The 72089-nt window shown below is 35.4% G+C and overlaps 1 protein-coding gene across 1 annotated transcript; it reads left to right on the top strand.

Moving 5' to 3' along the window:
• Positions 1-46059: 46059 nt before the first annotated feature.
• Positions 46060-53554, top strand: LOC143541703 (uncharacterized). Its single transcript, XM_077034453.1, has 7 exons — positions 46060-46611; positions 46878-47224; positions 47618-47765; positions 47837-48684; positions 49526-49673; positions 49752-50003; positions 53335-53554. Exons 1-7 carry the CDS (start codon positions 46060-46062, stop codon positions 53371-53373), a joined length of 2334 nt encoding a protein of 777 aa, XP_076890568.1. The 3' UTR covers positions 53374-53554.
• Positions 53555-72089: the final 18535 nt, after the last annotated feature.

Raw genomic sequence — 72089 nt, 5'->3', positions numbered from 1 at the left:
TTTAGAAAGCTACGATTCTTGAATAAAAGTGATGAACTAAGGCATTGTATATATATATATATATAAGTATTTCTATTAATCTAATTCCAAATAGTTAAATGGATCAACTGGTTAAGCTTTATTGCCGTGACCATAGGGACCCGGGTTCGAAACCCGGGTCAGGCCGAATTATATATATATTTTTTAATTCTACTTTTTACAAGCTTTGATAATTATAATGGTTAAATAAATTAGTTAAAAATCAAAATAAATTATGTAAAATCATTTTAAATCAAATAAAATTGTTATTAATTCTATATAAATTATTTCTCACCATTTTTCCAAACAAAATCGATTTCCAAACTCGTTAAACCGTCAATTTTAATTTGTCTTCGTTAATATTAACTCGTTAACTTTAAAGTCATTAGATTTTTATCCGTTCGTTAACTTTAATAACTTAGTTATATTCGTCGAGATAAAAACTACGTTAAAACCGATGCTCTATAAATGTTAGTATTCTCATAAATTAATAATAGTATTAAAATATTTTTAACCCGTTAAAATTAGTTTATAAATAGTTAGCTTATTTCACCCTACTTTATATCCCTTTTCATTAAATAATTATAAACGCTAAAATAATCGTATGTGATAAATTTTCCCATTTAAAATACGTATATTGTATTATTGTAACTCTCATACTAGTGTTAAAATTATAACTTAAATAATAAGCATCGCTAATACTTCGTTAAACTCAATATCATATTATAATTTGCCATAAAAAGCTAATAAAAACATATTAGAATCCCTTTATCTAAATTATTGTTTTCATCAAATTCGTTAGTTAGTCTTTAAATATTTGTATTTACTATAGTTCGAGAAGTTCAAGCGTTTTGGATTCTTTAAACGCATTTTCGATCACTTCGGTTTCGTTATTGTGCTATCGGCTTTTATTACAAGTTTATCTTCGTATTCGAGGTGAGTTTTTCACAACCCCTTTTTAAACGTTTTCATATTTTGGGGTAGCATATGTATCTATTACAAATTCAAGTATTATGATTTTGATTACAAACTACAATTCACTATATGGACTTGTGTGTTACTTGATTAGTTGCTAGAATTTACATGCACGTGGTAGCCTCAATAAGTATGATCATACGCCCCCCTTTGCACTCAGGTCCATTTGTATCGAGTGAAAAAGGGCCTCATTATCCATGTATGTTGGTTGTTACCAACTAGAAAGGACCTTACTTGTGCGATTACCCGAGTACGTTGGTTGATACCAACTGGAAAGGACTTTACTTGCTCGTTTATCACTTGTCCATGAATTATATGATTTTTACGTATTATATCAAACTGTGGGAATCTCACCAGCTATGTTCGTAGCTGACTTTATTTTATACATATGTAACAGGTGTAGAGATACGAGGATGAAAGTTAGAAGACACATAGCATGCTTATAGGATATTTGAAGATAACTTATCATTTCGTTTATTTACTTGTTACAACTTGTATTATTTGATAAACTTGTGTTACATGAAGATATAAATGAAATAATGTTATTATGGTCACCTAATAGTGTCACGTGTGTTTGAGCAATCTGTACGTCACACTCAGCCGTTTTCACTTTAGCCGGGGTGTTACAGATTGGTATCACATCCATGGCTATAAGATAGCACATTAGACGTAGTGTTCTAGGTAACTATAGCTTATTTGTCTATTTGTTAGGGTTGCATGATAGAATTATGTGAGCCTTTACTTGATTGTTTAAACGCACTTACTATTACTGGATTACTGTACTGCTGATTTCATTAACGCCTCATGAACACAAGTACACACACACACACAAGTCCAAGGCTTAGGCCTAAAACAAGTTTTCTTAAAAGCAATTTTTAAATTCGGTGTTCCGATATTTCATCTTCTTAAAGACCATGTCCCCTTTGTGATAAGGATATGGTTGCACTCCCGAGGATGTCACACAAGCCATGGTGGTTCATGCGACGTGTGACTTCGAACCTCAATGCTTTACAATGTGTTATAACTGAAAGTCTGTCAAGTCGTGGTGATAAACGAATAACCAGCTTTTGGTTTGATTTGATTTACATGTTTTAACTGAAAGTCTGTTAAGTCGTGTTAATACACGAATACCCAACTTTCGGGTCGATTTTTTATTACACATTTGATTGGAACATACAAGTTATGAGGATTCATACAACGTGTGATTCCGAAGACTCAATTGTTTATATTGCGGTTTTAAAAGCCATTGGGTATGTGAATAGTTGAATTTCAATTCGTTTCCTTTCTTTATATACTTATTTGTTGTTTTGAAGATTCGAAAAGTCATGGTGATCCACTAATAGTCGATTTCTATTCGTTTTCTTTATTTGTAAATACTCATTATTTCGTATGCTTTGAATTGAAAGCGCGAAAAGTCATGGTGATACATGAATTGTCGATTTTCAGTTCGTTTTCGTTATATAATTTAATTATTATTATGGTTTTAATTGAAAAGTCAAAAAGTTATGGAGGTACATAAACACTCGGTTTTCAATTCGATTTCACTACTTATATTAAGTTTACATTAAATTCATATTTTATTCAAAATTTTATATCTTTTTCATATGCCAAAGATTATTAGATTATTATTGAGACACGAAAACTCATGAGCATTTCAATTTCGATTTCAAGTTTTGCTTCATGCGATATAATTCCTTTATTTATTATAAGGATTGATTCTGATTTTAGGAATCTTTCATGTAAAGTTTCTTATGATTGTTAATACAAATTTTATATTCACGTCTCGTGTCACGTGAATTCTTAAACGCTTCGTAGCATGTCTTCTCGTTTTCCTCAAACGTTGCCCTTAAAACTCAACCCACAAAACCCCGATCATCAAGTAATTGACCGACGTTTTCCCGACCATGATAAACCAAAATTCATCACCAACTACAACAATACGTTCAAACCCCAAGGTTATACCTAATCCAATCCAAACCCAACACAACTCTTGGAATACTCAAACCTAACCCTTCCAAAATACTTACACGAGAACCCACCCTGTAACGCGTGTAATTCCACCACTCCGCTACCACGATATCGAAATACTTCAAGCTGTGATAATTTCGGCCACCTCATCAACTCTTGCCACGAAACTATACATATTTAACACTACATGTTTAATCTCACGATCTGTTACCCAACCATTCATACAAAACCTTCTACCTTACCTTATATTCGTACTTCAAGCCTGCTACTATTGTAGAAACTCGAACACCCCCGCAAGACGCTGAAAACCTAACTCGTTTCCGCTATGCGAAACCTCACCCCGCATACCTCGTTCTATTAAAAGTTTATTTTTTTTTCGGCATCAACGGTTAATCTTTTCAAAGTCATCAACCACGCTTAAATTTTTTTTTTATATATAAATAATTTTCCAAGCATACTTTTTCACGTTTATCTCTTTTTATAAACACATTTTACTTGAAATTTCAAATCTTGATTACTTTAAAATAGTCAATTAATAAATATATGTGTTCATATATTCCCAAAATATTTTGTCATACGAAGTATATTCAAGTCAAATTTTTTTTCCCCAAAAGAAATTCCATTTTAAACAAATGGGTTATTCCCCATATTATCATTATTATTATTATTGTTGTTGTTGTTGTTACTAATAATATCCTTATAAATACTATTAACATTTTTTTCCAAAAACATCATTAAAATAAAATAAAGCAAGATCTTTCTCAATAAACAAACTTTAAGCCATAAGGCTATCACATTATTCGCTATAAAAGTTTTATCTTCGGCAAATCATTTTAATTGAGCATGGTTATTCGTTAATTAGTGAACTATTTTCATTCATAGTTACATTTTGAACTGGTTTACTTTGTTATATCTCGCGGCTTATAACTGATTTCTCATAAACGTAATCGTTTAGTGGAAGTTGGGATTACGAGCATGTTTATACACATGTTGAGTTTATTATTGTTGCACAACCGTTTTGATTGTGTGATTCATTCTATTTCCGCTCAACGTTTTATTAATCATTTTTGTTAGTCTTGATCTCAATGTTTAACCAATTTGAGACCAATGCCTTGATTCCATCTTGAAGTTTTGATTAGTTTGTTCTCGATGTTTTATCAAATTGGGATCAATGTTTTACTTTGATCTCGAAGTTGCAATTATTTATTTTATTATTAATCTCAAAGGTTGCCATTATTCATGTTGACATTTTCTTTATTAAAAAAAATCACGTTTTTACAATTGATTTTTTCCCAAATTTAAACAAAGCTCAACAATCATTTCTTTTCCATTCATTGCCAATGCCAACGACTTTCAGGATTAGAAATCATACTACCGCTTCGATAATAAACTTCATACCACCACCCACCTCCGAGAAGACAAGCGTTGCAAGCTTACTTTTGATGTCCTTTCTTTATTCTTTATATACATATATTATCATATATATTTTCTGTTTGGACATTATCGAAATAATTTTAGATATCGATTTCTTTCAAAGGTTGTTTACGAAATTAATATTGAGTTTATTGCCGTTACACAAATAGTTTGGTTATATCATTCTGTTTTCACTCAACGTTTTGTTTGGATCATTTTGTTATTCATAATCCCAATGTTTTACCAATTTAAGATCAATATTTTAATTTGATCTTGGAATTTCGATTATTTTATCTCCAATGTTTTACCAAATTTAAGATCAACATTTTAATTCGATCTTGAAATTTTGATTATTTTACTTCCAATGTTTTACCAATTTAAGATCAATATTCGATCTTGGAATTTCAATTATTTTATTTTCAATGTTTTACCAATTTGAGATCAATATTTTAATTCGACCTTGAAATTTCGATGATTTTGTTCTCAATGTTTTACCAATTTGAGGTCAATGTTTTACTTTGATCTCGAAGTGGCAAGTATTTATTAATCTCAAATGTGGCCTTATTTACGTTGATATTTTCATTTTTTATCAAGTCATTATTGACTCAAAGAACTTACTTGATTCTTTAAGTAAAGTTTGGTTATTATCCTCGGACCCAATGCTTATCTACTTATGTGTTTACATTTTGTAGCTCAATGTTACGCTTACTTAACATGCTATTCTTAACCTCATTATTTCATGTTCATGTCATCCGTTATTCTAATTATTTCATACTACTCTAAAGTTTCGCGCATTTTGTTTGGTAAACATCGTTTGAATCTTTAAAACTTCAATGATTTCATATTCTCACTTATCCTTGACCTTAAGGATTGGTTTTTATATTCTATTAAATTTTGAGCTGAACAGTTCATCGTTCTTGAATTCTAAAGATTTCACAAAAGGACTTATTATATTTTAAACCCACACAATGGGACGGATTATGTGGACCATCCGACAATAAGGGTAATTATGAGTCGACACGTAATTATCCAAGTCCTCGCATGGAAGACATAGTAAGTACGTTGTGTGCAATAACTTGAAACCTGGAGTGATTTTGAAAGACGGGACAAATGAAATATGATAAGGGCATGGTGGATACGCCGCTGGTACATCCTATATATAAGTGCCCTTACCATATTTTCATTTGTGGCGTCTTTCGGGTCATTCAAAGATCGACGTTATTTTTTTTATTTAATTGTATATATAAAATTGTTAAAAAAAAATTTAACACCCCTTTATATTAGTTTTTTTCTTTAAAATTTTATTTTATTTTAATTTCGGGACGAAATTTCTAAAAGTTGTGAATCCTGTAACATTCGTTACTTTTGAAACCCGAAAACCCGACCCATATCGAACTTTTCGGTTTTCTTGTGTGTGTGTGTGTGTGTGTGTGTGTGTGTGTGTGTGTGTGTGTGTGTGTGTGTGTGTATATAGTGTCGCTTAATGTATTATGTAGTCGATTTTTATTTCGCGTACTCTTGTTCATTATTCATCAATAATATTATTATATTCACGACGATTTACATTTATCGTTTGCTCGTTTTCTTTTCATTTTATTCAATAAACGAAATATCGGAATTTAAAGTTTAAAGCCTTAATGATTTAAACAAAATTGTCAACTATTCGAGCATTATCCAAGTAAATTAACTTTTGTTTCATTTCAAAAGTCCGGGATTCAATTTGTAGATTTTTATTTAATCTTAATTCAATTTCGTTAGTACTGTTTCAAAGTTAAAGGTTCTCTTTGTAAATTTAATTTAAATCTTGAACTTAATATAAATGGAAACTTGAAGGTCTTTAATGTAACATTTGGATATTTAGCACGGCGTTAGCTCGTGGTTTGTTTGGCTCGCTATCACTAGTCCCTATAATCAATATTATAATAGTATTAATATTTTAATATTATTATAATCTCCATACTAAACTGGGCTGCATATCTAGTTTGGGTATAGCTGTCACGCCCAGAAAGTGTCAATAGGCTTAGATTGTGACGACGTTCAATGTATAATATTTAAAACCGAACTTGGCTCAGTTTCCCCGTTTCACCAGCTAGGCTAAGTTGATCGTTTACGCGTTTAGAAAACAGGTATGACCATATAATCTCGAGTAAACATGTTGGTTGATAAAATGATTAAATTTATAAAGATAGATCGTAGATTAGATGTCTGGATTCACTACGGGACTCATTTTCGTTTATTCAATCTAGTTTAGAGAAAAACGCGCACAATTCATCCAAGTTGTCCGGATTTCTCACAAAAAATTCGGTTTTACATAATTAACCCAAAAATGTGATTTTTGATCACTCTTGATGTAACGCCCGTAAATTTCGTTAATCGGCTCGATCGTTTATAAATATTGGTCAAAAAGCTGGGGTTTCATCTTTCCAATTTAGAGCCTTGTAATACGTTTTAAAAAGTCCGTTTGTCCATCCTTTTTCCTAAAACATCCCCTCTTACGACTTAAAGTATTATATTAGTATGTAGCACCCGACATTTTCGTTTATCGGCATGCACGTTGTAGAGTTTGTATATTTATCGGGTGTGAACCGGCTTACTTCGGGGACCTCCTTGTCATACCCGTAAGTTGAATTAATTGACTTTCCACCCAAGTTGCTACACACTTCATACCGGAGGGACTAGAGTGTAATTAAAGAAAAACCCTAACCCTAACTCTCAAGACCCCCCCCCCACCCTGCTCGTTTTTTTTCTGCCCAGCCAAGTTTCAGCCGTGAAAACTTCAATTCAATGTCGGTTTTATGATTCCCCATGTCTTTTACACCTTAATTGATCATATTAACGCGCTTATTGGTCGTTAAGGTTTGTGTATTTAAACTTCTTACCAGATTCATTGTGCCTTATATTTTAAGAGTTTGATTAAGTTTATGATTTGATCTTTCTCAATTATTGCTTTGATTTTTTAAACATTTTGTGTGCCTGATTATCGATTATTGCATCACTTGTTTGGTTGTTTTCATCAACATTTAGGGTTAGCCTCTTGTGTCATTGAACTAGTAATCATCGGCTATTGCAATCTAATTGGTCTTCATACTATAAGCTGGTAATTAAGTAGACTATGTTCAATTTTGTCAACAATTTGGTTAAGTATCGCTTGTCATCGCAATCAAACTAATAGGTCTAGTAATTACTACGCAACCGAGTCAGTTGAATCTACGATTAAGTTAAAAATCACATTACCTGAACATTGGGTGAATACCTTTTATTATTATTGTTTACAAAATAAAAAGAAATCGTGTTGTTTTATTATTAATCTTTCAAACCACTTGGCATCGTCTGTCCACATAGGTTAATTAGTTAAAAATCATAAAAAATCGTTGCACTTTCCTTGATTCCCTGAGAAGACGAACTTACTTACCCGTACTCATATTGGTATTTAAGTCTTTAAAATAATGGTTTTTTTATTAGACCGCGACAATCTACATCAAATGATTAGATTTAATAGTAAATGCGGTGTTTCTAAATAAACTGTATTATATATGTATATTTATAAAATCTAATATATGTGTTCGTAATGGCGTAGCATTATGAGCGTATATGTTATTTTATAATTTATGCACAAATATAAATACAAATAAATAGGTTAAATGATGTTTGACAAATTTTAAACGTTCGTCTAAATATTTCACAACTCAAACGAGTGATTTTTTCTATTAAACGTTCGTATTATAATATGTCATATATAAATTGAAATATTTTACTTATATTCATAAAATAGTCATGGGGTATATTAGTTATCACTTTTTATCCTTTAATTTTTGAAAATTGAAACTTTAGGTAAGAAATTTTGGCAGATGTTACAATGTCGGAACCAAATTTGAATTTATGTCGATATTCGGACCGACAATAACCGAACCACTCGCTTAAACATATCTTTTCACTATTTTGATTGAAAACCCCCAAAATTTATTATCAAATTGAGCAAGTTTTATTAGTTTTATTTATTCAAGTATTTTGTTCAGTTTTAGGGATGTAGTTCCCGATATGGATTCGAAATATAAGACCGTTTCTACGTACACACTGTAAACGTGCGGAATCCTTTTACGGAGCTAATCAATTACCAAAAACGAAAGCAAGATGTAAATATAAACTCATTGTAGCTCAGTTATCATTTCAGCAGAGTCACGTTACAATTCGGTTACAAATCGGATCTCAAATGTGTGTTCTAAGTCTCTATACACTAGAATGAGAAAACATATATATGTTGTTCATGTCCATTCGCTTAAAATGCTTTCCATTCGCCTCAACCATAACTCATACGCATCACATAAGCGTATGAGCATGTTGTGTCTCACTTTCAGCATATGGAATATATTTCCATGGGCCTGGACTTATTTTCTCAACACACCTATATATGTAAGACTTAAAATCATGTATCTAATAGTTTAACGCCCTATTTAACCTAATACATAGTCTAAACGATGAGCTGGTTGAACTCTCAGCACTTGTCATACCAAAAGTGTACTAACAACTAATCAACTCACTAGTTCGGTTTTGTCAGCTCGCTTGAGAGGATTTTCTTATTTAATTATTATCTCTCACTCGTTAAATTCTATAAGGTGAGTAATCACAACTCTGCTTTCACTCTTTCATTTTGGGGTAATATGCATACCAAAAACCACATGATTTAGTTAATCGAGTCCTTAATCACAATTCTACTTAATGTGTTTGAGTGTTTTTGCTCAATTGATTGTTACATGATTATTTGCAAGGTGTTTATTTTTCTTGTTTGGTGGCCTAATTCTCATCCTCATTTAGTATGATCATATGCCGTCAGAATAGCCCAACTTTGAGTTTGGTGGAAAGATACTATTTGTTAAATTGATTGAAATGATTACTGCATCCGCATTAGAATTGCTTTATACACACTGTAAGACCCCAAAATCCTGGGAATCCTACAGTTGGTAATCATATCCAAAATTCATAAAAATTTAAAACCAAAGCAATTCGTTTTATTGAAAACCAGTTCAGAGTAATTAAACAGTGGAAATTCATAAGTATCAAAAATTCCCAAAACCGGGAATTCGGTACCAAACAATAAGCAATGTCAAAGTAAAGTATTAAAATCCCATGACCAAATAATAGATAAAATGTTTCTTTTTATTTAGAAAGTCTCGACTAGGAATGCCTTCAACCGCCCAAGTAGTCTCTAGCACGTCCAAGCGATAATCTCCAATCCTTAACCTGAAAAATCAAACTAACATGCACACAAAGTCAGCTTGAGCTGAGTGAGATCACGTTTTATATAATCAACGTTTATAAATCAATTTAAATTTCATAAGTACAAAAATCTTGAAAATCATAATTAAATAAATATATATTTTTCCTTTGAAATATTTATGCTAACACGGGCCTCCCCACCACGAGTCGTAACTCGATTAATATATTTGACCCGATAGCAGAAAACAGTACGCAATACGGGCCTCCTCACCACGAGTCATAACTCGAGTAATATATTTAACCATATTACAGAAAATCCACGCAATACGGGCCTCCCCACCACGGGTTTCCTCGAGTAATATATTTAACCCGATTGCGGGTTTAGCAAGAGACAGGTCTCCCCACCATGAATCACAAGTCACGAAGTCAAGGATCCGAGTAATATATTTGACCCAGCCGCAATCCATGCAAGCACACACATCCAAAGGCACGCTTACACGTAAGTTCATCAAGTACACACATCAATAGGCATATATATACGTATAGCTTAATCATGATGAACTAATATGATTCAACAAGTATAGGTCATAAGGTAATAAGTATAATGCATCTTAAAATACAATACAAGTAACCTTATACGCAGTCACTTAAACAGTTTAACGAGTAAAACAAGTAGGTGTGTATGCTAGCCCAAAATGTAAAAAGTAAAACGGGTCATCATGAACTCACCTGACACGAGGCACACAATCACAACGAGCTAGAGAACCCTTAAGTATTCCCACAACTCAAGCACTCGTCGGATTACACACAAGGATTACTAACGGAACCGAATCGACTCGTTTATCCTACAAGGCATTCTAACATGGTTTGATTTACCTAAAGCCTCGACCTCACCAATTTCAATTACAACAGCCCCTAGGGCCTTGTATTAACCGAAACCACCCTTAGATAATTCCGGGGGCAAAGGATCCCCAAACTACCCCCGAAAGTTGCTAGCTGTATCAAATATGCACATTTACGAGTAATGTAAGCACATAGCAACCAACTCAGCCCTGTGAGGACCAAATTCAACATAACCACCGCCAACAAGCCCACACGATACCTCACGAATTGGATGGGTCGGTAACTCGCATGCACAACGTACAAACTACCAATAAACACGAATTTGCGTTGTACCAACCCGTTTTAGTAACCGACAACCAATTCAGCCCCAATACTTAAAATAAATCGTTTTTCACAGCCAACAAATCATATCGAGGCTACAACATCCGAATTGGGTGTTAATTCCCTCAAACAACGCGCTAGGCACAACAATTTGCAAACTAGTCAACCGAATCCTAGTTTTCACTTCATCAACAATTGACCAATCTAACGAATGCCAAAGCTCATGATACTAAAGTATGATATACAAGACATACATAGGAAGATGATGGAGCCAGAACTTCAATTAAAACATCCCCGAAAGATGCATAAAAGCGCAGCCACCGGTTAAACCTAGAGCAAGTGATTTTCGATCAATACGCGAGATATAATGATGAATTAAGGTGTAAAAGACTAGCATGGGTGTATGACTAACCTTGAATTAGAGTTTTACACCTTAGAATTGGCTGGAAAACAGAAAAAGATGATTCTTGAGCTGCTGCTGCTTTTGCGATCGGACAGGGGGGCATTAGGGTTTTATGTTATAATAAATAAATTTACACACTAGCCCTTCCACTTTGCAAATGGTGATAACTTGGATGAAAGGTTAATTGGTTTGACTTACGAGAATGACAAGGAGGTCCCCAAAGTATGCTAGATCAATCCCGAAAATTATACAAACTCTACATAGCTTCCATCACTAAACAGAAATTAACGGGTGTTACAAGTCCACCATTCTTACAATGGGATTCGTCTCCGAATCCCGATGCAACAGGAACAGCTGCGGGTAGAGCTTCATCATCTCGTCCTCGGACTCCCAAGTTGCCTCAGAGCCCCTACGTTGCCTCCACTGAACTTTCACCTGCCTGACCACCTTGTTCCTCAAACGCCTTTCCTGACGGTCAAGAATAGCGATAGGTTCCTCAATGTAATTCAACTTACTATCGAGCTCAATATCACCAATAGGCACATGGGCCTCCTCATCTGCCAAACATTTCCTCAGGTGCGACACGTGGAAAGTAGGATGAATCCCAGCGAGCTGGTTGGGCAAATCCAGTCTATAAGCTACCTCACCCACACGAGACAAGATACGGAACGGACCTATGAACCTTGGACTAAGCTTCCCCCTTTTACAAAAATGAAGGATACCCTTCCAAGGAGAAACTTTTAACATAACCAGATCACCGGCCTCAAACACGATAGGCCTTCGCCTTTTATCCGCATTGGACTTTTGACAATCCTGTGCGACCTTCATAAAAGCCTTAATCTTATCAAGTTTCTCAGTCGTAGCCTCAACCACCTCCAATCTACCCAACTATTTCTGACCAATGGAACCCCAACAGACTGGAGTCCTACACCTACGCCCATACAACTTCTAAAATGGCGGCTTCCCAATAGTGGCGTGGTAACTGTTATTATAAGAAAACTCGACCAACGGTAAGTGACGATCCCAACTACCACCAAAATCGATAACACAAGCCCGCAACATATCCTCGAGAGTATGTATGGTCCTCTCGGATTGACCATCCTTCTACGGGTGATAAGCGGTACTAATGAGGAGTTTGGTACCTATCTCCTCATGAAACTTCTTCCAAAACCTGGAAGTAAAACGTGTATCCCTATCCGAAACAATAGATACAGGCACCCCATGCCTAGAAACAATCTCACTTATAAACAGATTGGCCAACTGCTCGGAATTATAAGCTTCTCGAATCGGCAAGAAATGAGCGCTCTTAGTCAATCTATCCACGATTACCCAAATGGTGTCATAATTACCCCTAGAAGTGCGAGGCAGTTTAGTCACAAAATCCATCGTAAGATGCTCCCATTTCCACTCGGGTATTTCCAGGGGTTGAAGTTTCCCGAAAGGCTTCTGGTGCTTAGCCTTGACCTGCAAACACGTCAAACATTTACTCACATACTAAACCACCTCATACTTCATCGCAGGCCACCAGTAATTCTTCTTTAGGTCTTGGTACATCTTAGTCGCGTCGGGATGGATAGAATAGCGCGACTTGTGTGCTTCATCTAGAATCTTACTCCTGAATCCCCCATACCTGGGTACCCAGAGACAACCATCCTTATACTTCACTCCGTCGCCGACATCTTCCAACAACTTCACCTAACCCCAAATACGCTCTGACATAATCCATTCCACCTGTAAGGCCTCATTCTGAACATTTGCTATTTGTTTCAAAATATCGGCTTTGAGAATAAGCTGATAAGATTTCACACGAATGGGTTTTGGTCTCTCCTTCTGGCTCAACGCGTTGGCTACCACGTTAGCCTTACTGGGATGGTACAAAATCTCTAGATCATAATCCTTGATTAATTCCAACCACCGACCCTGTCGCATATTCATTTCCTTTTGCTCGAAGAAATACTTTTAAACTCTTATGATCGGTATAGATGACACAAGGGATACCATAACAGATAATGTCTCCACAACTTAAGCGCAAACACAACCGCCGCCAACTCTAGATCATGGGTAGGATAATTCACCTTATGAGGCTTTAACTGCCGAGAGGCATAAGCTATGACTCAACCCCGCTGCAAAAGAACACACCCAAGCCCCTGGTAGGAGGCATCGGAATTGACAACCAGATCATCAGTGCCATCAGGTAAAGCTAGAATCAGAGCATGCATCAACCTGTTCTTTAATTCGAGAAAAGCCTCCTCTTGTGTCACATCCCGCCATGGCAGAATCACAAAGGGTGACGAACGTGGTTGTCAAATGATATGATTATCGCAAACACAAACACACAAATTGGATACATAGTTAAAATTTAGAGTTTACATCCCAAAATCAACGTTTAAGTCTCAAAACATTTATTAAAAGACAAGTTTCAAAGATTTTTCCCATATGACCCATGACTTGGGTTATACAAGTAAAATCCTCCAAAACATGTATCCGACACTTGTGTGTATGTTATCATAAGACGCTTTCCACTTGAGCGTTTGTGCTTTAAGTACCTGAAAAGCATACTTTCAAATGTCAACGTAATGTTGGTGAGTTCACAGTTTTAGCGTTTAAAAGTTTGTAAAACCTTTTCGTTCGAAAGCGTTTCATGTATTCATTAAATATAAACAAGTAATCGTTTGACCCATCGTAAGCTAGCAAAGAATACGATAATTATGAACTACATGAGGCATAACCAAACCAACACACAGGTGTTTCGCCCCTCACTCGTACCTCACGAGCAAGCGAGTAGACACTATGCAATCATTCGAACATGCGGATCGACAGTTAGCGCGACTAACCATGACTGGGGGTGTTAATCCCAATAGTACTATTCATAGAATCTTAGGCTAATACAAGCTAATGGTTATTAATAAGCAATAAAGGGGACTTTCAGATCCAATAGATAACTCATGCAAACATAAAGGTCGAGTCTTGTTTCTCATTAACGTATAAAACCAGTATTTGTATGTTTCTCCCCTATTTTGTAAATCATTTGAAAGTAAAAGGGCCGTGAAACTCACCTTTGAGTTTTCACGTGAAATAGTTAGCGAATATCAAAGCAAGCGTGAGACTTCTGCTACCCGCAACCTAATCAGTTACGGTTACTTAGAATCCCATAGTATAATATCAACTTACAAGTTGATCTTGTATAAAGTCCACCCAACATGTTACACTCGATGGTGTATGTGTTTATTGTTAATGTATATCCCGATGAACCATTGGTGATTTGTTTATGCGTTTTATCGTACGTTTAAGTTTTGGATCGATACATACAAGGTTAAATATATATTAAGAATTCCATTACTAGTCCATAATTTATCACACAAGCTTTATATAAAGATTTGGTAGCTTAGCACTAGTATTCAACACTTTATATGTTGTTAACTTTTTGACGGATTCTTTAGCGATTTTGGGGTGTGAAGTGACTAGGTTTTCTTGTATCCAACGACCATGTTTTGACTTGAAATTTTTATTACATACTCTCAAATGTATTTGGTTTCCAGAAAACTATTATACATAATTTTTGGAGGTGTTTAAGGGGTCGATACATATTTATTAGTAGATAAGTGTCCTACAGCGAAATTTATTAATAGTCCGTGGGAAAACCTTTATTTGACTGACCTAATCTTATTTTCATGAAGAGTGTTAGTACAAAGTTTAAACCTAAGACATAAAGATATCTTTTTCAAAAAGAATCATGTCATTTGGATTTAATATGACTGAGTTATGGGTCCTTGAGTAAGACTCAAATCTATTAACAAACTGAAAGTTTTGACACATACTTTTGTAATGCCCGTTTCAGGTATCAAAACTCGTCCAAATCATATGAAACCGGTTGGGTTGGAGACTAGACTCAAAGTAGTATATTTTAGACTCAAGAATTATACATTTTGGTTAAGTATTGACTAAGTTATGACCTTGTGAAACCGAGTTATGTAAGCTGCCAGCTCACTGTTTCCTTATAATTGTACTTTTGAGCCATTTTTACACTTCCTAGGTGTGTAATGGTTTATCCTTTGGTTAATGGTAGATAGACTTGTTTAACATTATGTTTATTATATTTTAGGTCTCAAATCCTGAAAAGGGATGTTATCTTGAAGTAGATGACAATAAGGATCTCTATTTGTTACAGCTTGTATCTCAAATTACGGAATCCATTGAGATTGAACACATCCATGTAAATATTAAGCACATTTTCATATATGTCAAGAAACAATACAATATATGACACTTTGCACACTTTCTCTCTCTACTCTCTCTCTCTCTCTGACAATCAGCAAAAGTCGAAGTAGAAACGCATAAGTGTAAGACCCCGAATCCCGGGAATCCTACAGTTGGTGATCACTTCCACAAATTCACAAAAATTTAAAACCAAACAATTCTTTGTGTTTAAAACCAGTTCAGAGTAAATAACAGCGGAAAAAGTTTAAGTATTAAAATCCCAAACACAGGTACAGGTGTCCAAAATCAAATGTAAATAAAATATTTGTTTTATTTGAATTCCTCGACCAAAAATGCCTTCAACCTCCCGAGTAGCATCCAGCACGTCCAAGCGGTAGCATCCACTTCTTAACCTGAAAGTCAATCTAACATACACACAAAGTCAGCTTGAGCTGAGTGAGTTCAAGTTTTCATAAACAATAATTCATACTTTATCTTAAAGTTATAGTTATAAACAATAGAGAGGATAAAAATAAAATAAATAATATAATTCACCAAGTAATACATTCATCGTCGAACACACGTACACGGGCCTCTCCACCACGAGTCAAGACTCGAGTAATATATTTGACCCGGACGCAGTAAGACCTAAGCATGTGACATGAGCCTCTCCACAACGGGTCAAACCCGAGTAATATATTTGACTCGGTCACAGCTTACACATCCAAGCACGTGATACGGGCCTCTCCACCACGGGTACAACCCAAGTAATATATTTGACCCGATCTCGACTCACACATCCAAGCACGTGATACGGGCCTCTCCACCACGGGTACAACCCGAGTAATATATTTGACCCGATCGCGGCTCAACATTCAACGGGCCTCTCTACCACGGGATTTTAAAACCCGAGTAATATATTTGACCCGCCAAAATGATGATCACGTCACACGGGCCTCTCCACCACGGGTACAACCCGAGTAATATATTTGACCCAGCCGTGAATCACCATGCACACACACATCAAAAGGCCTACTCACATCATTCTTAGTCACTAGGAACTAAATATCATCACACAACCATAGGCTATAAGGTAACACATACCCATACATACATACATACCTCCCTACATACATATATATATATATAAACATCCCAACGTGAACCAAGTAAATAGGTATACTCATATTCAATTACTACCAAGTCTATTAACATCCCTCGAGTCTTGACCATCAATAATGTATGTAACCTTAAAAGATACAAGACCATAAACGAGTCTAAAATATCCTAAAGCATATAAAATAATTCAAATATAACTTTCAAAATGCATAATCATGAGTGAGACCATGTAGTACCATTCAAATAGTTGTAACGGGTAAAATCGTATAAAATTGGATTTCAGTGTGTATGCTAGCCCAAAACGTAAAAGAGTTAAAGAGGCATCATGAACTCCCCTGAAATCAATCGAACACCTGCAACGAGCTAGGAAATCCCTAAATGCACAATCACAAGCAACGGCCTGTAAGTTATACACAACGCGTTACTAAACTAGACCGTAAGAACACTCTTGCCTAATGGACCGTTCAAGCCCAACACTTTGGCCCAAGGCCCAACAGTTGGCCCAAGGCCCAACAACTTGGCCCAAAGCCCAATACTTTGGCCCAAGGCCCAACACTTTGGCCCGAGGCCCAGTACTTTGGCCCAAGGCCCAACAACTTGGGCCGAGGCCCAACCCAAACCTAATTACTTTACCTCAGCCCCTAAAACCTTTCAACTAACCAAATCCACCATACGATTATGGCCGGGGCTAACCATGATACACAACTCACACGCTGGTAATCAAATCGAGTCGAATACCGCGCGTAATAAATCTTAAAACAAATTGTCAAACGAATCAGCCCAAATGGACCAAATTCCCATCTTAACCTTTTCTTACATCATAATTATGTCACCCGAGTTGATAGGGTTGACGGTTCCTTTTTACAACTTTCAATTTAACATTTAAACGAAATTTTGCGCACCGCCGACTCGATTGACCAATCACCAACCAAAACAGCCCCGAGTATCAAAATTTTAATTTTCCCACAGCCCTTAAACCCCCCTAGGTCTGTACAAACTGATTCGGCCGGTCATCCGATCGATTAACGCATCAAACTCAACAATTGCCAATCCTACACCCGGTAAACCCTAGTTTTCGAACTAAAATCGATTGACCGACCTAAACACCTCCATTGGCCATGAAATTATAATATGATGTACATGCCATACCTAGTGGGATTTTGATGCGAAAACCTCACTCAAAACAGCCCCGGAAAAGCTTAATTGGACAGCCACCCGGTTAGCCTACAACAAGACGTTTTTTGATCAATACGCGCCATAAGGATCAATTAACGTGTAAAAGACTTGGGGAATCATAGAACCGACCTGGAATTGGAGTTTTATGGCCTAATCACAGCTGCAAAAAAGAAAAATCGGGGGTGCTTGGCTCTTGCTTTCTGCCGATCACAGATAGGGGGGGCTAGGGTTAGGATTGTTTGTTTTGTGATATAAAATAATAATTTACACTCTAGTCCCTCCAGTATGAAGTGTGTAGCAACTCGGGTGGAAAGTTAAGTGAGAACCGTTTTCGAGGGTGGTCAAGGAAGCCTCGGAAGGATGCCAGGCCAAGCCCGGAAGGTGAACACAACACTACAAGGTTAAACCTTTTTATCAAAAATTTACGGACGTTACAATAAGTCCCCTATTTATAGGAAACATGAACAAGCTCATCAAGTCCATATATGATATACGGCGTATATCATATACGCCACATATGATATGCGTTGACTTGAAGACTTATACGTTGACTAACAAACACAAACTATACATTTGACATTTTTAGTCCTGTACAATCATATCTAGTATATCTAAGACCCTAGCAATAGACATTATGTCCTAACAGACTCCCCCTTGGATGTTGCTAGGTCTTCGATCTTCAATCGTTTCAGTCTTTCTTCTTAAACTCTTTGCACCAAAATATTATACACTATTCATGGACACCTGGTGTAGTCTTGACAGCACCTCTTTTTCATGAACTCCTACAGTGTAGTCTTGGAAGCACTCAAGTTACATGAAGTCATATAAGAAGGATATGATTAGATAAGTACTTGTATCTATCCATGTAGGTTTCATTCGGGATATGTTCTCGAAAAACATGATATTTGAAAGTAACGACTTATGAAAGTTTGATATTTGAAAGTAACGATTTTGACTCTTAATCATTTTCATCAGACTTTGATCTTCATCATCATCATATTCTTCATCCATTATCCTATTTTAACCTGTAACCATCAAACCAAATAGATCCGTGTATGTACAAATGAGATATTAGAGATTTTATGGACAAGATTCACCCAAAATCTGAAATCAATTTTCAACACCACAAATTTCACTTCCAACTATATTACCTGAAGAAGCTTATCACCAAGTAATGATCAATATCATTCAAGTGACTATTTTTGGTATGGTTTAATAATTTCCGAACACTTGTACTTATAACCCGAATAGAAATATCTTTTCACTGTGAAAAACTGTATGACTGTATTCCTCGTGACTAGACTGTCACCCTTGTCTCAGTATTTATGACACATTTTGTCATCGTGCAAACGGATAAGAACAATATCATATACGACGGATATAAGAACAATACGGCGAAAATCATTTATACACATGACATATGCGGCGTATAAGTATAAGACGTATACGGCGCATAACTTATGCGGCGTATAAGTCTCATACTTATACGTTGCATAAGTATGTCCAATCAAACATTGAACTCATGTCTTGTTCACACTAATGTCACAAGTACAAATTAATGTCCTTGTACATTATAAGAATAACTTAAATAAGCTCAATTTTGAAAAATCAACATTTTACCAAATTCAAATTAATAACCTTGAATAAAAACAGATAAACTTTGAATTTTTTGTTTTTGATTTGGCAAAACAAAATTTGTTGTCTCATGAAAACACCCAAAGAGATAGTTCACCCACACATCAAGAGTCGAAACTAAATCAAAAAGAAAATCTTTTTGGGTTTTTTCAATAGAAACAAATATTTACAGATATTTAACAAATCAAAACTAAAAACTAGTAAACAATACAGAATTTACATATTTTTTGTGAGTTTGAGCAGGGAATCATATTGACCAAATTGTCCTTCCATCAAAGTTTTATTTTCAGCGTTTATTATGACTGGTGTTAAGTCAGTCATTGGTATTGTTGTCCACCTAAACCTTTCAAAAACAAATGATTCAAGAATTTCTGTGATACTTTTAATTTGGTTCAATTAAGCACAAAATATCAGGTAATTATAAGTTCTAATCTTGATTCAGGCTTAATTTGATTTTCACAAAATAATCAGAAGATTAAAATACTTTTATTTTAAGCATATCAGCAAATAATCCCCACTACAAGACATACCCCCGTTATCAAGAAATACCCTAAGGTCCTATACCATGGATGGGTATGCACGATTTCATCTGTCGGCTTGCAAACGTTGTGTCCCTTGTGGTCTGTTTCTTAATGGTAATAAGACGCGAGCAAGGGGACAACGTGTATCTAACAGCGGATTTTGATCAAGTCAGTAATGAATTTAGTACATAAGTACTTGTGCGATCAAGTTTAATGACTTATAAAGCAGCTTAATCTGCGGGTTTGCTTTTTACAGCTTGTTTAAATATTTATCGAAATGAATACCCAGATGATAAACCGCATAAAGACCCGATGGATCTAGGAACCTTATAGCATCCCATCAATACAGGATTTAAGGCCATAAGACCATACATCGTTGAAGCGTTAACCACTTACTGATAGCTATGTTTTAACAATTTTAAACAATAATTCTGATTAAAAGGCTTGAGTATGACTAGCTATTACATTTCTGCCATCATTATCAAGACTTTTGTTAGAAACTAATACCCCATCAATTTGGAAATTTTAGTTTGTATCACTTACTTTTCTTACTTATTTATTTAAAAGCCTACCAATGCACCAATATAATTAAGCACACAGCCTTTTATGCCTACTTTTTACTGGATTTGGGACCAGATGATCAATGTACTATCATCTTCCCTTTTTTGCTTCAAAAACTCATTTTATGAGGAGCAACAACATTTTTAATGTTTTTGAATTTTTGAAATTTTATAATGTTTTTGGCTTTTTCAAATTTTTCAATGTTTTTGGTTTTTCATGAAATTTCTCCCCCTAAAATCAAAAACTATATGAAAAATATTTTAAAAAAAAACATTTGAGATGTTCAGGATCACAAGGTATCCAACACACCTGTAATCTCGGTAACCCCCTTATCATCACCACTCAAAACTTTTAACCCATTTAGTTTTAATAAGTATTGAAATCTTGACTTATCAAAAGCTTTGGTAAAAAGATCTGCTTTTTGTTCATCGGTGTGAATCTTGTCTATAGTAATCAACTTCTTTTCGTAACAATCATGAACGAAGTGATACCGTATCTCTATATGTTTAGTTTTAGAATGGTTTACCGGATTCTTAGTGATTGAGATAGCTGCATTATTATCTACAAAGATAGAGATAGTAAGAAAATTCAAACCGTAGTCCCGCATTTGTTGTTGTATCCAAAGAACCTGATAGCAGCAACTAGAAGCAGCTACGTATTCAGCTTCACAGGTAGACAACGAAACTGTGGTTTGTTTCTCGCATGCCAGGTGACAAGTCGTTTGCCAAAGAACTGACACCCTGCCGTTGTAGATTTGGCAATTAGCTTGCCGCTTCCATAATCTGAATCAGAAAAAGCCCTTAACACAAACTCATTATCTTTTGGATACTAGAGACCGGCCCCCCGGACATCCCTTGAGATAACGTAGTATTCTTTTGACGATCATGAGATGTGAAACCTTCGGATTTGACTGATATCGGGCACACAAACAAGTAGCATACATGATGTCTGGCCGAGAAGAAGTCAAATACATCAATGAGCCTATCATGGATCGGTATAAAGTTTGATAAACCTTCTCCCCGTTGGGATCAGTACTGATACCATGATTCAATGGTAAGGGAGTACTGATATCCGATGCATCAGAAATGTTGAACTTTGTCAAAACGTCATTGACATATTTTGTCTGATGGATAAAGTTACCACTAGCAATTGTTCAACTTGAAGTCCAAGAAAGAATTTCATTTCCTCCATCTCACTCATTTTATATTTCTGTTTCACGACTTCTTCAAACTGCTTGCACAGAACATCATTCGTTGATCCAAAGATTATGTCGTTGACGTAAATCTGCACGATTAGTAGATGTCCATCAACAAACTTAGTGAAAAGTGTACAATCGACAGTTCCTCTGATAAACCCATTGTTCAACAGATGTTGTGACAACGTCTCATACCAAGCTCTCGGGGCTTGATGGAGACCGTAGAGGGCTTTATCAAGTAGATACACTTTGTCTTTGTGGATCAGATCGACAAACCCCGACGGTTGTCCCACGTAGACTTCTTCACTAATCTTACCATTAAGAAATGCTGATTTCACATCCAACTGATAAACCTTAAAGCCTTTCCAAGAAGCAAATGCTAAAAAGATCTGAATAGCCTCTAGCCTTGCGACTGGTGCATAAATTCATTGTAATCGATACATTCTCTTTGATTGAATCCCAAAACCACTAATTTTGCTTTGTTTCTTACAATAATACCATTTTCATCCCTTTTGCACTTAAACACCCACTTGGTGTTTATCTGCTTTTTATCTTCAGGTAAGTCTACCAATTTCCAGACCCCGAGCTTCTCAAACTTCATAAGCTCTTCTTGCATTGCATTCACCCAGCTTTCTTCTGTTAGGGCCTCTTTGTACGTCTTTGGTTCTACCTGAGAAATAAAACAATTTAATGAGAATCAATTTTGTAAAGGAGAAATATGAGTATAGAAACATTGAAGATTCTGATCAAGTTGTCGTCTTGTTTGTACTCCAGCATTCAGATCTCCTATAATATTCTCCTCGGGATGATAAGATACAGTTCTCGGGACCACCTCTAAAGGTACTGACACTTCGGATTGAAGATGTGTAACATTTTCTTCAGTATGAGAAATGGATGGAGAGATTGCTTCGATTATCTCCTCATCTGTGTCATCATTGTCATAAAAAACTGGAAAAGTTTCTGGAACATCATCGGATTGAACATTTTCAGAAACATTTTGAGAAACAGGCACAGGTTCTTCAGTCACAGGTTTTTGATTTTCCGAAAATTGTTGATTATAAATCATCATCAAAGTTTCTTCGAATGAATCTTCCTTCGGGAGTTGAAAACTTTCCCATAGACTCTCATAATCGAACAGCCTTGAATCTCCTGGTCTTTGTATGGTAGGAGTGTATCGTTGACAGTCAACGTTTTGAACTTGCACGATCTTGTGGAGGCTAGGAATGTAAACACGTCTAAGTGGACTAGCATACCCCACAAAGAATCCTTCCACAGATTTAGGACCAAATTTCCCATTTGGTTCAAGAACAGTACATATTGACCCAAATGGTTCAAGCCACTTCAGATTGGGTTTTTGACGATTCAGAAATTCAAAACACGTCTTACCAAATCTCTTTACTGTAATCACTCTATTAAGCGTATAACAAGTTGCCGCTACTGCTTCAGACCAAAAGTTAACTGGTAATTTTGAATCAGAAAGCATAGTTCGAGCCGTTTCAATCAAAGTCCGGTTCTTTCGTTCAGCAACCCCATTTTGTTGTGGAGTATAAGGAGCACTAAATTCATGAATAATTCCCCGTTCGGTACAATATTCTATCATTTTGTTGTTCTTGAATTCCGTCCCATTATCACTTCTGATACAACGGATTGGCAGATTGTACAATGTCTCCAGTTTCTTGAACAAAACCATAAGGGAATCATATGTCTCATCTTTAGATTCCAAAAACATCACCCATGAAAATCTTAAGTAGTCGTCAGTGACCACAAGACAATACAATTCGCCTGTGATACTTTTGACATTTACTGGACCAAATAGATCCATGTGAAGACGTTCAAAAGGTAAGTTGATGGAGTTGACAAGTTTCTTTGGATGAGGTTTCCTCGTTTTCTTTCCCTTCTTATAATCCAAACAATCTTCAGTCAATTGAAAGTTTCTCAAGTTAACTCCTTCTACCAGATTCATGTGAACCAGATGGTTCATTTTTCTCAAGCTTATATGTCCCATCCTCCGATGCCATAATACTCTTTGATGATGTTTTGGGGATAATGTGATCAATTACATATGACGACGTGGCGTAGCTTACCAATTTCAGGTTAACTCGTTCAGTCTCAATCTTGAGTGTTTGAAGCTCAAGTTTGAGTGTTGCGTTATCATCAATGTGTCTATTAATGGCAATCTGTTTGTCCTCAACCGTGTGCTTAAGCATTAAAATTGTATTTTGGTTTTGTAAAATCTTTTCCCAAAGACCCTTTTCACATGATTGAAGCTTCATGTAGGCCTCATTAACAACATTTAAATCAAACAAAGATTTATCATGGTGTCTTTTTAATTCTTTGATTTCTAGATTTTTAAAATCACATTCAAAGCATGGTAATTCACATTTTTCACATAGATTTGAGCTTAGAATTACCTCATTGGCCATGAACGCTTGATCAATTACTTCTTCACTTACAGTTTCTGAGTCAACATCAGTGATGTCTTCTGCCACTCCTTTAACAAACTTATTCTCAACCTTCTTTTCATCAACAGAGACGAACTCCTTCTCATCTTCTAACTTGATGACGTTTGGAATTTCATCATCTTCTTCCAAACCAAATTACCAAAATCAATTTTTCCTTGTGGTACATCCTCCTCATAAAACCAACCTGCAAAACTTTCAACAATATCAGGAGGAAATAATGAGATAAGATAATCAGAAGGAACTTCATGAATTTTATCATAGTTTCGAGGAAGTTCATCATCAGAAGTATCACAAACAACTTCTTTCTCATTGTTGCTATCTTCATTCACATTCTTGTCTTCAACTGCATCATTAGACTCTTGAGTCTCAGTCTCAAATTTGTCCTTCTCTTCAACCATATTATCCATCTTATCCACATTCTCATCATTCACCTCCTGTTTGTCTTCATCAACCACTTGAGCCACACTAGCTTGGAATACCGAACTCCAATTGAAGCCTTCATCAACTTGGGCTGTAGCTGCCTTTTGCTGCGAGGTTGATGCTTCAAAAGTTTTCTTCCCATTCGATGATTCTCCCTCTGGACGATGATATACAGCTTGTTTATAGTAATCTCGTCCAAAAGGATTAGCAGCATTATCATCCACAGTTTTGCTAGTATATTCCCTCTTGAAATGTCCTTTGTTTTTGCAACGAAAACATCTAACTTTAAACTTGTCAAATCCTAATTTAGAAGTTATACCATCAAGCACATTCCCACCAGTTATCTCTTTGAATCTTTGTGCCCTTCTTATCACACTAGCCATGCACCATCGTATGTCAATCATCTCCATTTCCTCTGGATCAATCTGGTCATAATCTTCTTCAGTCATATTGTAATTCCCAGTGCGACCCGCCACCAAACACTCATATGATTCTAGAACAGATCCTAGAAAATCCATGTGTTCCTTGATAGTGTCAGTGGTCATGTTTCCAGTATTCTTCAGATTCACTGCAACATTGCATTGGATAACATCAGTTTCCTTTGAACTAGAAGCTTGAGCACTCGGGATTGTTCCTGAATAACTACTACTGTACTGAGGAGTAGCAGTGACATTTGTAACACAAGCTTGACTGATTGACTTAGCACAAAATGCAGTAGGAATCTTGGGATTTGGAGTAATAGCACTTGAATTGGTACCCTTGTAATGAAAACCCACATCTTGTGATACAGCTGTGGATTTCATCTTTTGTTTCTTTCTAAGCTCCAGTTCATGAGCTTCAAGCTTCTCAATAAAACTTGTGAGGTTCAAACGAGCATTAAGTAATGGGGTTTGGAGTAATAGCACTTGAATTAGAACCCTTGTAATACAACCCACATCTTGTGATACAGCTGTGGATTTCATCTTTTGTTTCTTTCTAAGCTCCAGCTTCAAGCTTCTCAATAAAACTTGTGAGGTTCAAACGAGCATAAGCAATGGGGTTAGATTGTTGAATCATTATGAAAGTACCCCATTCTTCAGGCAAAGCATCAGCAAGTTTATCGATGTATTCATACTCAGGCTTATCAATCTTAAGCCTTTTCATCTCATTCACAAGATAGTAGTATCTTTCAACCAACTGAGCAAAGGATTCACCCTTAACTTGAGTAAAAATATCGAATTCTTTCTTAAGTAGTGCTATTTTACTCTTACGCATGTCAGGGTTTCCTCGATCGTTGTTCAATAATGCATGCCAAATGGAATAACAAGATCCATTGTGCTGTAGTAATTGAAAGATCTCGGCTTTGATGGCTTGTTGGAAAAGATTAAGGATTTTCTTTTCTTTGAGAGACAATGATTTATCTGCATCAGCAATTTGTGAGAGTCTGTAGTTTTCCCCAATCTCATTCTTAGGGATGATGTATTCTTCTTCAACGGATGTCCATGTTTCGTAGTTCAATGCTTGAACGTACGTCTCAAATTTGTCGGCCCATGAAGGATAATCTTCCATCCTAAGAAGCTTAGGAGGCTTATTGGCTGTACCCATCTCATTTTCCAAATTAATGTTCTGATGGTAAAACAGACGGCTGTGATACGAACGCACTTAGGTTTTCCATTTTGATCAAATTCAACATATATCTTCTTTGGTCAACGGATATGTTTGAAATCCAAGAAAAATCAACGTATAAGTCTGGTCAAATGAGGTCAACGTATATGTTTTGAAGAAAAGTCAACGTATAAGTGGTCACCTTATAACATATGCGGCGTATATGTTATACACCGTATAAGTTATACGTGAAGAACCTATACGTTGTCATGACATATACGGTGAAAGTCTCCATTTTGATAATTTTGAAATTTGAGGATGCAAATGATGTAGGAATTGAATGAATTTTGGTAAGGTTTGTCACGGATGTGTAAAGAACAATGTGTGAAATTTTGAAGAACTTTTGACGGTGGAATTTGAATGTAGAAAGAAAACCTTAAAAACTTGAAGTGTTCAAGCTAGTAACGAGCCATAATGCTCTGATACCACTTGAAAAGGGATGCTATCTTGAAGTAGATGAAAATAAGGATCTCTATTTGTTACAGCGTGTATCTCAAAGTGCGGAATCCATTGAGATTGAACACATCCAAGTAAACATTAAGCACATTTTCATATATATCAAGAAACAATACAAGATATGACACTTTGTACACTTTCTCTCTCTACTCTCTCTCTCTCTCTAACAATCACCAAAAGTCTAAGTAGAAACGCATAAGTCCCCTATTTATAGGAAACATGAACAAGCTCATCAAGTCCGTATATGATATACGGCATATATCATATACGCCGCATATGATATGCATTGACTTGAACACTTACGAGTTGACTAACAAACACAAACTACATATTTGACATTTTTAGCCCTATACAATCATATCTAGTATATCTAAGACTCTATCAATAGACATTATGTCCTAACAAAAAGCGAAATCGATCACGCTCGTCATCTCATGCAAGTTTTGGAAGCTCTGCGAAAGAATATGTTGTTCGCGAAATTTTCTAAGTGCTCTTTCTGGTTGCGCGAGGTTCAATTCTTGGGTCAAGTTATTAACCCAAGTGGCATCTTGGTGGATCCTGCAAAAGTGGAAACCGTAAACCAATGGGAATCTCCTAAGTCTCCGTCTGAAATTCGTAGTTTTCTGGGCTTGGCGGGGTATTACCGCCGCTCTGTTCCCGACTTTTCGAAAATCGCTTCATCGTTGACCACGTTGACTAAGAAGAACATTAAGTTTGTTTGGGGTACTGATCAGGATGTAACAATTGCCAATTTTGGTTGGGTCAATATCAGTATATACCCTAAACGTGCTTGCATTTCTCATAAGTTCTTGGTTGGCAAACTTCGCATGAACTAGATCATATAAAGTCTCATGAAACCATATATATATATATACATATATATATATATAGATCGTTGTCATACGTTGGATAATTGTAGAAATTATCGGTAGGCAAGTTAACTCAAAAAAAAAACAAAAAAAGCCGAACGTTGTAAATAAATTTGTGTAAAACCAAAATAACATTCAATAGTCGGTATATATAAACCTTGTAATATACATTCAAGCCCAAGAAATTAAAGTTAATGACATATATAACTCAAAGACATCGTTTTAAATTATCATCTATAAAAGAGTGTGTACATATAATATATAAAAGTATTATTAAACTAGTTCATGTAAATGAACATCAGTAGTTATGTATAAGTAAGGTGTGTTCACATCCCCACCCACCAACCCACCAAATTATTAGAACTCCAAGTATAATGCATATAAACTAAAAATTAATAAATAAATATTTAAACATCACAAATTGTCCATCTATCTCACGAGTAAACTTAGGAGGGCCTTTTCCGTTCTATGTTGCAAACTCCAATATCCAAGGACATTAAGGATAAGCATACACCAGTCAACATCCTCAACAACTATTTTCTTTCCTCCTGGCCAACAACCCCATACCAACTCCCCCTTTTGTTTGCTACTTCCCACTCAAATCACAATTAGGAATTAGGAGACCATGGATTTATCCAAAGAATATAATCTTACATTTGCCAATTGCCATATAACATGAAATATCACATACCAACTGATACACACCTCACTCAAACAATCTCTCTCTCTCCCTGATTGGCATTCCTTCAACCATACCAAGCCACTCTTTTTATTTAGTCAAGTGCTCGACACACATACTTTTAGCTTTATCTTTTATTTCAAGGAAATCACTCAAGTATTAACTCTAAGAAACAAACATACAAGTGTTAGAGATGAAGAACTAGGGAAAGAAATCTAGATTGGTGCTAGGAGCTCAAGATTTCTCCTTTTCTTATTACTTTTATTACCTCCTCTATCCTTTGCCTAGGTAAGTTGTACACACAAATCATTCATGTTCTTTGTTTAAAGTACAAGTTTTAAGAGCTTGTATAATGAACCACCGAAAGTTGTTACACTAAAAGAGGAATGAACACAAACTAGCCATTAAAACCTTGTTTTTTTCTGTGACAAATCTTTTTCTCTAAACAAATCTTTTCTCTAAAGCATGAACATGTTTAAGTCTTTAAACAAAAGATATACTACTAAAGATCTAAACTTAACTTGTGAAAATATGGCAAAAAGTGGTGTGCTAATCTTCTTTAAACATGAAATAGTGACCAACTTTATGATAATAATGGCATAGACAAACCTATTAAAACCAAGTTCTACAAAGAACAAGTATTACAAGACATGAACTTTATAACAAAAATCAAACTATGAACATCTTGTATATATTCAGTTAAGATGAGATACTATCTGGATTTGTTAGGACATAATGTCTATTGCTAGAGTCTTATATATACTAGATATGATGTATAGGGATAAAAATGTTAAATGTATAGTTTGTGTTTGTTAGTCAACGTATAAGTCTTCAAGTCAACGCATATCATATGCGGCGTATATGATATACACCGTATATCATATACGGACTTGATGAGCTTGTTCATGTTTCCTATAAATAGGGGACTTATGTGTTTCTACTTAGAATTTTGGTGCTTGTCAAAGAAAGAGAGAGAGTAAAGAGAGAAAGTGTGCAAAGTGTCATATCTTGTATTGTTTCTTGATATATATGAAAATGTGCTTAATGTTTACTTGGATGTGTTCAATCTCAATGGATTCCACACTTTGATATACAAGCTGTAACAAATAGAGATCCTTATTGTCATCTACTTCAAGATAGCATCCCTTTTCAGGATTTGAGACCTAAAATATAATAAACATAATGTTAAACAAGTCTATCTACCATTAACCAAAGGATAAACCATTACACACCTAGGAAATGTAAAAATGGCTCAAAAGTACAATTAAAAGGAAACAGTGAGCTGGCAGCTTACATAACTCGGTTTCACAAGGTCATAACTTAGTCAATACTAACCAAAATGTATGATTCTTGAGTCCAAAAATATACTACTTTGAGTCTAGTCTCCAACCCAACCGGTTTTATACGATTTGGACGAGTTTTGATACCTGAAACGGGCATTACAAAAGTATGTATCAAAACTTTCAGTTTGCTAATAGATCTGAGTCTTACTCAAGGACCCATAACTCAGTCATATTAAATCCAAATGACATGATTCTTTTTGCAAAAGATACCTTTATGTCTTAGGTTTAAACTTTGTACTCACACTCTTTATGAAAATAAGATTAGGTCATCAAATAAAGGTTTTCCCACGGACTATTAATAAATTTCCTGTAGGACACTTATCTACTAATAAATATGTATCGACCCCTTAAACACCTCCAAAAATTATGTATAATAGCTTTATGGAAACCTAATACATGTGAGAGTATGTAATAAAAATTTCAAGTTAAAACAAGGCCGTTTGATACAAGAAAACCTAGTCACTTCACACCCCAAAATCGCTAAAGAATCCGTCAAGAAGTTAACAACATATAAAGTGTTGAATACTAGTGCTAAGCTACCAAATCTTTATATAAAGCTTGTGTGAGAACTTATGGACTAGTAATGGCATTCTTAATATATATTTAACCTTGTATGTATCGATCCAAAACTTAAACGTACAATAAAACGCATAAACGAATCACCAACGGTTCATCGGGATATACATTAACAATAAACACATAAACCATCGAGTGTAACATGTTAGGTGGACTTTATACAAGATCAACTTGTAAGTTGATATTATACTATGGGATTCTAAGTAACCGTAACTGATTAGGTGGCGGTTAGGAGAAGTATCACGCTTGCTTCGATATTCGCTAACTATTTCACGAGAAAACTTAAAGGTGAGTTTCACGGCCCCTTTACTTTCAAATGATTTACAAAATGGGGGAGAAACATACAAATACTGGTTTTATACGTTAATGAGAAACAAGACTCGACCTTTTTGTTTGCATGAGTGATCTATTGGATCCGAAAGTCCCCTTTATCGCTTATTAATAACCATTAGCTTGTATTATCCTAAGATTCTGTGAATAGTACTATTGGGATTGACACCCCTAGTCATGGTTAGTCGTGCTAACTTCCGATCCGCATGGTCGAATGACTGCATAGTGTCTACTCGCTTGCTCGTGAGGTACGAGTGAGGAGTGAAACACCTATGTCTTGGTTTGGTTATGCCTCATGTAGTTCATAATTATCGTATTCTTTGCTAGCTTACGATGGGTCAAACGATTACTTGTTTATATTTAACGTATACATGAAATGCTTTCGAACGAAAAGGTTTTACAAACTTTTAAACGCTAAAACCTGTGAACTCACCAACATTACGTTGACATCTTAAAGTATGTTTTCAGGTACTTAAAGCACAAACGCTCAAGTCGAAAGAGTCCTAGGATAACATACACACAAGTGTCTGATACGCATTTTGGAGGATTTTACTTGTATAACCCAAGTTATGGGTCATATGGGAAAAATCTTAGAAACCTTGTCTTTTAATAAATGTTTTGAGACTTAAAAGTTGATTTTGGGATGTAAACTCTGAATTTTAACTATGTATCCAATTTGTGTGTTTGTGTTTACGATAATCATATGCTTTGACAACCCCGTTCGTCACCACTCGTGATTCCGCCGTGGCGGGATGTGACATATTGGTATCAGAGCCATTGGTTATAGCGAACTAAGAGTTTCAAATAACCTAGTCTATAAATGAATGACTCTTAAAAATAAACATTTTCGTAAATAAGTGACTTGTTAAAGCATTTTCAAAATAAATATAAACAATAATAAAGCCAAAAACCAAGTGTCGTTTTCGAAAGTTTTTTCCATTACGTGTGCATAGTTGGTCACTTACATGCTGCAAATATATGTTACTTCGAAACGCTTCCGTTTACTTGTTCATACTTGCGTATATGCATATCGCATACATCTTACCTACATTTTATATTACATGGATATTGTTGTCACGAACATGTCACACTCCTCATTCTCTCGAATCATGTGTCTTCTGATACGACGTACAACCCTCGGTCCCCGGTTATATTTATTTTTGTGACTTGTGACCCGATAGACTTTGCATCCGCACCAACTACCGTACCATGTGATAATGTGAACCATAACAAGCAGCAACCCAAGTAGTTTGCCTACCTATGGAGGAGCTTAGATGAATTGGCAACTTCGATATGCCATTAAGGTATGTGTACAGTCAGCTTAGACAAAAGTGATACCAGCCGGATGTAAGACTATCAAGCATCCACATTATCGAGGAAAGTGTCCCCAAGACTACAATCGAAGGGCGACATCCTGGGTTCCTGACAGCGCGGTACATATGAAATGAGTACAAATACACACCACACGAATGGTATGGGTGTCAAATCTTAGTTGTTGGACTTAGCATCACGATCTAAGGCGAGACACTCTCAGGCGACTATGATTTAACGAGGACTCACCTGAATAGACTTTCATGGTCATTCCAATCCTGTTCCTGTTTTTGGCATATGTAGTTTGCACTCCTTTCAGTCAAGTCCATGATTATAGGCTAAATCCCCTTATATTTAGCCCTAACTAATCTTCTACGTTCAATACTTCCACCTAATGAACACTTTAGTATCTTTAATCTGGAGGATACTTGGATAACCATGAAAGGTAGATTATCATTACGGGTGCACACGTAGTCATAATATGCAATGCATGAGAATCCTGATAAACTCTATGGTTTGAGACAATGTTCATATAAGTTATATTCAGAAGTTTGTAATGGAAATTGGTTCTCCAAATTGAACAAACATCTTACAGGGTAGCCATAACAACCGCCTACGCTGAGTCGACTCACCATCATGTAATTCGAAATGTCTAACATTTAACTCTTAAATCCTAAAATTATCAAAACCCGATAACCTTTGTAACAACACAAGCGAGGAGACACAATAAAAATTTCTTCTTTTGGGCCTCTAGATCCAAGCTAATATCTAGACGCTATCACAGATTACATTGCTCATGGAGTCACAAAAATAAAAACTATTCATTATGAACCAACCTCGTCGCTAATCTAAATATGTCCTTTGGCTGGGCACGAAATGTTTTGTGATTCCTCGATATCGGCCCATCAAGTATTTATAAAGATTTAGTAATCCTACAAACTTGGGAATAATTCAGCTGACGCACAAGTGACACGCCATATGGTGTGGAATGATGGAAATTTTCCTCTTTATTTATGGACGTAGTCATGCCCCTTGGAAACAAATCGCTTAGCATACTCTTCCATAGGATTATTATCAACGCTCTCGACGTAACATTGAAAAAAAAAAGAGATCTTCTAATTCTAGTGTAACGTGCCTTCAATCAAATTCCAAGTAATAAGTAGGCTCAAGTGATCTTAATGTCTTTCCTAAAATTATTCATTTCCATGATACTCACGCTCTCGTGTCATTGACGATAATTATGCACTAGGTCTCCATTATCGAGACAATGACCTCTCATCTACTATTGCAAAATTCGCTTAACAGTCGAGTCATTGATTCACTCTAAGATTGATTTCACTCTCCAATGCTCATCAACTACCTATAGGTCAAGCTCGCAAAACTCACCCATTTCCTTCTAGTATCCCATGCTAATATCCCAGTGTGATTTGTCTTTAACCTACAATTGTATAAAATTTCTCACTTCAATCGTTATGTGGTGTCATGACCTAATCACCCTGCGACTTACTAGTTTTTATTTTTATTTTTTTTTTACTATAATAGTACAAGGAATTTAAAGAAAAGATACACGTTTAAATCTCATGATTTCATGTTTTTATTCCCACGTTATGTTTTTCGTAAACCCCAAGTTCTGAACAGTTGCACGAGTCAGAACTTAAGAGTTTTTGTTGAAAGTTTTCACTTTTTATTTACATGTGTAATTTTCTTTTTATACAAGAATTCCAAACTCCATAAACATTCTGGAAGAAAGATCATTGCATATCGCTTATCATAAATAAATTTTTCTTGAAGCTTTGAGTGAAAACCAATTCACTTTTCATAACCTTATGGACTTTAAATTCTAATGGCATACATGTAATTGTAGTGAAATGTGTGCATGATTACATGCATGGGTCTTTCATAAGTCACATGGTATATAACTACCTCGAAAACGATTATGTAATATTTGGATATTTCAAGAAGGATAAATCACCATGTTATTTCAAATTCTACCGCATTTCGGTTTGCGCAAACTATACATCTATTCGCTTGGTCCTTATGATCAGTTGAACCCCATCTTTGTTTCATAGTAAACGCCTAGCCTACACCCATCATTGTGTAATGAAATACTAGAGTTCACGGAAAGCAAAATTTTCACATTGTTCCAATATTAACATCCTATAGATTAACTCAACAACCACCAATACAACTATCCAATCTTATTGTTCATTCTAAGCAATAGCACAACGTTCCTCAAAATACCACAGACTCCATGGTCCCACTTTGGGAAAAGATCCGATATTACCTGGATATATAGATTCCAATAATAAACCATGGTGGTAACAGTTAGTGCTGGTAACCAAACTCTTAAAACATACATGAGATTCGCAAATCACGATATCGCACACTAGATTCTGAGCATCCACTTTCAATCAGCATAATCCGGGCTCACTCCATTGTTCACAAGGTACTTTCTTCAAGCCTAAAAGAACACCTTTACCCCTTAAAAACCAACTTGAATGTCCACGTCTATAATCACCCTCCTTCCACTTAAATTTTTACAATCTGTGATGAGGAAAAGAATGGAGAACGTATCACCTTATGCAAAACTCGAGATTAATGTGTTTACATTTCTATACTACTCACGCGAATTCCAATCGCTAGAAGTAGTGGATGATCCACCTATAATTCATTCCAGACTGCAAAGATACAAAAGACAAGTGTATATTTTCATTATAAACCACATAACCATGCTAATATGTAAGCCTATCCTTTATGGAAGACTGCTCTTTATTATCAATATAGCATTGCCAAGTTAACTAATTCAAAATTTCTAGAATATAAACCTCATAATTAAGGTCCCAAATTTAGACTAACGCCGAATTTCTTGACCATATACAAAAAGTAGAATCTTTTCGTATTCGCCAGGCCCCTATAAACAAAATTCGTTGAAGTCAGATGCGTGCATAAGTATTATGCTGCCCTAAGATCTCATAACTGCGTCATTTATTCCCCTTAACAATGATCACCAACGCATGTTGGAATTATAGACCGGTTTGGGTAAGTCAATACGGCCAACCGGGTTTTGACCCGTGAGAGTTACACCGTGAGGTAACGAACCATTAACCCGCTTAAGTTAGTTTACCGGGTTAGACACGTTAATGAGATAAAAATTACATGGAGCGGGCTTTGGAGTAAGAATTGAACTTGTTGGCCCATTAGGTTTATAACTAATGAGATTAGTTAAACCTAATAGGAGGCTATATAAATATATGATGTTTTAATAACCTGACAACTAATCCTAACAAGTCCATCTCATCCTTCCTCCATCCAACAGCCGGCCACCTGCTTCACTGCCGGCGCCTGACCAGCCACCGCCGCCTGTCCGCCACCGCCTGCCAGTGCCACCGCTACTGTCCAGATACCACCTCCGCCGCCGTTGCAGTCGTGCACCGCCACCGTTGGTCGTTGGATCTCGTTGTGTCACCTAGCTCGATTCGTTAGCCTTCGGTGTCTCAACCGGTTATTTATTAACCGAGGTAAACTTAAATATATTGTTAGTTTATAATTATATATTTAATGTTTTGACTCGTACCCGTATTTTCTGTAACCGGATCCTGTCGGGTTTAGTTTTCGATGCTGATTAATTATGTATTCCGCTGCGTATAATTATTAATTAATATGATTAATTATTGTTTGTCACGTTTATTGAACCGGATTTAATAAACAAAATTTTAACTGATCACCACTGAAACCCAACAGTGTATCAGAGCCTTGGTTACAACATACGAGTCGAATCTGGTATTTTCACCGGTTCTACATCATTAACTTCAATGGAGTTGACGTTTATGATCTAGATAAAGTATTAGGGCAATTTTAGTTTGGTCAAAATTTTATTTATTTTATTTGACCAAAATATTGTCCGACTTATTTTTCGTTGAATATGTAAATCTGGTCCAACCTTGTTTGTTTGGTTGAATGATTTTATTTTTGCCATATGGATGGTTCAAAAGTTGTATTTATTTTTCAGTTTTATTTTATGGTTTTTGGCCACCTTGATGGTTCAAAATTGTAATAGATAGGGTTTAGTTTTTCATTACTTGTATTAGTGTAATTTTGTAATGAAGAAGACCCGAAGAAAACCGAGGACGAGCTCATTGAGTTCTTGAAGTCAGTGGGAGTTACCAAAGATGACGGGATGCACCAAGAGTCCATCCTTGTGGTTGTTTTGTGTTGTGACCCCTTGGCCCGATTGATCTTGCTAATAGGCTCTAGCAAGATCAATCAATAATCATGGCCATTTAAGATTTACATATTCTGTTTGCTATTTTGGTTGCTTGCTTGATTATAATAGGATTATAATACCACTAACCTAATACCAAATAAATTAACCAATCAAGTTTTGCAAAATTAAACTAAATTTAATTTTCCATAACTAATAACTTAATAGGTAAAACTATTAACTTAAAATTGGTTGGTATTATCATGACAAACTTAGTTTTAATAGGTCATATAAAACTAAGTGTCCTGAGAGATGAAAGGGTTCATCAAATTGTCTCGATCAATAAAGTAAAACTGGACTTTTACTCTATTTGGTAAATATTTAAAATTAATCCCAATTTAAATCAATAGTCTATGCCATCCTACTATAAGTCACACTTGAGGCATACTACGAAACTTCAAGTGTTTGGAGCTACAGCATCGCACTTGATTTCTAGCCTATCACTTCAAGGTTAAAGAGTTTCGTTGACACATCCGGCCCTTTCACAAGTGACTATACTAGGGTGACTATTACTTTACTCTCTTGTTACGTGCTACAGCTGTCTGGAGACTAAGGTGGGCATAGATGAGGCTAAACATATCTACTTAGGTAAATGTTGTCTTAATAGGCCTCATAAACAAGAGTTGTGCTCTATCCACAATTGGAAATCGTTGTCTGTCTGCCTAACCACTTACTAATGTTGTGTGCTACAGTTGCCATTAGTAACTGGAAGCCAGATTCTCAAGTTCCTATTTACTAATGTCATTGGGTCATTAATAATAGGATTATAGTTATTTGTACACTTCTCACAATAAAAATCATTTGTATTTGATCCAAACCATATATATATATATATATATATATATATATATATATATATATATATATATATATGGTTTGGATCAAATACAAATGATTTTTATTGTGAGAAGTGTACAAATAACTATAATCCTATTTATTAGAATAATAACTATAATCCTATTTATTACAAATAACTATATGTAGTAGTACTTATTTATTACAATAGTAAGATATATATATATATATATATATATCTTACTATTCTAATAAATAAGTACTACTACATACCACTTGTCATCTTTTTAACAACTCTCACAAATTTTAACCCATTTTCAAAAAATGGTATCTCATTCGGTTTAACCCGACCCAATAATACTAGCCAGATCCATTTTTTTAATTCTTTCTTTCTTTTCATCAAACCCTAATTCCAGTTCATATCCAACAGCTGTTCCTCTATTCCTTACCACCATGCCATCAAACCCTATGTCGTTCCTTTGTTCCTCTGGTTAGTCCACCGCCGTCGCCTTAAAATCTCGCCACCGCCGTCGCCTTAAAATCCAACCACCACTGTTGCCTTAAAATCTCGCCACAGCATCGCCTCCTCTGTTCATCTCTTCTACCTTTCTTTCTTTTCATAAAATCTCGCCACCGCCGTCGCCTTAAAATCCAACCACCGCCGTCGCTTGTAATGCTATCAAGGAAAAACTGGTAGGTTGTACATACTGGTAAAATAGTTGTACTCCATATATATATGTCTGTATTTTGAGTTTTGACCTGAAACTAATTGTTGCAACAAATCGACTGTGTTCGTAATCGGTTTAGGTGCACAAGATTTAGCTTCAATGACCTTAGTTTTATCACTTTGCTACGCTCTAGATTCAAGGTTAAGTTCAGCCCCCGATAAGGTAACTATTGTTTTCATTCAGTGATGCTATGAATAGTATGGTACTTGTATGCATATGAGTTTAAAAGTGCTTTAATGTTTTATTAATATGTTTGTCTATTAGGCTATGAGACTACTATGAATGAAAATGGATTTGGACGGATATTCGGACGAAGATCCTGACTGAGGATGGGGATAGTGACTACGATTGCCGGCATGTTTGGATTTGAATTGGAGTCTCATTAGAATGGTGATGGGATATTATTTCTTCATCTACTTCCAGCCTACTCGTTTTGAGATAATCATAATATTGTTGTTAATCAATATAGATTATTATTATTATTATTATTATTATTATTATTATTATGTGATTTGGTTATTTGATGGCTTGATTGCTTTCGTCACGTGTCTATGTCATCATACATTGCGCGCATTTATAACATGAAAAATAGATATAGGAATATGCTTCTTTTTACATGCTATATTGTTTTGGGTGATCCTTTGCTAATCTTAGGACTCTCTTTAGTAATCAAACTAAATATTATAGGATAAATTGGTAAGTTTTTGTTTTGGTCACGTCTCTATGTTACCATACATTGCATTTATAACATGAATTTATATTTTTAGCAAGATTGTAATTTGTTAATTGTATTTTTTCTTAATATTAGTAAAAAAATTATTCAATTATGTTATGAAACAAAGATGATGCTCCTAATAATATATGGTTGAGTCAACTTATTTACAGAATTATATGGAAATATTGAGTCAACTTAAATAAAATTTTCAACTACTTCTAAAATTATCTCCTAATTTTACGTAATTATTATTTAAATTTCAAATCATTCCTAATCTACTAACAAACACTAATCAACCGAGAACCATTATGGCAAACAGGTTAGTAGTTTTTATTAAATTACATGTTCATCGGTTTATTATTATTATTGTTGTTGTTATTGTTGTTATTGTGTTAGTATAATGTTAGATCTTTATAAAGTTTTGTGTAGTTTTATAGTTATAAAGCTATTATTATGTTAAATACATGATGTTATATTTTTATTTTAGTTTAATTTGTCAACTTTAAAGCTTTTTAGTTTCAAATGTAGGGTTTTTAATAATTGTTTGAATCTTGGTTTAGGTATTAATTGTGAAAGGTTGCAACCAATGTTTTAAAAACCGGTATTTTACTCATACCGAATTAGGCAAAAAAAATGGTATAACCAGTTGAACCGGTTTTTACCAGAAGGTTCAACCGGGTTAAATAGTTTACCTTGTAATTTCATATAAGTGTAACTTTCACTCAAAAAACTCATAAGTATATGATTCCTTTAAAAAAATATAATCTAAAAGTTAATCTATAATAAAAAGTAATGCAAAAACACTTGATTTTCAAAAAAATAAGCCAAAGGTTTACTCAGTTCAATGTTAATCTCTAGGTTAAAAGTAATTTTTAGAAAACATGGGCCTCAAAATATCAAAAATCTCTTGGACTTATAACCGGTTTGCCGGTTTAAACCGGTATTTTAGAAAAAAACCGCCGCTCGATGTTCTAGCAAACCGTCCAAAAATAGCGAACACAAAATACCGGTCTGATATGCGAAATCCGGTATTACCGTTTCAACCGGCCGATACGAACCGGTTTTTAAAACACTGGTTGCAACTTTTTTTAAGTGATTACAGTTTTTTTTTTTTTTTTTTTTTTTGAAATTGTTAAATTTATTAGTCGGATTGCTTTGGTAAAAAAAATTAAATTTATTAATGACTACATAAAGGTTTATTTTTTCATTTATATTGACATCCTATTAATTTAGCATGTTATGTGCATATAATTCTGATTTCTTCCCAATTTAAACTTTCAAAACATTCCTTATCAATTCAATGACCAGTTATGCTAAATATACTTCCCAATTCAAAATTTCTAAATTATCTTTACGGATTTTTCAACTTATTTACAGAATTATATGGAAAGATTTAGTCAACTTAAATAAAATTTTCAACTACTTCTTAAATTATTACCTAATTTTATGTAATTATTATTTAAATTTCAAAACATTCCTAGTATACTATTTCTAAATGCACTATATATAAGATATAACACAACACTTTACTCTACTAACAAACACTAATCAACCGAGAACCATTATGACAAACAGGTTAGTAGTTTTATTAAATTACATGTTCATCGGTTTATTATTGTTGTTGTTGTTGTTGTATTATTATTATTATTATTTTAGATAATGTTAGATCTTTATAAAAGTTATGTTTAGTTTTATAGTTATAAAGCTATTGTTATGTTAAATACATGATGTTATATATTTGTTTTAGTTTAGTATGTCAAGTTTAAAGCTTTTTAGTTTCAAATGTAGGGTTTTTAAATAATTGTTTGAATCTTGGTTTATATATTAATTGTGAAAGGCTGCAACCTTTTTATGTGATTACTGTTTTTTTATTTTAATATTTTTTGTTCTGCTGAAATAGTTAAATTTGTTAGTGGGATTAGTTTGAGAAACAGGGTTGTGTTAATTTTTTTTATACAAAAAAATAATATCATAAAAGCCCTATTAAATAAGGAGGGTTTGGTAAATAATAACTTAAAGCCCCCGGTAACACACACGACATTGTGTGTGAGCGCGCGCGTAATGTTATGCTTTATAATTCCTGTAATTTTAATGAAAGTTGTAATTGTATTAACAATATATGATAATTGTGTTACTGATTGTATTTTGTTTAACGGTTAAATATTGTAATTTTCATTAATTCCCCATGTAATACACGGTTCTCAAACTAGTATATATATATATATATATGGTAAAGTTGACATGCAAATAGAAAAATGTGCGAAGCATACGAACTAAAACAAAATTGGAGGCGATGGCATTTTGGTAAATAAGTGGAAATCATGTTTGTAGTTTATTACAAAATAACTCAATAAAACACATAGTGGGATTTTGATCAAATACAAATTAAATTAATGCGCTAATTGTGTGAATCAAGTGATCTAATTATATATACAACATACTGTAATCACAAGACGATGTAATTACAAAATTACACTATTTTATTCCCCAAGTTAACACACTTTTATAGTTTATACGTTAACTTCCCCCTATAATATATATATATATATATATATATATATATATATATATATTTATAATTGTGAAACGGTTTTGGTTACAGCCCCTTTTTATCCACCACCGCTAGCTACCACCCAAGATCTAGAACCCCCCCCCCCCCTCTCTCTTCTCTCCCTCTCTTTCTCCCTCTATGGACTCCTTTATATGGTACCTGGTGTTACCTAAGATCTTTGAAATATAATTATTTCTTGTTGCTCTCTCTCTCTCTCTCTCTCTGATCGATGACAGAAGGCGAGAGTGAATATAACGATTTATGTTAGATTATGTGGTTGTTCATGTGCAGTTGGCATTTTGATCAAATGATGATAATTGAGATGATGATTTATGAACGAAACTCTCTCAATTCACTAAAGACGATCTCATTTTCAACTCTATTCGTGTATTAAATTTATAACAAGTATAGTGAAGATTTAAGGGGAAGACCACCAACACCACACATCTCTCTCTTCCTCTCCTCTTGGTCGATCTGTTGGGTTTTTCTAGCCGTTCCACACCACCATAGATTCACCACTGCCACTCCAACAACCTATCTTCTTCCCCCAAGCAGATCTGAACCGTCACGTCTTCTCAAGCCAAACCAAATATCAGAGCTTCTAAACAGTGTCAGGTTCAACAAAACTCAAATCCGAGTTTTGATTTCAATGTGAAAAATCATAAGGATTAAAATCTGGTGGGGTTGGGTTGGGTTGGGTTGGGTTGTTATTTATTTATTATTAAAGCACATCAATGCCATTAAGTTTGGGTTTCATTGCTAGTGGTGGGATTCAATACAAATAAAATCTATATCTATATATACTATTAAAAAAATTCAATCTAGCCAATTTCTATTGGTTAATTTTAGTACTTTCTAAATATAACTAGGATTCTTAAGATTTCTTTACAATTTAATAATTCAAAATTAAATTAAGGATATGTTTGATTGGAGGTAATGGAATGAACAGTGAATGGAATGGAATGAACTATGGAATGAAATGGATCATTACATTCATTTGTCTTGTTTGGTTAACATATGAGAATAAAATAAATTATTACTTTATGTTGTTTGGTATCCCAAAAAAAAATTGTAGGAATGAAATAGAAATAATAAAAACACTTTTATCTTAAAAAAAAAAAAAAAAAAAAAAACCTTACGATGGCGATGGTGGTAGCTCCGGCAACGAAAATGGTGGTGGTGGTGGTGGTCAGGTGGCAGTGGTAGATTTGGTAGTGATGGCAATAGTAGTATGGTATGGTGGTGGTGGTGGTCATGCAACGACATTTGTGGTGGCGGTGATGGTCAAGCAGCAACGGTGACAATGGTTGCGATGGTACGACGACGGTGACGGTGGTAACGCTGGTGGTAAAGTGGTGGTGGCAGCGGTGGCGGAGGTGATGGTGGTGCCGATGGTAGTTGTGGTGGTTGTTGTTAGGTGATGGTGTTGTTGAGAAAGTAGGGTGAATGATGAATGAAATGAAAAAAAAGAAGAGGGGTGGGAAGGAATGGTTTTGATGGAATGGGATTCCATGTGTAATGGATGATTCCATTCCCTTGAGCAACCAAAAATCACATTTTTCATTCACACGCAATGAATCATTCCATTCCCCCTATCATTCCTGCATACCAAACGATACCTAATAATTTACTTCGAAAGCTTTTATTTTTCTCTACACTTTAATTATTTTCCATGTACAATTTAATTTCTCCACTAAATAGTTGAAGCTTAGTTTTGAAAAGCATTAATGTAAACAAAATTCATAACATTTTATAACCTCCATCATGTTATAAATGTAATACACTCATTTAAACATTATTTCGTTTTGAATCATATGTTTTGTGCTAATCCACTAGGTTCATCAAAAACAATCCCAATATCTAGGTACATTATGTTGTTCCATTCATTTTGTAGTGTATTCGTTAAGAAAACTTTTAAATATTTTTGATTTGTTTAGACTGGACGTAGTGGAATATTTAGGGGCGTTAACTATGATTATGTGGCTGCCAAAACTTTGTTATACACCACTACGTCATTTCTTTATTTTTTAGCCATGCCCCTTGTAAGCCAAACCCTTAACGAGCTTTGTTTGGTGAGTACAATTAATTTTCACACCCTTTCAACACTAATTTCCTTAAAAAATGGTAGATTTTACCTATATATATTATATATAATTCATTCTCTAATTTCTCATAAATTCACTTTTTATTTCTCTTGTATTTTATAAAAAAAAAAATCGGATCAACGACCTAACGATTTATCTTCTTGGGAGGTGGATGAGACGGTGGCGCTCGAAGCTATTCGAGTGGGGGTAAGACATTTAGTTTCGCACGGCCAAACATCACGACCAGAACCGCTTAGACGACGACCGCTACTATAACCGGTTGATGAAAGATTATCTTATTGAAAACCTTTGTACGAGTAATCTTTTCTTTATATATGAAAAAAAAGTTCTAGTATTTTCTTTTTATTATTTTAAGTGTCTTTTGTTTTTTTTTTCTTCTTATTTTAATATCGTTTTTCTTTTGTGGACTTGCAATAACTTTTATATATTAAAGTTGTCTACTATTTTGGTTTCGTTATTTAAATTATTATGTTTATTATTAGATAATAAAATACTAAGTAAATAAAAATGATGAGTAATAAATGCAATTAGTTAAAACCACTGTACTAAATTATAAGTATAAATAAAATTCATCTTTATTTAATGTAATACGCTACATTACTATTTTTATCATTTACCATCTATATATATATACTATTAAAAAAATTCAATCTAGCCAATTTTTATTGGTTGATTTTAGTACTTTCTAAATATAACTAGGATTCTTAAAATTTCTTTACAATTTAATAATTCAAAATTAAATTAATAATTTACTTTGAAAGCTTTTATTTTTCTCTGCACTTTAATTATTTTCTATGTACAATTTAATCTCTCCCCTAAATAGTTGAAGCTTAGTTTTCAAAAGCATTAGTGTAAACAAAATTCATAACATTTTATAAGCTCCATCATGTTATAAATGTAATACACTCATTTAAACCTTATTTCGTTTTGAATCATATGTTTTGTGCTAATCCACTAGGTTCATCAAAAACAATCCCAATATCTAGGTACATTATGTTGTTCCATTCATTTTGTAGTGTATTCGTTAAGGAAACTTTTAAAGATTTTTGATTTGTTTATAATTTTGTAAATTATAAGTGTAAATAAAATCCATCTTTATTTAATGTAATATGCTACTTTCTATTTTTATAATTTACCACTTATATAAGGTTTGTCCAATGTAAGTAGAAAAAAAATTACTTAAGGTCTTAAGTATAGATATAATGGTTCCTTGAGTCTGTCAATGTGGTCATCATGTTTTGAGTAGAAGTGTGAATTTCAACCCGTTTACTAATAAACAACCGATTTTGGTAACATGTTGATGGGCTAAAATAAAATATCTATTGCTATTATTGTTTTTAAATCCGCCAAAATTGGCTAATTCAATTTTAGGTTGGGTTGGGTCATGTAGGTTACATCGGTTACGAGCCTGCTTTGCTTTCATACACACTTGCCAAAATCAAAATTATTCCATTCATAAGTAAATTAAAAAACTAAATATTATCTTATGTTCGATCTTTTTTTTTCTTTTTCTTTATTTGCAGCATGCTTTTACATGGTTTTAGGTTAATCACTTGCGATAACGTCAACATGGAGTTTCGGGGAATTCGACTATAATTTTAATAGAAATATCAAGGTATTAGGTTACAATTTTGTTGTAGGTGACGGTCTTTACCTGTCCATAATGCATTTTAACGCTTAGTGCCGAAATTCAACTTTGGTTGTTTTTGTTATCATGTAATAAATAAAAGTATAACATAAGGTGTAATAATGCCACCAACCTAAATCCAATTAACTTATTATGTTTATTTAAGTGAATGTGATGAATACTAACAATTAAAATTTTAAAGTACATTGTTTAGATATTTCTATTAAAGTTATGAGTCTTTAGAAAATATATTATTTTCTACAAATTTTAACACTACGTTAGTTACTTTCCTCGGTACAATCGACAACATTTTTCGGTCCATTATAAATACTTAGCCAATTCGTCTAAATCCAATTACATTATAATTTCATCAAGTACATGTATCTTTACCTATTAACCAATTTCTAAAAGCTCCGCTAAGTGTTCAAGTCAATGGAGCGACTGAAAATTTTCAGAGGTTTTCTATGAAAATTCACTTTGATTCTCTATCAGCTAATAAGGTGAGATCATTAACATGGTTAAAGCTAAACTGTTTGTCCAGAAAAGTCTGCGATCGAGTAAATAGCTCTACAAACGAATGGATTGGATCGAGTTGGAAAATGACGCTTTACACCCAATCATTGCGGATAACGCTTGCATCCACTGTACTATCGTGTCCCCTTGGCGTCATTCTTCTGAATTTCTAATATTTATGTACTTACTCATGATCATGGTTTAAATGGATCGATTTTGTTGGAATTTATATAGTGTGTACGTATTATTCGACATGATGCTTCGTAAGGACGACCGACATGATAAGTTTCAGTTATCTTTTTAACAATATAATTTCTTATGTTAAGTCCTTAAGTTCTATATTATGGGGTTGTTTGGGATTCCTTATTTTTACTTCCATATGACTTATGGAAAAGTTATAAGTTACAACTTTGTGACTTATGAAACTATTTCTCTCACATATTAAGCAAACCCAAACATCTTTTTAACGTTTAGTTCTATGTGTTTACAGTACTTATTACAATATTTATTTGTGAAATATATATGTTTTTATACGTTTTTTCATGTTTCAATGATTTTACATTACATTTATTTGTGTATTTAAGTTACGTACGTAATAAATATCATGTTATCTTCCCTAAAAATATATTACAAATTATCTTCTCAATTAAAATTATATATATTTGTTAGACGATTTTATATTTTCACCCGTGTCATACACGGGTCAATGGCCTAGTAACCTACTAAATATACAATTAACTAGACTAATAATTATCGTTTTAAACTAGAGTAATTAAGTTATAAAAATAAAATAGTATAATAATAATAAAAATAATTACTCTTATTTTAAATTTTAAAGATAAAAATAATTACTCTAATGTTAATATAATTTGTTTAGTTATTTATAACGATGAAAGTGATTTATTTCTCATCCCTACTAGAGAAGAGATGAGATGAGAGTTTATTTTATTCTTAACTATTAAAATATCTAATTTGATGGACAAAAAAACCCAAGTTGAAGTTTGGCGGGATATGATGATATAATATGATAACCACCACTAGTACCTGCTGAAGCAAGGATAACCAACCACTCCTTCCTACCTGTTCAGCAACCCAACTCAACTTATGCTTCTATGATGGATTCCTTAAGCGAGCTTCTAGCAAAAGAAGGATTCACACGTAACGATCCAAAATCCAATTCAAATCACAAAAAAGTCAAATTCAATGAAACAGTTACAGCTCCCGAAATTGCCTTACCTATTTACATCTGCCGTAGCCGCAAAAGCTTTGAACTCCCAACGCACAAAAGACGATCAGACGAGCCCGCCATTGACCAAGTCGCCACAAAAGCCGTGATCTCGATATTAAGCGGGTACGCTGGCAAGTACCTGAAAGACAAGGGGTGTCGTGATTCGTTACGGGACAAGTGTCGTTCGTTTTCGGATAATGTGGTTTTTGCGAGTATGGAGTTGGGGATTGAGAGTATTGAGAAGTTGATTGAGAATCCCGGAACTATGAAGGTGAAACTGCTGAGGAATTCGATCGGGTTTTTAACGATTGTTGCCTCGTTGAATTCCAAACAAGGCAACACATCTAATTCCCAATTGTCAGCTTGTGCACACCTTTATCTATCCATTGTTTATAAAATTGACAAGAATGATACAATATGTGCAAGGCATGTACTCCAGGTAAATATACCAGCAGCATTAATCTGAAAAACACAATCCGTAAACAAGTAAAATAAAATAATAAAAATAAGTCCAACATAAACATGTGATCCTTTGTTTGTTCTTCCATTTCTAATGCTATATTCAAAACAAGTCATACATAACCTAAACTGGTATTAGAATTGTTTGATATAGCATGAACAAACATTAAAATGTAATAATAAAAATACCTTTATCAATTAACCCAAAACGTAGAACCAAGAACCGAACCTAATTACTACCTGCAGGTGTTTGTTGATTCGCCCCAGTTAGCGCGAACGCATTTGCTACCGGATCTTTGGGAGCATTTCTTTCTGCCACATCTGCTGCATCTTAAAATATGGTATAATAAACAGACAGGAAGTCTTTTGGATGATCTGTTAAAGGATCAACAACAACAGATGGAACATTTGAGCAAGGTTTATGAAGATCATCTGAATACGGGTACGGTTCAGTTTGCTCTTTATTATAAGGAGTGGCTTAAAACTGGTGGTCAACCTCCTGCTAATCTTCCTTCTGTGCCTTTGCCTTTGGTCAACTTGTTGTCGTCTTCGTCTACACGCAGACGAAGCAGTTCATCGTTTAATAACTTTTTGTAAGTGTCAACTAAAATATCTGTTTGTAGTTGGTTCAGAATCAATGTTTAGGGGCATGTTTAAGTTTATAATGAAATAGGGGCATAATCTTTATCTTTGTTTATAAACTTATAACACAAGCACTTAAACCTACTTCCCTAAAAGTGGAAATTATTAACTTTACTCAAAATATATATAATATAATGAAAATTTAGTGACTTTAAATGGACTAAAAACCTTTGAGTGACTTTAATGGAACACTTAAGAAACTCGGTTACCGTTGGATAAAGTTTTCCTTAGTAAGTTATAGTTAAGAATGGTTATATAAGCTTTATAATCAATTTTGGTTTACATTATGAGAAATTGCCTGAATCTATTTTGTGTCTTTTAACATGTGTAAACAAACCATGAAGACACCGTGCTATTTTTGGTAATGATGTTGATAAACAACCATCAGTGGAGTTTGACTATGAAGATATAACACATAAGGAAGAACAAGAAGAAGAAGAAGAAGAACCTTGTTTAGATGATTATAACACCAACCAACAAATCAATATAGAAGTACGTCAATCAATCTCTTATATTTATTGAAAGTAACTGTCACACTAATCAGTATTCTTGAACACTGACAGAGTAGACTCACTGATCGTCCATCCCAAAGCTTTAAAAGACAAACCAATGTGACAAATTTACATGTGAATTCTTCTTCATCTTCATCAGACCTGGCTCAAGCCATTTCCACTATCAACAGTTCACAAAGTTTAACCGAATGCGAAATGGCTATTCGGGTCATGGCTAAAGCATGGTTAGATGATCCACTGATTGAAAAAACATTATCCAAACCATCAGTAATAGAAGGTATGCTAGAAGTGTTGTTTTCTTCCAACAATGAGGAAGTCTTAGAACTAGCAATCTCATTATTAACCGAATTCGTTACTAGAAACGAGTCAAACTGCAAGATCATAACAAACTTTGACCCGCATCTTGAGGGTTTTATGAATCTCATGAGAAACAGCAGCCTGTTTTTAAAATCAGCATCTTTACTCCATTTGGTGAAGCCAGAAGGCAAACAAATGGTATCAAGCGAATGGATTCCGTTAGTGTTACGCGTGCTTGAATTTGGAGACCAAACGCAAACACTATTCAGTGTTCGTTGCAGTCCTCAAGTTGCAGCATATTACTTCATTGACCAACTTCTTAACGGGTTTGACCAAGAGCGGAATATGGAGAATGGGAGACAGGTTATCTCACTTGGAGGGTTGAGTTTGTTGTTGAGAAGAATAGCCAGTGGTGATATTGTAGAGAAGATGAAGGGCGTATCCGCCATTTACCGATGTGTACTGTCAGATGGAAGGTGTCGACACTACTTAGCAGATAATTTGAACCCCGAGCTCGTTCTTGAGGTCATGGTTCATGCCAAAGAGCTAGATTGCATTGAGACCACAATCTATTTGCTTATTGAGTTAATATGTCTCCGTAGGTAAAGTTCAAAACATGTAATTCTTGGTCATTGTTTTCAGAATCAGACTGGGCAGCGAACTAGTCACCTTATCGGTCCACTAGTCAGATTGGATTTAAGAACGAGATGATGCCATATATAATATAATAAGTTAAAACTATATGCGTATATCTATTACAAACAAAATATGAATATAGCTTATACTTATAGAGTTGAATAGGAGTTTAGTCCCAGTGGTTTGACCCAAATAACTCTTTTAGTCCATTAGTATAAATCTGACTTTTTTTAGTCCAACTGTTGCATTTTCATATCAATTATTTCACTAATCCCATTCAAGTTTTCTGTTACATTTTTGTTAAAGACCAAAATACCCTTATATTTGTTGTGTTGCATAGTCAAAATAAGAATCTTTTGGGACCCACTTAAAAATAAAGTACATTAATTCAATAGGTACAAGTAGTTTGGCTCAGACAAATCGTATTTAACTCTACTTTATATTTTGTTATGAACTGCAACTATTCTTGGGTATGTTAGGAAATAGAAATAGTTCGGGCTGATCAGAGATTTTTTTTTTCTTTTGTCTAATTCTGTTTATTTATTCACATATGATTAGTAAGTAAGATATAATTACAATGTTTTAATATTTCAAAATTTCAATGATGTTTTCTGCATTAAAAATACACTTTATTCAACTTCTGGTTGACATGCTTCGATTCGTTTCTTTTTAAACTATTATTTTGTTTGCTTTTACACGCTTGACCGATAGAAATAGAAGATAACTTAAATGGTTCCATTCACGGGTCAAGTTTAAATTGCCACTTAGAAACTTCTGGGGTTTCATTAAGTTTCATGTATTCACCAGATTCGAGCAAAGAACAAAGCTTTTCGACAACTTACTAAGGGGATGTGACTGCTTGAACACTATGCAAATCTTATTAGTTTGTTTACAAAGAGCTACACGAGAAACACGCCCTTTGGTTGCTGCTATAATGTTCCAGCTTGATCTTATGGTAAACATTTCTTAACACATCTTAACTATTATATCATTGTTTTAGACGAAATTGTCATTTAACCGCAATTCATTGCAGGGAGATCCTCTCAAGAGTAGTGCTTATCGTGAAGAGGCAATCGAGGCTATAATAGAATCCTTAGATCGTGAAATATTTAATGAAAATGGTCAACAACAAGCAGCCAAATCTTTATTGATATTAGGAAGCAGGTACTCTTACGCGGGTACACCGGAAGCAGAAAAATGGATCTTAAAAGAAGCCGGTTATGATATGAGCTTGGAGGGTGGCTTACATGGCAGATGTTATGTCGTCCAAGGGTCCAAAACCTTGGTAATCAAAAACCAGGATTCAAAGTTTTTTACTATTTATTCACGGTCCGGTTTTGATGTTTCAAGGTCAAACCATGGGTGACAGTTTTTTAACAACCGTAGAGCAAAACCAAATTGTTGCTAAGGGGCTGGCTTCAGTTTGGTTTCATGGTTTTGGCCTATTTATAGTAAAACAAATCACAGTATTGATCAAAATAAAGAAATGTAAAAGACTGACTTCCTGCATTGTATTAAAAAAAATCGATCTGAGATTCCTGAATCGAGTGGCCAAAATATTTTTCAAAAAACTGACCTTAACCAAACTATTGACCGGTTTTGGCAGTTTAACGGTCTTAAACCGAACCATAAACATTGCTAGTTGATATGTTAAATAATGAGAATTTGTAAAACATTCAAACATGTGATATGTAGAACAATGAAGATGAGATAGAGCACTGGCAAAGGAGAGCTGCAGTGTCATTATGGACGAGTGGGGGCAAAAAACTGATCCGGGCACTCGGCGAGTCGATAGCTAATGGGCTCGTGTGTTTGGCACGCGCGAGCCTCGTGACAGTTGCATGGATCAGCAAATTTGTGCACACGGTTGGTGATGGAGATGTTCTTCACAGCATTGAGTTTTCAACTCTCATACAACATTTGATACAATGTTTGAACCGTGACAACACGATTGAAGAACGCGTTCTCGCTTCGTTTTCTTTGCTCTCTCTTTCCAAGATTTCAGGTATGTATGACACTGATTAGGAGTGTGTCTAAAACCAAAATAACTGACATGCAACTGATATAACTGAATCCAACCCAAAACTGTGGGTTTTATGTTTTCCTGAAAACATAATTTCCGGTTTGGTTTCGGTTTTACGTGTACCGGTTTTGTTTCGGTTTTACGTGTACCGAAAATGAAAAGCTAACCATAAAAGCCGACTCAGCGTAAATACTTAAAGAACCTACTTTTATTTTATAGATTCTCTCTTTTTGAATATTAAGTAATTTATATAAAAATAATTATAAATGGTATAGCCCAAAAAATTTATATATAAATGTGCAATTTTCAATTACTATTACTATTACTACTATATATAAATTAGGACTTTGGTGCCGCAAGTGCCCTACTGGGCCACTTGACGGCACTGTATTAGTCGGGTGAATTTGTTTATTTTTTGTTTTTGTCTTTTTTTTATTGTGTTTTGTTTAGTTCAGTTATCATAACGAATGTAAAGGAAACCGACAAAATGTCAATTTTTTTTGTTGTTTTAGTTCTGGTAACATAACGAAGCTGACGGAAACCGACCAAATTCGAGTAGACTCGTTGCCTCAACGCTTGTGACTGAGAATGCTCGGGTTTTACCAACACGCAAGTTTATTCCCCCCTCCCCTCCACAAAATTAGCCATTGGTCCACCTTCATATTTATATATATTTTTCTTTAAGCTTTTAGCTCCATTTTCGCAATGAGCGTAATCAAAACCGATCGAATTCGTGTCGAATTACTACCACAATACCCGAGACCGACAACACTTATATTTTACATCGCCTGGGTTTGCCGACCAAATAATCATCATTTTAAATATTTTGTTTTTTATTTGTTTATCTTTTTATATGTTAATTTGACGACAGTGGCGGATCTTGACATCAATTTCAGGGGTAAAGTTCAAAATTTTTTTTTATCGTATTTCACACAATGTAAACTACGGCCTTCGCCGAGAATCGTGAAAATTTTTTAGGCCAAAAGCAAAAAAAAAGATTGGCCCTTAAATTAGTTGTGTAATTGGATTTAAACATTAAAAATACATATTTTTTTAAAATATATATAATTAAAAAATAAAAATTCAGGCCTATCGAGGTGTCGGGCCAGGATCGGTCGACCACCCGGCCCTGCCTCATAGCCGCCCTTGATGTATAGAAACACGATAATAAATAAATTTAAATACATATTGTGCAAATTTCTCCTATTCGGTTTTTGAAAGATTGAAATCAAGACATTACATCCTCTTCTTTTACTTTATCAAGCGTTTCTCTTTCGATCGCACAAATTAAAGCATTGTTCAAATACTCATCACCCATTCGGCTGCACAAATCCATCTTGATAAGCTTCACTTAGAAAAGAATTTTCAATGGTTGCGGTTGCAACCGGTAAAACCAACGCTAGCTTCAATATTCGATAACCAAAGGAAAAGTGGTGTGTTTTCCCGTTTCCACCATTACACGAGCAAGGTCACACATTACACTCATTTTTGCAAATTTATCATCTTCCTTTAAAGTGTGATAAAAGGTCGTAAGATCATCACCCAAAATACAACATCTTTCTTCATTACTAAAATCATTCGGACGCATCTCATAAAATGACACTATCTTAGATATATCAACCTTAGAAAATGAATTGCAAGGATTTAAACCAGACATATTTTCTAACAAACTAGTTGAGACCTCACTGAATCTATTTTCATTCTTGAATTTGCATATGCAAAACCATATTAAAAACTTCAACCTCAAAATGGTGTCGAGTGGCGGTGTCTGGCGCAACGTTGTTTGATGTCTGGCTAGTTTTCAATTTCCGAACAACGAGTATTATTTTTGAAAAATGGTTAATGGGTTTTAATTGATTTGGGCTTTAAACTTTGGTTGGGCTTTTCTTTAGTTGAACTTTTAAATTGGTTGAGCTTTAAACAAATAGAGGTAACATCATATTTTTTCAGGGGTAACGAAATACGAAAACCTTCCAAAAAAATAATTTTTTACACTATCGACGAAAAGTTGAGGGGTAGCGGAGATTACCACTGCTAAAGAGCTAGGCCCGCCCCTGTTTGATGAATTAATTTTTTGGGATATAACGCTCAAACTTTATCAACAATATCTGTACTCTAATGAACGTAACCGATATAGAATGAATTCGCGTCGACTCATCGTCGTAACGCTCGGTTTTACCAACATCCTTGTTTCAACGCTTGAGTTTTGTCAGGTGCCCCGGCGCAACACACCGGGTAGAAGAACTAGTTAATATTAAATAAGAAAAAGAGAAAGTTTGGTCCAAAGTTTCACGTACAAATATTATCTGGTCCATTTTGGCCAAAGCATTTTAAGCTCAAACGACAAAACTAAAAATCTGAAACTAAATCGAACTTGTTGTGAAAACCGAGAACAAAAAAAATATAGAAGCTGAACAATTTTCAAAGACCTTAAAGCCGAATTTTCAATTTTTTGTTTAGTTTGATAAACATTGACCCAAAACAACTGATGCATGTGCGCACTTTAGTCACTTTTTACCAATTAGATTTGATGTTTTATTGTCACTTTTGGCCAATGAGATTTAATGTTTTTTTTTTGGGTCACTTTTGACAGGTTTTCGGTTGGGAATATCGGATGATGAGAAAAAGGTGATGATGATGCATCTTAGAAGCATGTCGAAAGTGACATGGACCGCAAAAAGACTTGGTTTCATCATAACAACCAGTCCGCCAAGCAAATATTCTGGGCTTTAAAAATGGCATCACGTATATATGAGTGTACAAAAAAATATTTTCTCTGTTTCTCTTTTTTGGGAAGTAAAGTAAATTTTGTTGTTTATACTTTTAATTTTTTTTACATTCATTATTGAGCATTATTACCTAATAAATACCTTTTTGGTTTGTGTGACATTATCAGTGTAATCATAAAGTAACTTTTACCACATGATCCAAATGAGCAACTTGTTAAGCCGAAACTAATTTACCTGCTTTCGAGAAGCAGCCTCTCTCCAAGGACACTTAACATGGACAAAAAGGTTATTGTGTGGTAGGTCATGGACATAAAGGGTATTAATCTCTCATTTTGCACGCATGAGATTCTGATGGAGGGGGGCTTTAAGTCTATCGTGCAACCTCTAAGGAGGCTAAACCCTAAGATGCAGGATGTTACCAAACTGCTCGATGCAAGATTGATCTATCCTATTTTTGATATTTGCATGCTAGTTATTTGATAGTGCATTCCAATTCAGGTGGTGCCTAAGAAAGATGGCATGATTGTTCTTACTAATAAGTATAATGAGTTATCACCCACCTAAACCGTCACTGGTTGGAGGGTATGCATATATTACCGCATACTAAATGATGCCATTTGGAAGAACCATTTCACATTGCCCTTCATTGACCAAATGTTAGAGCATTTGTCGGGTCAACAATGTTAAACTTTGAGCAAGTGAATCAAGAACACGAACACGAGATTTGTAGAACTCTCTACAACTCTTTTATTAAGAAAACAACAAACCAGAAAAACTTAATAATAACTAACACATTGAACCAATGGTATATATAAGCCCACGGTTCCTAATCTTATACTAACTCAAATACACAATTTGAATCCAAAACAAATAGGATTAAATAAAATAAAACTAACTTATCTTACAATAATAAATAAACTAATCATTATATTAAATATTCTCCAATATTTTAGGAGCCTTCAATATGGTTTTGGTGTTGGAGACATTTAACACTCCCATTCAACACTAAACTTCTTCTAACCGTTAAACACACGAAGAACCTTGACTTGAAACACGCCATGACTCAACGCAGCAGGTCACTTCTTCTAGCTTCGGCTCAAGTATGCTATTCCAACACTCCCTCTAGATTCATACTTAGGGCCGGCTCGGGTATAGGGCGATGTGAGCGACTGGCCGGGGCAGTTAATTTTCAGGGCCACAAAATTATATATATATATATGTATATATATATATATATATATATATATATATATATAAAGAAATATGTATATTTAATGTTTTACTCTATACAATAACTAGTTTGGTCTAGTAGCAAAGGAGTATGACTTCCAACCAAAAGGTTACCAGTCTCACTTGATATATTTTTATAAAAAAAGTTTTTTACACAACTTAAATCACAACCAAGTAAGCCCATTTAAATTTTTAATTGTTTAAATCAAACACAAAATCGTTTACATAAGATCTAAATTTTTTTTTGCTTATATTATTTCGTTACTCGTAAGAGTCTACGGACCTTTTTTTCCGGCTCGGCCGAGGCATATAAGTTCTAGGAGACAGCCCTGTTCATACTTGTTCCTCCAAGGTTCTTTGGACTTGAGTTTTTTTTACTCGTCACACGTCTACACAAGATCTAGGACATATTCAACTCACCTCCAAAAAGCCTTATGGCATGCCTTGATCATCTTCAGTGGTCTCCTACGAACCCATTGTTCATACAAACTAAAACTGAATCCATTGAGCCTGCTGTCTTCTATTTTGACAGGCCTAAGGCCATTTTAGCCATCAATTCTAGCCCCTTAATGCAGCCCTTGCTGTTGCCAACAACCTGAACCGTTATTGACCTGTACGTTACGATTTGGTCCTGAAACCAAAACCCAAACATATGATGTTGCTGTTTCGTTTAGACAGCCTGATAACGCTACCACTCGGACTCTTGAGTCATCGATTCAACCCACTAAACTACCCCGACACACGAATATTTAATCATCCCAACACACGGAGATTTAACCATACCGACACACGATCATGGCACAACATCACTGCTTGAGACACGGAGATTTAAGCAACTCGACACACGGTGATGGCACTGTTAGGCCCCGTTTTGTATAGTTAGTCTTTTGTATTGATTCAGTTATGTATTTGGGCCGATAGGTCATTTTGTATATTGTTGGGCCACGGTCCATTGTAAAGAAGCCCATTGGGCATTAGAATTCGTTTACTTCTCATGCATGCTTCCCTATAAATAGGAAGCATGCCATGAGAAGTAAGTGTTGTTGGAGTTGGATATACAAATAGAAAACTTTTTGCAAAACTCTTTCTCTTCTCATCTCTCTCTCTCTCTCACTAACCTTTCCTTAACCGAAAATAAACTCAAGATCCGAGACCTCTTGGTTGCTTGGTGTGATTTCCGCTGGCACTAAGTTAGGTTGATCCAAAGACGTTGTTCGATCCACCCGTGTAGGGACCTACAATTGGTATCAGAGCTTCGGCTCATTAGTTGAGGGTTTTTGGATCACAACCTTGGGTTTTGATCTTGAAAAGAAGAAAATAAGTGTTCAAGTGTTCTTAACAAAGAAAATTATCAAAAATACAAAAAGAATTGGCAAAAACTTCATAAAATGTCTTAGAATGTGTTCTTGGTGAAAGTCTTAAGTGTTAACGGTGGTGTTTATGGGTTTCAAGTTTGTTGGTTTGAGAAGTTAAAATTTCGCTTCGCTCAAGCATTGTACCAAACCTGTACTTGTACTGACAAAAGTGGGTGAAACAGACCCCAAGGAAGATTTGCTTTCAGGAAGTTAAGGACTCTTTCGCTTCGCTTGGATTCTTTCGCTTCGCTTAGAATCCTTTCGCTTCGCTTGAAGCCGTTTCGCTTCGCCTGAAGCCGTTTCGCTTCGCCTAAAGCTATTTCTCCTCGATTGAAGCTGTTTGAGTGAAAAAGTTGACTGTTTTGAAGATTAAGCTTTGTTGAAGGCTTATACCATGGCTAGTACTGATTCAGAATTATTGAAGGATTATTTGCTGTTGGAAAATCAAGTGGGAACACCTCAAAAACCTCCTAAGTTTATGACCTTAGATGATAACTTTATTGATTTAAAATGGAGGTTCATGAATTTCATCTCATTAACTGAAACTGATTTGATGAGATGTTTTGAAGAGGGTCCTCATGTTCCAGTAACTCGCACTGATGCTGGGGAATAACCTAAGGCACCTGAAATTATGATCAAGATGATATGGATAAGTTAGCACAAGACAAGAAAGCGTTTCTGCTGTTGACAGTTTGTCTTTCTAATGAAATCACTGAGACTCTACGTGAACACAGAAGTTCCAAGGGATTATGGGAAGCTCTTGTTGAGATGGTTGAAGGAAATGCTGAAATTAGAGAAAACAAGAAAGCACTGTTGAAGGAAGAATTCAACATGTTCAACCATCGTCAAGGTGAGGCTGTGCTAGACTTAGTGAAGAGGTTTGAGAAGCTCATTTAAAGTAAGAGCTGCAGGTGTTAACATTCCCAACTCTGAGGTAAATCACAAGTTGATGAACTCTTTGCCTTACAGTTGGAGTGTAAACACAATAACTATCAAGAGAACCACCAATCTGAATGGGATAACAAATGGTGAATTGATATCCACTATCAAATCATTTGAAATGGATGAACAGATGAGGATGAACAATCACATGAATTCTCTGAATCAAGCCAGAGTAAGTACTACATCTTCAAGTGTGCCAACGGCTTTTTGTTAGCAAAACCCAACAGAATGTATATCCTGTTACCAATCCTAAGTACTCACCAAGTGTTCCTTCACAATCAATAGCATTCATCTCCACCAGCAACCCATCAACTCCATCCAGTGCAAGTTCGTTTCAAAAGGCAGTTGACAGTGCAGTTGCTCAAGCTCTGAAGGCACATGGAATTTCTTCAACAAAACCTCAAGCAAACAAGCCCTCCAGCTATTGTGAAGCCCTTCCCATGCTGAATGATTCAAATGTGACACTTGTTAAAGCTTTTCTGTCTTGTCATGAAGAGCTATTGCAAGGGAATCTGTTACCAGCTCAATTTGAGATAAGTGATTTGAAAGACATCAATCAAAAGGATCTTGAGAAAATGGATATCAAGTACCAGATGGCCATGGCTGTGCAAAGGGCCACCAACTTCATCAAAACCTACGGAAAAGACAGCTTCAATGATTCTGATCGAAAGCGAATTGGTTTCGACAAGAGCAAGATTCGATGCTACAATTGTGCAGAAATGGGTCACTTTTCCAGGGAGTGCACAAATCCTCCCAAACCAGCGAACGATATTCAAGTGACAGAAGTAACTGATGAAGAGAATGCGAAAGCTGCTGGAAAGAGGCCTGAGGAACAAAAGTCAAACAACTCAGCTCCAAGAATCGGGAATCGTCCACACAAGGGCAGCTCAAGCTCAAACTCAAGAGCCCTTGTCTCTCAAACAGAAGTCCACACTGGTATGGATTGGGATGAACAGTTTAAAGAGCTGCAGAATCCATTGAATATGGCTGGCATGGCTTTCACTACAAACAATGAAGCCTCTTCATCTTCTGCTGCCGGTTCAAGTGCATCACACCTTGATGAGGTAAAACAAAATCTTTGCACGGAAGCATGTGTTAACAAGGTTACATACTATAGATACTTACAAGACGAAGTTTTGAAAGAAAATGGAAAACTTCGTCAGTTGAACACTAAATATGTAAAAGCTGATAAGATCTACATTGAAAAGATCAAAACTCATCACGATGATGTAGCTAATCTTAGACTTGAAATTTTTCGAGAAAAACATAATGTCATTTATTATAAGGACATAATTAATGATTTAAAAGAAGAAATTAAGAAATTAAAACTCGAAGTTTCTGATAAGAAAGAAAAGGAAAAACAAGTTGAAAGGTTTGAGACATCTTCTGAAAAATTAGATGATCTTATTGGAGCCCAGAGAAGCACTAAAGTTAAAGCGGGGTTGGGGTACACTGCCGTACCACCACCATTCAATGATAACTACACCAGTTTGCCCCACTTTAGCTATAATACTTCTCCTGATGAAGAAATGGCCTACGGTGTTGGTAGGATACCAAAACCTGAAACATTTATTCCCGCAGTATCTCAAACTGTTGCTCCAATCCAATCATTTGATAAATCTAACGTCAATGTGTCTTGTGAAGCAGGTGATGTCAACAATGGTGATTGTGGGAAAGTTAATCAGGGTTTTAAGCAAAATGGAGGATTAGAACCACGTTTTGAGTTGTGTGTGGGTCTAACAAAAAGTATTAATAACTCTGTCTGTAACAAAGTTTGTGAATCCATGTTAGAATGTTTGATGTCGGAATCAAAAACTGTATTTTGTGAAACCACTAGTGAAGAAAATTGTAATAATGTATGTAATGAAAGTGAATGTTCTTTGTCTGATTCTGAGTGTGAAACAGTTTTTGATGAAACAAAAAAGGCTAAAGTTGATGTCCGGACAAGTTCTAATTGCTCGTCAACTGATCGTGCTTTTGAGAACTTGAGAAAACAAGAAACTTTTTTTTAAAATGAACAACCAAGCACGTCGTGTAAATATGTGCCTTCAAAGAAAACTTCATTTTCACACAATACTACTAATAGTAATAGTTCTCAATTTTATGATCAATTTGATAGTACCCATTACTACTCTGGTCATAAACCTAGGCAGTCAAATTACTTTGCATCTAATCATTCAAATGTGTTCTTAGATAGAGGTTATCAATACGTTAACTCTACCACATCACCTCACCCCACATATTTCAGTGATCAACATGTCTATGATTGTAACAAAAGAAAATGTTGTTTTGTGTGTGGAAATCCGTCTCATCTTGCGAGACACTGCAAGAACTGGCACAAGCAACAAAGAGACGCTAAAAGTAAGTTTGGTCAGACATTTACTGAGTTAAATGTTCAACCTAAGAAAATGTCTTATCAAACTTGTACCTCAGCCAGTAAGACGGATTCAAGAATTAAAAGAACCGACATACCCAAGAAACCCTTCTGGCTAACACAAAGAGAAAGGAAGCGGTTAGCCAACGGGTCAGAAGCTGAAAACCCTAAAAACCCCTCTAAACCATTTTCCAAAGCATACACATAAGGTTTGATAGTTAAATCCAAACCAAAACGAAGACAATCAAGAAAACCTTTTCAGAACCGAGGGAATCTTAACACAAGTTCCTCGAGTGATTGCACTTCAGATTTAGATTCACCAAAAGATTACATTTTTAAGAATCATAAAATAAAATTGGGTGATTTTTTGTTTGTTTTTCTCGAGACAAGTTCGTCTCGGGGCCCTTCTACTAACTAACTTCTCATGTATGTAGGGTCAGCATGGAAGGCCTGTCAACAGTATTTGGTACTTGGACAGTGGCTGTACCCGACATATGACAGGAGATGAGTCCCTGTTGTTTGACATTAAACCTTTCGATGGTGGACATGTTTCCTTTGCTGGTGACATAGGAGGAGAAATCACGAAACAAGGCAAGGTCTCAAATGGCACATTGACCTTCGATGAAGTCAATCTTGTGGAACAACTCAACCACAACTTACTTAGTGTCTCTCAAATCTGCGATAAGAAATTTTCAACTCTTTTCACTGAAAATGAATGTCTTATTCTTAAACCAGGCTTTAAAGTCCCTGAAGAGTGGATTATGTTGCGTACTCCGAGGCACAATGACGCTTATATTCTGGACATGAGAAGCAATTATTCCATGCGGACTGCTTCTTGTTTGATGTCCAAGTCCTCGGAGAACGACTCATCCTTATGGCATCGTCGTCTAGGGCATGTCAACTTTAAGAACTTGAACAAGTTGGTTAGAGGTGACCATGTGAGGGGTTTGCCCGTAAAATCTTTTCATTGTGCTGAAAAATGTTTATGTTACTCCTAATGCAAACAGCATAAACTCCCTCACCGCCCTAAGACTGTCAATTCCATAAACTCCACTCTTCAACTGCTGTAAATGGATTTTTTCTGTCCTGTTCAACCAATGGCAATAGGTTGAAAAGCCTATTGTCTAGTTAGTACTGATGATTACTCGCGTTTCAGTTGGACTTTTCTGCTAGGACACAAGGATGAGACATCTCAGTTTCTTATAAGATTCATTGTGTTAGTTGAGAATCAGACGGACAAACGAGTCAAGTGCATCAGAAGTGACAATGGAACAGAATTCTGCAACAAAGTTGTCAACGAATTCTGTCACAACAAGGGGATTCTTCGTCAATTCAGTGCACCCTACACTCCTGAACAAAATGGGGTGGCTGAGCGACGAAATCGTACACTGGTTGAAGCCGCAAGAACCATGTTGTCATACTCCAAACTTCCTTTATTCTTCTGGGGGGAAGCTATTAATATTGCTTGCTACACTCAGAATCGTGTGTTGCTGAACAAAAGACTGAATAAGACACCTTATGAAGTCTTTTATGGAAACAAGCCAAGGGTTAATTTCTTCATGACATTCGGATGTCCTTGCACAGTGCTTCAGTCAAATGTTGCTACCACTTCAAAGTTTGCTGAAAAGGCAGATGAGTGCTATTTTGTTGGTTATTCCGCTGACAAAAGTGCTTATCGTGTGTTCAATAAGAAATCCCGAGTGATTTTGGAGTCCTACAACATTGATTGGCAAGAACTGAACCCTACTGATGCACACCATGGTCCTGATTGGATGTTTGATTATGAAGGCTTGTGTAGGCAGTTTAGAGGAATGTATGTACCACCTTCTGCACCAGTGATATCTCCTGTTGTTTCTGCACCAACTCCAACATTTGTTGATCAATCAATCTTGATGCATGCTGTTGTGAAAGGTCTGACAGATATTCAGATTGCTGCACCTGCACCCGCACTTAATGTTCCACATGTGGCTAATCAACCAGTTCCGGCAGTCAATGTGCAAACATATGCAGTCTCTACTGAAATACCTGCTGTCGAAGACACAGATGATTCAGACACCGACTCATTTATGTCAGCTGACAATGTGGAAAACGTCCAGACCACTTAAGCGGCGGATCAACAAACCCACCAAATGGAAACTTCCCCAGCTGATGATCCAAGTATAGTTGAATCAGTTCCTACACCTTCCTCTGAAGAAGACATTCATGGATCTGCTGAGGAAGCTATTCAAGAGAATGTGCAGAATGACACCATTCCTATTGTAACTTCTCGCAGCACTGAGTCATCGTCGGTACCTGCAATCATCGTACCTTTCTACGGCAACCTATGGGAAGGCACCATCGCTCAGGAACATTTGGTTGATCAAGAAGAAGATGCAAGCGATCCCCAACCAAATGCCGCTATAGATGTGACCGCAATCTTTCATCCCATAGAGAGCTTGACCATTGAGCTTGAGGCAACACCAGTCGAGAGTGTCGAACAAATTCCACAGTTACCGATCCATCACTGACATCCGACTGAGAACATCATTGGAGATCCGTCCGCTGGCATCCAAACACGCAGCACCTCTGGTAACATTAATAGATGTCTTTTTGCTTGTTTTATTTCGCAAGTAGAGCCCAAGGACTACAGAGTTGCTTTGAAGGAGAACTCGTGGGTTGAAGCAATGCAAGAAGAGCTGTTGCATTTCAAGAAGCTGAACGTTTGGAAGCTAGTAAAGAAACCAGATCACAAGAAGCCGATCGGAACAAAATGGGTGTTCCGTAACAAGAAAGATGACAAGGGAGTGATTATCATAAATAAAGCCCGGTTAGTTGTACAAGGTTTTTGGCAACGAGAAGGACTTGATTACGATGAAGTTTATGCACCGGTGGCTAGATCGGAAGCAATTCGTATCTTTTTGGCCTATGCCTCGTACATGAATTTCAAAGTATATCAGATGGATGTGAAGACTGCTTTCTTGTACGGGAAAGTGAAAGAAGAAATTTATGTGAGCCAACCTCCAGGTTTTGAAGACCCAAATTATCCTGACCACGTTTACCGACTTGACAAAGCACTTTATGGTCTTCACCAAGCTCCTCGTGCTTGGTATGCCACACTGGCTGATCATTTAGTAAAGAACGGATACAAGAGAGGCATTGTTGATCAAACTCTCTTTGTCAAGAAAGAGAAGGATGATTTGATTCTGGTTCAAGTGTATGTTGATGACATTATCTTCGGGTTCACGAATGAGACTCTGTGCAAGGAGTTTTCTGAGATCATGTAGAAGCGATTTGAAATGAGTTCCTTAGGGGAGATGACTTTCTTCCTGGGCTTACAAGTTGAGCAAAAGAAGGACGGGACTTCAATTCACCAAGAAAAGTACGTTCATGACATTGTTCAGAAATTTGGATTCAAGGAATCAACAGCTTTCATGACACCAATCGCTACTCGTGCTGTTCTCGCTCCTGATCCATCAGGAAAACTAGTCGATCAACATCTTTATAGGTCAATGATTGGTTCCCTGATGTATCTCACTGCAAGTAGACCGGATATCATGTTCCCTGTTTGTCAGTGTGCCAGATATCAATCTGACCCAAGAGAATCCCACATGACTGCTGTCAAGCGTATCTTCAGATACTTGAAAGGGAGAGCACGTTTGGGTCTTTGGTATCCAAAAGATTCCCCCTTGGAACTTCATGCTTACACCGACAGTGATTATGGGGGATGCAACTTGGACAGAAAATCCACATCTGGTGGATGTCAATTCCTGGGAGATCGATTGATCTCATGGCAGTGCAAGAAACAAGTCACTGTGTCTACATCCACAGCCGAAGCCGAGTACATCGCCGCAGCTAGCTGCTTCTCTCAAGTGATTTGGATCCAGCATCAGCTGCTGGATTACGGTTTGAATTTCTATAGATCAACGATTAAATGTGATAATGAGGCGGCCGTTGCTATTGTCAAAATCCGGTCCAGCACTCAAAGTCCAATCACATTGACATCCGGATACATTTTATTCGTGATTGTTATGATCGCAAGCTTGTCGACATAAAACGGGTCCATACTAATTTTAACTTTGCAGATCTCTTTACAACAGCTTTCAGTCGAGCCCGATTTTTGTTTATCGTTGAGTCATTGGGCATGATTTCCTTTTAGAAAATTTTATCGTTTATCTTTTAATTTAAAATTGTAAATATTTTTCAAATATATCGCAATTTTAGAGGGAGAAAATGAGTTAAGCTTAACTCACCAAAAAGATTTTAAATTTACTTTCAGTAAAACAAAAATTGAGTCACTTGACTTAACAAAAAGATTTTATTTAAATAAATAATATTGATTTCATCTTTACAACTATTAAAGTAAATTATAAGAAAATTCAAAAAGAATTGTCCCGTTTAGAGGGAGCTCCTGCTTAGAGAGAGTCTGAAAATTAAAATTTTCAATCAAGAATTTGATCTGACTTCTTGGAAAATGATAGTACATTGATAGGCAATGATCCTAACGCATGAAAAGAGAAGATCAAAAGTCTACAAGATCACTCATTGATGCGTAGGTAGGCTTGACAAACAAGTGTCGAGTGATATAAACTTAAACTAATGCCGGTACTAGTGGATATACAGTTATGAAGCGGTTGCATGATTCCGTTATGTCATATTCATGCAGGCAAAAAATGTAACTACACATGTCATACCCAAGCCTGTCTTTAACTGATCACAGTCGTCTTATGAAAGTCAGTGATTGAGTTAAGAAAAGAGTCAAGTAAAAAGTCAAGAAAATCATGAAAAAGAAAAACAAAAGAGTCAGAAAAGAAAAAGAAAAGAAGTCAGAAAAAGAATCAGTCCTAGGAATTTTTAACTACTGCTTTATTTCTTCATTTATTTTCGACTCAAGCCTTGGACTTTCTACGTTTGTAGTCATACAAGATCTGATTGTTAAGGCCTTGAGTCTTCTGCTTTGTTTTATTTTCTTTCTTTTGTTCAAGCCTTGGACTTTCTCTGCGCGATAATATGGTATTATCCGACCTGATTGTTATGGCCTGAACTTCTGCCTTAATTAATCTTTCTAGATCGAGTCAAGTTTGTTAATAAGTGTACTGTGATCAACTAAGAAAGGTCTAAGTCAAGTTGAGGTGATATGTTAACACAAGGAAAGCCTGAGATATGATGGAATCAGTAACATGTCCGATTAAGTTGGGGACCACATAAGCAAGGTGCCTAATTGTACTTTAAACGTATCATTTCTGGCATCCAAATACTTGTCAAGTTAAAAAGGAGGACAATATCTACAGTCAATGATGAACTTGTGTCACAATAATTTCAAAATGGTAACGCGATCTAGGGTTTTGCAAATCAATATGATTCCATATCGTGATCACTCTTTGAAAATTAACCAAAGAAAATACTATGTAATAATTTAATGTCATTGTTTTTAACTTTAAAATTGTTTTAATTTTATTTTAATTTTTATTTATTTTATTTTATCTTATCCTTAATTTTAATTTTAATTTTATTTTGATTTTATTTTGGTGTCTTCTTTTATTATGTTTTGTTTTGACAAAAGAGATCGATCGTGCAAATGTTAACAATTATGGACCAACAAAAGAAATTATTATAAACAATTAAGTGCGTGGATTTGGTGGGTAAATGTTTTTCAGGTTTGAAAATGCAAATATTTTTAAAGACCTAGGACTGAGAGTGTATTTTCGGTGAATACTCACGATGTTTTGATCTTATCGCGAGATAGGCTGACCCTATATATAAGGGAAACCTAAAATATCCTTCACTATTCACCAAACAATTTTAACTTTTACTCTCTTCTCTCTCAAATCTTCAAACCCTCAAACCCAGATCTTCATCCATCTTTCAATGAATCCGGCCCTCTTAATCACAAACATGCCATTGAATCAAGAATATCCACCTTCGGTATAACATCAAAACACCATAAACCATTTCATCTTCATGTTTCTGGGTTCTTGTGGATCAAGACGACGGTTCAGATGAACCGTCGGCTAGATTCATGACTAATCTTCATATGAAATTGTTTCACATGTTATCAATAATTTGTTTTTGGAATTATTGATCTTGAGTATCATCATTAAGTATTAGAATTAGGGTTGTTTGTATAAAGTTTGTAGATTTAAGTTTAGTTCATATGTTCTAAGGACAAATTGACCTAGTAATCAAAGGAGTTTCAAGTTCAAACTTTCTAGAAACCTAATTCGCATATAGCCGACCTTGTGTAAAGAAAGGGATGGATCAAAAAGGGCTAAGTACAGGTATTCGCATGAAAGGGTCTTTCGCTTCGCTTGAACCCATGCGAAGCGAAACACTTTTCTGTTTCGCTTCACTTGACCCCATGCGAAGCGAAACACCTTTCTGTTTTGCTTTGCTTGACCCCATGCGAAAAACCCACACTTAGCAAATTTTTCAAAGTTTGAAACATCGTGCCACTGATCTGTTTTTACTCAAATAAACTGTTTGGTCTATTGGACTGTTTTGAACCTGATATTTGTATAGAATGATCTAATTAACTTATAGATTGACTAAAATTAACTTACTATCATATTAAATCTAGAATATACAAATACTTAACGTCTATGTACATATCTTGTTTGTTTTGTTTTGTCTTAATGATGATTCTCATGATTTTTTGATTTTCAATTTCAGGGTCATAACAACTTTTGTGCTCTAGAGTTGCCTAAGGCAAAGGCTGATAAGGTGTTCACTCCTATGGTCAAGGGGCTGAGGCAATCACCCCTTTCCTATGCCATCACTGTAGATCTAGCCATTTACTACAAGTGGGTCTTAGATTTCTGGGCATTCGCCAGGATTGCTGACGATTCTATGTCCTTCACCACGACGGTTGCAAGACAGGAATTAACTATCACCAAAGATGACATTAGAAGGGTGTTAAAGATTGATGACCAGCCCGATTACAAGTATGAGAGAGGAAACAAAAGGATGCTGGAAGGTTTCGTTGCTCAGATAGGGTATGACACGGAATGGAAGAGCTTAGAGAAGAGCCACCTGTCACCATACTGGAGATTTCTCTTCCACATTATCACTCATTGTTTCACAGACATTCGAGGTGGTTTTGACAGCATGAGTACGGACTGGGTTCGTGTTATGTCCGCATTGACCAACAAGGAGAAGTTCAATTACTCAAGACGAATATTTTTGTGCATGCTTGCAAACATCAAAAGCGGGGCTACATGGTTGATGTACCCGAGATTCGTGTAGATGTTGTTAGATTATCTAATTCCAAATATTCAAAGGCCGGGATTCAAGAAGGCAAAGGACAAGAAGTCACACCCCGAGTCATTTCATGTTCACGAGATCAAGATATCAGTTTTTGGTGTGCTATTAAGCACCAAGGGCAGAGGTCATCAGTATACGGGACCACGACCTGGGCCCAAGTTTGGTTTTTCTGAAGAGACAGAGCCTGCTGGGGAAGAGGCGTCTGGTGAAGGTGAAGGTAATGAAGAACCCATATTTGAAGGCGATCAAGATTCATCTGATGAGCCGGCCGAAGATTGAACAAAGGCCACACATGACTTGAAGAGAAAGGTGGCGGAAAAAGGGAAATTGATAGAACTTGAGGAGGAGGAAGAAGACCAGCCGTCCCTGAAGCATTTGAGGAGACTTGGAGACTCCCAGAAGTCAACCAAGTCTCATGTCAAGTCTCCCTCACAAGACAAGCCCTCAGACTAACCAAAAATAACCAAAGAAGCCCTAACCCAAGCCCTCAAAACCCTAGATGTGACTAGAAGAAGAAACCTGGTATACATGTTTCTTCCTGAAGAAAATAACCCGATATGTAATTAATAAATAAATAAACAAAGGGACCAAAGGTCCACATGTTTAGTACAAACGAATAAATTGTCAAGGTTACAGCTATACAAAACAGACAACGGGGTCTGAAGCTAGATCATTGATCTAGATATTTATACAAATGTTATACTCGTACTATAGGTTCAAGATAACAATCAATCAATCATAAAGCTGAAAACAGAAGCAGGAATCAGTAACAGACACTGATTTACAGACAAGGGGTCGGTAGCAGAAATTGATCAATATACAGGAATCGGTGTCAAAAACTGATTACAATAATAAAAGGTGAATACGCCCTAAACTTTTACAACTCTTTTAGAGTCTGAACTGTTTGCATGGGATTTACGAGTCCTTAAAACTTTGTGTTACAATAATAAGAAATGGGCATACTCAGATTAAGAGTATACATGTGTCTGGATCCATACATACATAGTGACTCGGAGTTCCCCGAGGCCATGCAAATCATCAAACATGACTCTGGAAGTCTACGGGACTGTTTAGAGAAATGATATTGTGTATATGATTAATTATACATGTACTTAGGGTAATTTAAACCCAATTGAGTTGGGTGCCTAATGAGTATTGTCACGAAGGTATTATTATTGTTTATACAATGGTATTATTGAGTCAGCGTCATTCACCGGCTGTGTGCTAACGTATTTTTCAAAACGGATACCAACTAACCCGCAACTCTGATATATTTTCAAAACGGATACCAACTAACGGGTGTCACACCCAGGTCCTAAGTCGGGGTGTGATAGGTTGGTATCAGAGCCATCGGTCTTAGCGAATTAGGTATATTTTATACCTAAGCTTTGATCATAAATAGGCTATGCTGAAAACATTAATATTCAATTGAGAATATCAACTGATCACTGAGTGATTAAATATGATACGGATAGGATTTAATCCAACAGATATTGGTTCAAACAAATAGGTACTTAACTGAAAGTATCTAAATACAATCACTGAATAATAAACTGTTACGGATAAGATAGGAATACAATCCTATTCCCAATCTAACATCATACAGATGTCTGATCGTCAATCCAGCCAAGGATCATTTCATCCTCCGTCAGGTAAAGGAAAAGGGTGTATAGGGACAACCTTACTTCCAATCCCTATATCTAGTAGTGAAGACTCATATCAGACCTCGATGGAAGAAAATTCAGATTCATTTGATTACAATATCCCACTAGCCCATATCATTCGAAGAAAAGATATGCAGGGAACACGATCAAGTGGATCAAGTAGATCCCAGAAATCAATAAAGTCAAAGGGAAAAGGAATAATGACTGATCAGGAAGAAAATCTTCAGGGGCAGGAATATTTCAATTATCTGACAAAATCAAGATCCTTGTTTTTCCCATCCTTGAAATGAACACCGGAGTAAAAAATACGAAGAAATGTACCATTTCATAGATGATCCAACATGTTTTGGAGTCGATGTTACAAAAATAGCTGAATCAATGCTCAACGATATAGAGACGGAAGAAGAGATGGAGAAGGAAAAAGGAAAAGGAAAAGAAAAGGAAACAACTGAGAATACTAAAAAGGACAGCAAGATCAAGAAATTGATTATCCGCTGGAAGAAATAGATAATAAGAACTGTAGTAGTTATAATAAATGTAGCTATAAATAAAGTTGTGCACTTCTGTAAAATACAATAATATAAATAAAGGATATGTTTGGAATTCTCCGAATATTGAACTTATTTTTAAAAATTTTATTGTAGTATGTCAAGAGAAGGAAGTGCAAACTCTCAGAATAATCCTTCCAATAAAGTTGGAAGCAGAGAAAATGTTGACAATGAAAAAAGGAACTTCCCTCTCAATATAAAAATAAAATCCAGAAGATGATCCAAGAAGCTATCAAGGACAATTCAATCAACCAAAGTCAGATAAAATATGATAAGAAAAGCCAAAGTAAATCTGTACATTTAAGAAAAGAAAAGGCTTATGATAGCTCTGCATCTGACAACAAATTAAGAAACAAATCTCGAAAGAAGTTAAAGCTTCAAACAGGATGCAATTTTAAAAATTCCAAGCTTACAAACCTAAGGAATTTTATGAAGATAAGGATGCTATAGCCGCTTTAAGATGGCTAGAAGAACAAGAAGCAATTGTTTACATTAGTAAATGTACTAACGAAGAAGCTATCCAATACTTTTCTCAAATGTTCAAGGGAGAAGCTCTTGAATGGTGGAATACCCTAATTTGGAATATGGGACGAGAAAAGATGTATAATCTAAGCTGGGAAGAATTCAAAGATCTCGTTATAAAGAAATACTGTCCACTCCATGAGATGGACCAGATTCAAACTAAGTTATGGAATCACATGGTTGTTGGAACAAATCTCAGGGAATATAATACTAAATAACTTGAATATTGCCGACTGGTTCCACATTTGGTTACTCCAGAATATAATAAGATAACATGTTATATATATGGATTACCAAGAGAAATAAGAGACTTGGTAAGAGCTAATATGCCACAAACAATTGAGTTGGCCATGGAAGTAGCCGGATATTTGATCAATAGTATGATAAGAAATCAAGAGGAAGAAAAGAAAGAAGAAAAAGAAATCAAGAAACCGAAAGATTACAAGAAGATAGAAAAAGAAGAAAATACTTCAAAATCTACTTGTAAAACTTGTGGAAGAAAACATTTTGGAAAATGTCGATGAGAAGGCACAAATAAGTGTGCATACTGCAATAGAGAAGGACACACTATACAAGAACGCCGAAAGAAATCAGGAGTATGTTTCATATGTGGAGAAACAGGCCACTTCAAAACAAATTGCCCGAAAAGAGAAGTTAATCAAGACTAACACTAATGTCAGAAGAAAACTAGAGATATCTGACAAACAATCAAGAAAAGAACAAAAAAGATTATATCAAAAGAATGTCAGATAGAATAGTTAACTTTTGTAACTCGTTCTGAAACGAGAAGTTTTGTAAACCGAGAAAGGGTATTTAATTCCCTCTTTTCTAAATAATATATTAGCATACAGATCTTTTTAATACACAAGAATGCTCATATTCAGTATATCTAACAGAGAAAACAATCAAGTGACTAAAATTAAAGCTAACATTCAAAACTGATTAACATGCTGATTTAATTTATCATTTGATAGATTCATCCAGTTGGATGGACTATCTCTATTAGGCCAAACTGTGCCAAACTAAACATCATATATATAAAATATAAAATGACTATAAAACTCTATTAAGGTTAGTTCAAACCTAAGAGTCTGCTGGCAGACTAAAAAGTCTGCTGATCAGACCAAGAGTTTGCTGAATTAAATCAAATGTAAAAGTTTGCTGATCAGACCACGGGTTTGCTGCCATGAATCTGCTGAACCAAAACAGACTTAAAGTCTACTGATTAATCAACAAATACTATCTAGATACTTATGCAAGCCTATTACAAATATAGGATAATAGCGTACTGAAGGGAAGGATTTTGAATGTCACTGATGTCACGAGATATCAAAATACGCAAAGATAGCAAATCATTGAAAGAAATCTCTGCTCAACTGCAATATATTCAAGAAATACTGTTAATGGAATATCAACAGAGATTGATCAAAAGTCAAAGGAAAAGAACTCAAGAATGTTTAAAGAGATGTGATTATATAGCATATCAGATATGATTGCTCAAAAGTACAAAGGTACTGTCAGAATACAAGGAAGCACATAATTGAAATCAAGAGATAGAATTGATTCAACAGATCGAATCCTGGAAGCAATAGAGCTAACATTAGTAAATATTTAGAATACAAAAGGTAAGGTAAATAATTAAACACAACTGGCCACTGTGTTTAGCAATTTACAATTACTTATGATATTCTGAACTATTAACTGATTACATTAGTCGAGATGTAAAGTTAGCAATAGGTCCGAAAATTTTCATCATTCTGCATTGACAACTAAACACGAGAATCAGATTAGATAGAATCTAATCATAGATTAACAAAGTAAAAACATCCATACCTAAGACAAGCGAATCTCGAGGATGAGATTCATTTCAAGGTGGGGAGGGTGTAACATCAAGGAAAACCCATATTTATTTTGGACTAAAGTTGTCAACTTTAAAAGTTGAAGGATCAAAAATAATCTCAAAGAAAAATAATGGGAAAAATAAGATAGGAAAAATAAGGTGTCAGGACCGTGAGTCGGGTGAAACCTTAGAAAAGGTTGACAAGAATACACCAACTCTATAACCCAAAGGCCTATTGAATATCCCGGCAGAATCAGGATATCCAACAAGTAGGAACAAAGGAGTGAAAATAACAGACAGGAAATGATAATAAGTAATCAATGAGAGCACATCCAAAGACAAAGATTCACTATATTAAACGAGTCATTATTGTAACAGTGAAAGGAATGTGTAGGGTTTCGTGCGTGACGGCGGCGGCGGCAGTACGAGGAAACAAATTAAATATTCTTTTAGAATGTTTCTCGTATTTTGTGCGTCGTTATCCGTGCCCTAAATGGAAACCTAGGACCCTATTTATAGACCCTAACATTCCTTCTAGAAGTTCCTAATCATTACATAATGAAATACAAAATAATACAAGTGTTGAGTCCTCGAGCAAGGTAGCAATCTTGCTTGAGCAGACTCACTATGCTAGGTATGCTCGTTGATTGTCCTCGAGCATAGATTACTTAGAATATCTTCAGTGAAGATATTCTCCACCAGCAAGCTTCATTCCTATTGACTAATCCATGCTTTGCTCGAACTAGTCCATCAAGCAAGCTCATTCTTCTTGATGTCTTCAGTCTTCTTATTCAGCAATCTTTAGCATGCTCGGATGTAAATCTTGCTCGGGGAACTGAACTGTGCTCGAAGTCCTTGCTTTGATCACGTGACATCTTCTTATTGCATCCATGCTTGTCCCCATGTGC

Source organism: Bidens hawaiensis, unplaced genomic scaffold, assembly GCF_021521415.1.
Source record: "Bidens hawaiensis isolate Kalapana, Puna unplaced genomic scaffold, B.hawaiensis_p1.1 tig00012639_1, whole genome shotgun sequence".
Taxonomy (NCBI): domain Eukaryota; kingdom Viridiplantae; phylum Streptophyta; class Magnoliopsida; order Asterales; family Asteraceae; genus Bidens; species Bidens hawaiensis.
The sequence above is the reverse complement of the archived record's forward strand: the minus strand, read 5'-3'. Positions and strand labels throughout refer to the sequence as shown.

What these genes read in the sequence shown, in the direction of transcription:
- LOC143541703 (XM_077034453.1), top strand. Translation starts at nt 46,060, where the DNA reads ATGGATTCCTTAAGCGAGCTTCTAGCAAAAGAAGGATTCACACGTAAC. An exon ending in GAGTTAATATGTCTCCGTAG is followed by an intron (nt 48,685 to 49,525) that starts GTAAAGTTCAAA and finishes TGTATTCACCAG; the next exon opens with ATTCGAGCAAAGAACAAAGC. An exon ending in TGTTCCAGCTTGATCTTATG is followed by an intron (nt 49,674 to 49,751) that starts GTAAACATTTCT and finishes AATTCATTGCAG; the next exon opens with GGAGATCCTCTCAAGAGTAG.